The following is a 72089-nucleotide window of genomic DNA, read 5'->3' as shown; positions in this document are numbered from 1 at the left end:
AATTAGACTAGCAAACAATAACACCATTATATGTCATCAGTTCAGAGCATGTATAAACGGTATTCTGTAACATATAGGATAGAACATTCAGCTATAAGATTAAGCGCAAAAAAAATAGAAGGAAAGCTGAAGCAAATGTATACTATTTTCAGGAACCATATGCAAAGAATATCATTAATTCGATTTAAATTCCAATCCGACTAATTTCTTAACCAAGATGGGAGACGATGATTCAAGAGAATTTACGAGGAAAAAGGACAAAACCAAAGCCAAAACAATAATAGGTGACTGTAGACTCTGCTCACTAAAGCTCATATATTTGTGGCCAAAATTAAAAAGAAGACATTACTTGCTACAAACTCATATATGGTCGATATAAAACTCACCGTTAGGAGCCAATAACGAGACCTTCTCGAGCGATGTTTGTTGTCACACGAAGCACTGCTTGTGCACTTAAAGGAGAGAGCTTTGACAGACAAAATTTCTCCCAAGAGCCCATCTCTGGATTCTCAGATACTACAGTTGAGAGACTGTGGGACTTCTCATATACAGTTTGCAGCTCCAAAAGAAGGGTTCGAGCAGCCTTCCGTGACTCTGGGAGCTGGTCGCTTAGTTGGGATGCAGCTAATTGTATCAATTTGTCAATTCCATATGCTTTAATTCCCTCAACACCTTGATAAAATCAAATGAATAAAAAAAGAAAATTCATAAAATACGACAGGACATCTATCAAATCCTATAAAATAAGGAAAAAAAAACAAGTTATAAAATATTATACATCAAAATAATCATTAATGAGTTGAGTATATTAGTGAAATAATTACTCATCATTTTTTTTTCTTTTTCTAGCTTTGGACCTACTCTCTTTATTGCCTTATCACAAAAATGAATCCTTCTCTCACACTCTTATAGGATCTCTCACAGTCTACTCATTGCCATATGGTTTTCATGCAATCTTCTTTAAATTTTGACCCTTTGTTTGCAGTAAAAATCCCCCACCATAATGGTAAATTATAAATGTTCAGTGAGTATCTTTATAATACCTAGGATTCTTCAAGGACTTAACTACAAGAGGGATCAAATCACCCCTGCACATTAGAAAGAGGAACAGAATGCACTAGTCAAATTAAATCTAAGACACCCGATTCTCTAGTCTTTCTAGTCAGATAACCAAGTAAGAATTGGAGACTAACAGCATACAATGCATTCTTTCCTTATGGAATACTGATAATCGACGAACATTATTGAGTGTTTCAACAATCAGAATCCAATCTTTAGAGTCAAGTCCAGGTAAGAGCTTCTGAAATAGGTATATATGCAAATCAGCAAACAGTACACCAAATATTAGAAATTGAAGTGTAAAATGAAAGTAAATTATACCTTAAGACATGTATCAACATCTTCTAGATCACTCAAGTTCTCAGATTCAATGTATTCTACTTCCGAATTAGCTACCTCCACTCCAACATTTACAGTTTCACCTCCATTTATTTGAACAGAAGCAGAGCTCTTATTGTGCTGCACATTTAAAGTTTCACCTCCATTTATTTGATTAGAAGACAGGCTTTTCTTCAGCTGCTCTTCAACGATATAATCAACGAAAACGAAGATATTTAATTATGAATCTGCGTTCAAAGATATAATCAACGAAAACGAAGAAATCTAAGTAAATCTTTATTAACTTTGATTTACAAAGAGCAGTACCGGGGAAGAAGAAATACCACAGAGGAAGCAATGGATTCCAAGTGGGTCATTGGCTCTCCAACATATTTGACAGTCTTCTTGAAAAACATGTCCCGGTCGAATACCTTCTCTGCCTGTAAGATTTATAATAGAAACGAAAAAAAACACACAGCTGAAAATGCTTAGAAAATGGATGAGAAATATTAGTTACTTCTGATTTTAACATTCCCAGGAGATTAAGTGATCCATGATTCCCAAAGACAAGCATGGCCAGTTGAAGGAACATGATGCAATATGCAACAACGTAAGGCATCTGAATCCCAAACCAAGGCATCAACGAGCATTTGGAACCCCTCCTCTCCTCCTAGTACCACAAAGTTCCTGTCAATTATCATTTCCTTTTCCCATTAGAAAACAAATCAAAACCCCTACACCATAATAAATCAAAACTTTTCTACTCCATATATATATACATATAATATCAGAAAAAAAAATATAGGGAAGAAGAGACCTGTTGTATGTAAAGATTAAGAGTCTCATCAGAAAATATATATATATATAGGGAAGAAGAAAAAATAGCAATGGGCATGGAGTTAAAAGTTTTAAAGAACGGTGTGTTTGTAAAGTTGGGAGTTTCAAGGGGGGAAATTAGGGATTTCAGGGGGGAAGATCTCAGGGGGAAAAATTTATAAATGGTGCCATTTTTTTTGTAAAAACGCCTCTATTTCTTACTTTTAACGGCGTTTTTCATAAAAACCCCGCAAAAAATTATTCCATTTTGAACAAAACGATACTGTTTTGCTTTGTTAAAAATCCTTTATTTTGTTTGTTAAAAATTCTTAGTTAAGTGATTTTATAAAACATTTATTTTTTTTATAAATTAAATTTTTATAAAAAAATCAAGTACTCTCAAAATAAATATACTATATTTTAATAAGAAAAAAATAATTAAATGGTTGTAATTAATTATTAAGTTATAATTATCCAATGTAAGCAATTAATCTCTCATATATCAAATTTCTATTAAAGATTGAGAGGTTAATCATGATTTTATATTATTCATTTCCGATCTAATCTCCATTTTATTAGAGACATTTCTTCCTAACTAAATTATAACTATTTTGCTAGATGTTCGATGTGGAATTATTTTAGTTTTTGTATTTCATTTTAATTTATTTGTTATAATTTGGTCCTATATATCCAAAATAGATAGCTACCTATCCGTATCAATTTGTTACATTTTTTTATTTATTATTTTTTTAAATCTAATATTTAAATATATCAAATGGTTTAGATTAAATATTTTTTAATATAAAAGAATTAATTAATTATATAAAATTTCATCATTTAACAAATCTAAAGTAAACATTAAATCCTAAATCATTTAATATATATAAAAATTATCTATTACCTCTTAAATAATTTAAATTATAATCATAATTTTAATATATTAAAATTAATATTATCTCTTTTACAATTATATTAGAAAATATTTAATATATAAATTAAAAACACCAATTAATCTAAACCCTAAATTCCTAACCCCTATCTCTTAAACCCTAAATCATAAAACATAAACCTTAACCCCTAAACCTCTAACCCCTAACCCCTGAATCTTAAACCCCAACCCTTAAACCATAAACCATAATCCATAATCCCTAAACACATAATCCCTAAACCTTAAAATTTGGATATTCTTCTACTTGGATCTAAGGTATATTCTTCTACTTGACAATGGGTATTGATCCACCATACTAATTATCAAACCATTACTTGGAACTCACTAGCCAGACTTTATAAAGGAAAAAACTTAATACTCTAGTGATTTGCATGAAAACTTTCGAATAGTTAAGTGGCTATTTTGTAACTTTTTGTAGTTGAGTGATCAAAATGTAAATTCACTAATAGTATAGTGACATTGGGTGTAGTTTACCCTTATTTTTATTTCAATGAATTTAATTATTCTATTACAATTTTTTTTGTCAATATTTCTTTGTTATATGTCTACCAAATGAAGTTTTTTTTTAATTTCAAAATATCAAACTAATAAACCATAACCCCTAAACACATAATCCATAAACCTTAAAATGGTAACACCTAAACCTTAAACTCTAAATCATATACCCTAAACCAAAAACCCTAAACTCTAGTGATAATTAATTCAATATTTTAAAATTAATACTATCTCTTTTACGATTATATAAGAAATTGTTTAATATATACATTAAAAAATCAATAATGTACCCAAAAAACTTTAAAATTATTTTAAATAATAGTATTTTAATTTTTCCATTTTTAACAAATATTTTAAATTATTTTAAATCCCTGAGCATTAGCGGCGCTTTATCACAAACGCCGCTAAAGCCCCGAGCATTAGCAGCGCTTTCCCAAGAACGCCGCTAAAGCCAGGAGCATTAGCGGCGCTTTCCCAAAAATGTCGCTAAAAGCCTGAGCATTAGCGGCACTTTCCCAAAAATGCCGCTAAAGCCCTGAGCATTAGCAGCGCTTTCACAGAAACGTCGCTAAATCCCTGAGCATTAGCGACGCTTTCCCAAAAACGCCGCTAAAAACCTGAGCATTAGTGGCGCTTCCCCAAAAACACTGCTAAAGCCTTGAGCATTAGCAGCGCTTTCCCAAAAAAGCCGCTAAAGCCCCAAAAGCTCAGAAAACGGCATCGTTGGGTTTAGGTTTTTTGGGGCGCTTTCTGGAAAACGCCGCTAATGCTTATTTTTAGCGGCGTTTTCCTTAAAGCACCGCAAATGCTAGATCTTTAGCGGCATTTTTTATCTAAACACCGCTAAAAGCCTATTTTGGTGTAGTGGATCCGTGTAGTTCATTATTTTTTCAATTTTCTTGTTTTTAATAATAGCTTGTAACATGTATTTTATCTCTGTTTAAGCTCCACAATGAGGAGAGCCCATTGTTAATAGAATCGAGGTCCAAACATAGCTACTTGATACACTTTGGCTTGAGAAGCAAAGAGTGAAGGTAAGATTTTCAAGGAAATTGGTAAACATGCATATTTAAATTCTAAATTGAGGTTTTGAATTGTGTTTCTAATGATTCAATTGTATCTCAAATGGTTTAGATTATTAAAATTGATTTTAATTTTATATAAGCATATTCGTAAATGATTTATGGAAATTGTGAATTGTGTGTTTGGTATGATTGATTTGGATTGTATTGAATAATAATTGGAGCATGGGTTACTGTATATTAGAGCACTTGATGATGGTTATATGATTGGTTTTAGATCCATGGACAAAGACACTTATTGTGCTTATTTATGTTGGTACTAAAATTGCTAAGTGACATGATTTAAATTGAATTTTTATATCATGATCTAAGTGCTTCAGTATCAGTTTTTATGCCCTGTATGATTGGTTATATTGGCAACATTGCATGGTGGATCCATTGGATATAGATGGCATGACATAAAATTAGTAAGTATTCACCACTATATGTGTTATTTGTGAGCATATGGATCTAGGAGTACTAATTTTGTTGGAGTAGATAAGGGAGTGTTGAGCCTTTTTCTCCACTCAATTGTTGGTGATTTCGAGGCGATATAAGGGAGTGTGTGGCTACGCCCCACTCAACCAGAGTATTGTATTCGATATTTGGGAGATCGAAGATCCGTTTCTTCAATGCATGATCACATGTTTATATTTTTCCATGGATGTCATTTGCCAATATAAGTGTTTGTTTGTTAATTAAATTAAGTTTCCATATGCCATAATAAATTTGATTTTTACTCGTGGAATAACATATGGAATTATGATGTTATGATGTTGTATTGTTGCTGGAAATTTTAGTCAATTGAATGTTATAATTGAGCATGAAAATATAATTGAAACTATGATTCATATACTCGAAATTTGGTACATGATTTGCCTTGGTTTAGGTATTTTTTTGGTGTAATTTACTTATTGATTTTATGGCCACTCACTGAGCTTTTCCAGCCCACACCCTCACAACTTTGTGCAGAGTTTTTTTTTTCGGCTTTAGGGAGTTGAGGAGCAAGGGAAGACTGGTCCAAGTCTAAGGCTATTTAGTAGTATAGATTAATGACTCTTCTTTAGAAAAATTAGAGGGCATTGTGGCACTCAATTGGGATAATTTGATATACTTGTAATGGACATTTGAGACTTTTATTTGGATTTTAATTTTGAGATGTTATACTTTTTTTTAATGATTGATTTTATGGTTAAATGTTGTGTGGATTATGGTATGTTGCTAAGTGATATCATGGTGATTGAAAACATGGAGATTGAAGCATGAATTTTTCACTAATACATTTTAATTGTAGCTTGTCAAGGAGTAGATAGCTTTGTGGTTAAGGTAATTTCATTGTGTGATTTAATTGTTGTTTGTTAAGCATGCTTTTGAATGTTTAAATTATGAATACATGTTGTTTATTAGTTGTAATTAGATTAATTAAAATTGTATATATATGATTAAAGTAATAAAACTTAGCTAATATAACCTTAATTAGTAAATGGATTAAGGAAAAATGGTTAATTAAAATGAATTTTAGGAGTTTCCCAAAATTGATTAAAAGGAAGTTGGTAATCATTTAGAATTAAAATCAGGATCTATTAGCTTTAAGTGGTAAAATGACTAAAATACCCTTAGGTTTAAATCCTTTAAAATAGTTTTAAAATGGTTCACAAATCGCTTCCGCAATAAGATTACACAATTATTACTTAGAACTGGGATTTTATAAGGTTGGGGTGTATTTTGGGATGGTTTTGTGCTAGAGAGTCACTTCGGTGGCTAATGTATCGCTTCAGATTCGGGTCAATCTATTCCGGTCAGGTTTTGATAACTAAAGAAATAAAATAATATAAATAGAAAAACATGGAAGATTTGCTATGGAAACTTAATCAGATCTGAGTATAGGTGACTTGCTCACTTCGATAATCATAATTAACTGTAGCTCCGGATTCCTTATTCATTCAACTAGTCATTAAGCCTAGGGTTTATGTTCTTCCTCTCCCAAACAGTTGATCCGTTAAGAGAACCCTACAAAACAATTAATTAATCATACGTCCACGCTAATACCTCGTAAAAGGATTAGTTCCTCATAAATCTAATAAACATGATAAACTTGATATAGAAAATAGACATGAATATTGAATCAAGAAAATAAAATTTAGAAGAAGCTTGAATCGTATTGAAGGTAATGTCGAATCCACACAGAATTGATTGAGTTCCATAGATAGGATCTCTCAACAAAAGCAAAATAACGAAACTAAAAATAATCCTAAAGCCTAAGAAAAGAGAAAACTAAATACTAAAGCTAAGAAGAAAATTATACAATATGAAAGTTGTCCCTAACATGTGTTAAATCAGCCTATTTATAAAATTAGAGTGACTGTCATCCTTAAACCTAGGTCAGCTACCGCTCTCGTGCTTAATGTTTGATTGTGCGGGCCAAAATGCCCCTAACTCATAATTAGTTCCCGTGCAGAGTCGCTATAGCAACACACTAGGTCCTATGTCACAACATCGAAAGCAGTATACTCATCTTCAGGGGTGTGTCGCGACACAGTCTGAGGATGTCTTGAAATGCTTCTATTTTGCTCCCTATGTTGTGACATCCATCTCTCCGTGTTGCAACACAGTAACCAGTATCGAGTTAGAACATCTTCTAATGGTCTCTTGCACACTCACAAAGCATATTAGCTTACCTTTATGTCTTATTCAATGCCTAAGGTCAATAAAAGACTCAAATTACACAATTTATTGAATTTAAATACAGTAATGAAAACTTAACCAAAATCTAACAAAAGTACTTATATTCAAGCTCCTCAAATGCGAAAACTAGTTTAGTCTGCTACATCAAATTATGACAGATCAGTCGGCTTGGTTTCTTTGTTTAACTTAGCTAGTTTCTTATTCAATTTATTGATATTTTCTTCTATTGTCTTTGTTCCAAGTCTGCCTTTATTGGTGTACTAAAATTTTGCGTATTGAATAAGGTTTGTATTTTATCTAAGAACTTAATAGGCTTAGGATCGAGTATAAAGAAAAGAAAGGTTAAGCAATTGGTTACTGAGTTGAAAGTACAATTTTTCATTATTCAGGAGTCCAAGAATGAAAATTGTGTTGATTAGCTAATATTTTTTTATGGCCCTCTAATAATAAAGAATTGATTGGTCAATCTTCAAATGGCAATTTTGGAGGTCTTATTATTATTTGGGATTCTTTTGTGTTTTGTAAGGAGTGGGTTCAACTTAGAAAGTGTTTAATAAAATGTTTCATTGATGAAATAAACAGGCCTTCTAAATTCTAATGTTTGTGATGATTTTTTTATTGTAGAGTGTTTTTGGTAGTTTGTTTGAGTTGAAGTGATTTAAATTAATAATGGAAAACAAAGATTATATAGTGAAGAATTCTTGGGTTTAGTTATTACAACATTTTTTATCCCTATTTTTTTAATCCCATTTTATATGTAATCATTATTCTCTATAAAGGCTTTTCAATTGAAAACTGTGTAAAAAGTAGTTCTAAAATTTCCAAAAACCTTGTCTTCCTTTCTTGTTCTGTCCTTCCTTCTTGCAACCATTGTCCCCTAGATGGGCTTCATATCTTCCCATCCATCTATGTCTGAGTGGTAAGCACAATAAAATCAAGGACAGATAAAAATGAAGCTTTTTTTTTAGATTAAAACTTCCATTTCTAAAAAAAGAAAAGCTTTTTTAGTTAAAATGTAAAGATTATTTAAAGACAAACTTGTTTTGTGAGAAAGCATGTACGACAGAAAAGATTAAAAGATTAAAGGAAAACACTTACTTATGACACCTCTATATTGTGAGGTTCTTTGACTAACTTAAAATTTGTTTAGGTACTTATTTCCACCCTACAAAATCATCTTTCTCTTTTAGCTATTGATATACCCGTCGCATGTATAAGCTTTTGGCATGTATTTTGCAAATCATAATAGGATTTAAACAAGTAGACTTTGCACTTGAAATTTTAATGTAACGAGTCTATCCAAAAATTTTTGTTTATTTATTTATTTTGCTAATGGCATGTATTTAACATAATAATTTTTTATTGTTTTGTTCTTACTACCGCTACTCTTATTGTTATTTTTATTATCTCTACAAAATTCCAAGTTATGCCTTTGAATAGGAAATAACTTGTATCTATACTTAGTAGTTGTAAAGGAGGGACACACAAAATGTATTAACTGTCATTACATTTGATTTAAAATTTTCCTACACTCTAGATGGTTGGAAAGGTAGTGCACATGACTCTCATGTTTTAAGTGAAGCACTTGCATGCCCAAGAGGATTTAGAATTCTGGAAGGTAAGAATTAACATTAATTATACAAAATAGTTCAATTAAGCTTTTAATTTATTAGTAATAATTATGTTTTGTAAATTGCAAGTAAATATTATCTTGCTGATGTTGGGTATGGCATCCGAAATGGATATATTACTCCATATCGTGGTGTCATATATCATTTAAAATATTTTTGTGATCAAGGGCAAGAAAATGTAAAGGAACTCTTTAATATTCGTCATCCATCATTGTGAATCACTATTGAGTGTGTTTTTATGATTTTGAAGAAATGATTTCATGTATTAGGATTTTGAAGAAATTATGCGAATCACTAACTCATTCTCCAAAAATCATTTTTCAAGTGTCATTTTACATGCAAACAAATGGGCCTTAAGTTAAATTAAACTAATCAAGATTAATTTTAGCATAAAAGGTAAACTTAGTAGGATTTCATCCCTTCTCACTTCTCCTACCGTCCACCATTAAAATAAAAACCTAAGAAAAGCTTCAAATCCCTCAAGCATTCAGTCTATGATTTAAGTATGACTTTCTAATCATTTTCTTGAAATTTTTTTATAGATTTGAGGTTATGAGAGCTTGATTTAGCTAGCTCATGTACCAATTTGTAAAGCCACTAAAGGTTAAAAAGTTTTCATTTTTTATTTCTTAAAGAATTAAGTGTGAAATTGATAGAAATTAAGCTTAGTTTAAGAAAAAGACTAAATTGTAAAGCTTAATTGTTAGTTTCGTACATTAGAGACCAAATTGAATAAAATGAAATTTTTTTATGAAATTTTAGTAAGAATAGAAAATAGAAGGTCCCTAATGAATATATGTGAAATCAAATTTTAATCTGAATGCCTAGATCGAAAGTTATGCTCGTCCTGAATTTAGGAACTAAATTGAATAAATTGTAAAATTTGTGTGACTTTGTGATTGATTGTGATTTGATATAGAATTTGATATTTTGTATTTTTAGATTATTATTCATAGCTAAAGACGACGTAGGGCCGTCGAGATAGGAAAGGCAAGAGCCGACGATGAATAACTCGAGTTTTTAGTTTGTATATCTATAATTCGAATTAATCTATTTATTGCATATACATGACGTTTTGCTTGGTATGATACTGAGGTGAGTTGAAAATAGTTAATTGAATTGAATTGATATGATTTTGATTAATTATTGAGACAGAGGACTAAATTGAATAGAATAAAGAGTAGCATGACTTATGATTTATGATATTATGTATGAAATTGAGCTGAAACATATATATGAATTTATGAAATAATGAATTGATGATATATTGAGATTGATAGAATGTGAATTGACTTATAATGAAATTGGATTATTGGTTACTGTTGGAAAAAATCTAGTTCGAAAATGATTTTTTTGCATAGCGGAAAATAAAAATTTTGAAACTTGAGTAATTTTGTGATATTTATAGCAATAAACCCTTTACCAAAACCGCACCTATCTTTTCAACTAGACGAATCCTTGTCATTCCTGGCTTTCAATCGAACAACCTTATCCGCTATTCTCGTACCACGAACTACTTCAAGTGTGGGCTCAAACGCTTCAAATCAAACGTAGAACCATAAATAGTTTTCTTTACTTTCAGTGTGAAAGAAAAATCTCTCTCAATAGAAATCGACCGAATCGTTATTCCGGAAAATAGAATTAATACTTATAGAATAAACTTTCACGACAAGTACATATTTATGATATATGATTAATGATTGCATATGAAAGATCATGTGAACTGGTTAAACGAGTCTGTGGGTTGATACAAAAAAATAATGATTTAATTTTTTTTGATTCGGAAATGAAATGCAAACTTGATTGAATGTGTTAAATTAAAAAGAAATACGAATGTTAAAGATATTAGTATGATATGTTCAATTAGTTTTTTTTATTGAAGTAATATGTTTAGTTGATTCATTTGACATACTTAGTGTATCTTGTAGCATATACATATTGTTATATGAATTGAAGATTAGCATAAGTTGTATATTAATTGGTTGATATTTGACTTTGAAATTGAATGTATGCAATAGATTTGAAATGTAACAGCCCGATTTTTAGTGGTGCTGAAAAAGACAATTTTTGAACCCAATTTTCATAAACCGAGCCCATAAATATTAAATTAGAATATATACGGAGTTATTTATAAATTAATATTAAAGCTTGTTCCTTCAATTTTTCCTATTAATTATTTAATATAGGTCTAGTGACTAAATTGTAAAAGTCTCATCGCTATAAGTTTTTAATTGGCCAAAGGTTTAGGACTCAAATCGCAATTGACCAAAGGTCCAAAATGACAATTTAACCATTTTGGAATATATTTTAGTAGATGTTGGTGGATTAAACAATAAAATATCATTAGTATGTTAATTAAGTAAGATTAATTTTAATTAATCTTAGTTTAATTAAGGTATAAATATTATAACAAGCGGAAGGAAAGAGAAAAAAAGCTTTCATCTTCTCCTTCCATGACTGAATATTCATAGAAAAAAAAAAGAAAATGTCCCAAGGGTTTCAAGCTTTTAGCTATGACTTGGTTATTGCAATTAAGTCCTTTTTCTTGTAATTTTTTTATGTTTTTGAGGTCATGAGAGCTTGATTTAGCTAACCATGTATGAATTTGCAAAACTATTAAGGTTTTTGAAAGTTTCCATTGTTGATTTATTGAAGAAATTGGTGTTAAATTGATAGATTTTAAGCTTAGATGTGAGAAAAGACTAGATTGTGAAGTTTAATTGTTATTTTTTTCATAAGAACTAAAGTGAATAAAATGTTAATTTATGTAAAATTTCAGTAATAATAGATGGTAGAGGGTCCCTAGGGATGTAATTGAAATCAGTCCTAAAATCGAAGCTCAAAATTGAAAGTTATGGATATTTCAGTTTTAAGGAGTATATTGAATAAAATGAAAAACTTTAGGGGTATCAAAAAATGAAATTTCATAGGTTCATCCATAGCATGATATAATGTATAAATGTTAAATATCGATGTAATGAATTGAATAATTGTATAGATCCAGAATTGGATCAAGCAAGAGATAATTGGGGAAAACCAAAAATTGTAAGTAAGCCCCTAAAGTTTCAACTTGTTTGTTGTTTTTGCTAGGTAAGTTCATATAGAACTTACTATTTTATTTGATGTTATGTTGAATTTTATTTATTTCATTTATATGTTTAGGTTTAAGTGGAATTGGTGAATTTAGCATATTTGGCTTCAAATGGATTGAATTGAAAAGCATGAAATATTGGTTATTACGAATAGGTACGGAGTACCAATATAAATCTTGAATGCTTAAAGGGCTTGAAATGAAATATGTAAACTAATACAAGGTTTGTTAATGACATGTATACGACAACGGGGCCCATGTGAACTTAGGAAAAGATTAGGATACGTATGACATGCTATTAGGCTTATACATGTAATTGATCAGGGATTTACATGATATTATGAGATCTAGAATTTGTTATAGATTCTAGGGTTATATGTATCGTTGGTTTAGCTTGGACTAGTAACCTTGATATGATGTTAGCTTGTGTGAGCAATTTTGTTAAAATGTCAGCTTGTGTAAGCAACCCTGATCTATGTCAGCTTGTGTAAGTAAAAGATCCCCTTGCATCCGAGTTCGTTTTACTATAGTTCCTTCGGATGAAACTTTAATCTAATGGAAGTGGAAATCTTGAAATGTTTTGGACATAGATTATACATGCATTCAATTTGAGATGTGGTATATGATTTCTTACTAAATGATCTTTATATGCAAATTAACTAACCTATTTGGTTGTATATGATGATATGTATTAGTTGCTTCAATGTATGTCAAGGAAAGCCATATCGAATGCCAATGTGATTAATAATTTAGCTTGTTGAATTAATTAAGGTAAGTAATGTAAATTTCATATTAACTTACTAAGCATTTTATATGCTTACCCCATTCTTTTTCCCTTTTCCTTGTAGATCCTTACCTTGCCGAACATGTCAAGTCGGATCATCTTGAAACTCACACTATCTTATCACTAAATTGGTAGCTTTTGATCATTTTGAGTCAAAGATTGTGACATGTATATAAGGTGTCTTATAGTACAACCTAGCATGTGAATATGCTTACTTATGGCAAGTTTGCTTTAAGCTTTACTTATCATATTGAATTGGTGACTTAAATTATACATGTTGTTGAGTATATAGATGTGATGACTTATAATTATAGATATCTCAAATGGGATGGAATTGAATAGGTTAAAAATAGTAATTGGCAATGGTTAAAGCTTATTTGAAATGGCACATGTTGGCATCTTGTTTGAACTTGTATTTTGGAGTGTATTTGACTTAGATCACTTAAAGATCTATGGCCATTTATATGTGAAATGTGTATAAATGCATGAACTAAAAAAGAGAATGATATATTTCAAGATGTTATGGCATGAGTAGGTGATGGTGCTTAAATGGTTAAATGATGATATGAAATGTCATTTGAATTGTTAGGTTCAGTTGGTAATATGTATTGGATGCTTGTTTAAGGATTGAATAGAATGTTTGAAATGTTTGAGTTGTTTGACATTATTTTTGTGTTGGATCTGGTGCCCTAAGTGTAGTATATTTGTCTATGTACATTTATAATTTTTTTTTGAATAGATTGATTAATAAAACAAATTAATCAATTACATACTTTTTATAATTTTCATCATATGGTTTTTACACACAAAGAAAAATAGAAGAAAATTTTGCTCACTAGTTGTCTAATGTTTAAACTAATATTAAGTTGTATTATGTTGTCGGATCATAATACGGAAAGACAACTTATATTAGTAGACGAACCTAAAAATGTCCTTAGTCTAATTGGAAATAAGCAAACCGATTGAAAGACTAATATGCCATCTATCAAGTCCAATTTGGGAGATGTTGTCATTGGCATTACATGGTTGATGAAAAGTAAACATGGTCACAGGTGGTTCGTCTTTGTGATCAATGATTTAATTACTATATGATAGTAATTGACTTTTCATGAAGGAAGATGTAATGGTTACCATGAGATAAAATAGGATCATATTAGGAGAACGAATATTATCCCAAAGAGATTAAGAACACTTATGACATGGTCCTTGGACAAGCACTGATCGAGTTTCTTTCGTAATGGTATGCCATTGGGGAGAGCTTAGTCACGATACTATAGTGGAATGACTTCGTGACTAAATGAGTTTATAGTTAATAGGCGAAAAGCTGAAACTTAATTATAAATCATATGATCCTTAATTGCATATGTCTAATTGGTCCCTCCACTAGCTTGTTGAAACTAGAAATGAATTGCATGTTGAATCAAATGAACAGAAATGAACAGAAATGGTGAAAATAGAGAAATAGAAAATATTTGGAAATAATTATGGTTTTCTCCAAAATGAAATGAAAATGGAGAAATTGAATCATTTGGAAATGAATGTGGTTTCCTCCACAATGAAAATGACCTAAAAATGAATTTATGTTTTTCGAATTAAATGAAGTTCGAAAATGGAAATATTTCATTTGGTCATAGTGAATAGTTGAATGTAGAAATATTAGATATATTTTCATAAAGATTCTTTTACGATAAAGTTATCATGATTTTAATGGACTTAAAATTGGTTTGAGAAGACTATTGAATTGGAAATATATTGAGATGTTTATTTTGTGAAATAGAAAAACAAATATTGGATTGGATCAAATTATAAAGTATTGGGTTAAAAACCCGGGAAGTACTTGTAACTAGACTCGGTATGGGAGAGGCCTAAAAATGCCTCATGTTAAAAGGGGTGGGCGACAAACCCTAATAATATTAATTAGGGTTGTTGGCCCCTCTACTCCTAGATAGACTAGGAGTTTCTTTTTCTAGTTGAAATAAACCTCTACAATTAAACAAGGGTTATACCTCTACAATTCTTTTACCATTTCTAGTTCTGTGTTTTGATTCAAATCATTTGAGCCCACACTCGAAACAATTTGTGGTATGAGAATAGTGGAGAAGATCGTTTGATTGAAAGCAGGGAACAACAAGGACCCGTCTATTCGAAAGCACACGTATGAATTCGGTCTGGGGTTTATTGATATAAATATCATAAACAAGGTTAGTTTTTAAAATTTTTATTTTTCACTATGTAATAAAACTATTTTCGAATTGGATTTTTTCCAACAATTGGTATTAGAGCGCCAAGTTTTACTATGTTTATAGTATAAACTGAGATCGAAATTCTCTCTATTCTTCACGTATGATTATATTTGATAAGATGTGACATTCTTGTAATTGTATGCATGTTTAAGTAAATGTATGTGAATGAATGTATGTAATTATTTTATTGTTATGGATGATAAAGTAATTTTGCCAAAGTTGTGATTCCTAGAAAATTAATTGTAATTTATTATTACTCGAGCATGTATATTTTAAATCGTAGACTATCATCTCTATAGAGGGTTTATTTTATTTTTATTGTTTATTTAGAATAAAATATGTGTACCGGAAATGGACGTGGGAATTTTGTAATAATTTTTCAATGAAACTCGGAGAACCGAGACGCATCGAGACCGATTGAGACTTAAGGTCTTTCCAGTACTTAACGAGTTTGTTTTCTAGTGTTTTTATATGCTTTTATATCATTTTCATTAATTAGCATATTAGGTTTAATTTATGCAAAATAAGCATTTTTACGCAATTTTGAGTAATGTCACGACCTTATGGGCCACTACGAGCCTAGGGATGATTTAACGACTTCATTTAGTGTGTAGGACACTGTTTTTGAGCTAAGAACACGAAGGACGATTGCAATGTTGCGACACCGAGGAATGGTGTCGCAACACCGGAGATCGAAGCCAAATTATTCCCATTCGAAAGGAAATGCCGCGACATCGGGTGATGATTTGAAATTTTAATTATAGGTATTTTAGCCCACACAATGTAATGTAATCAGATTTTTGGGCTGTAATCAACCCTAATTAGGTCAGAGCATAAACTCTATAAATAGACATGTTTAACCTCATTTCAAGAGGCTTGGCCAAGTGACCACTTAGTTTTAGGTTTTTATTTTCTTTTAATTTAGTCCTCTAAATAATTTTTGTTCTTGTTTAAGTTGGATTCGATTTTGATCCAAGCTTTCAATTTAATAGTTTTTATTTATTTATTTATGGTTTCTAATCACAATCGGAATTATCTTCGCAACTGTTAAAGGAAATCTCACTTTCATGCACAAATCTAGATCAAAACAGATTTATTTTCTTATTCCCTTCTTTTGTTTAATTTATTGTTGTGTATGTTAAATATGAGTTTAGGAACTATTGTATCTAGATCCACCAGTGGTTAGTTTCCTTAGGGAGATTAACGAGAGTTAGTTGGTTTAAATTATGTGTGATTAAACCCTAGGAAGTGACAACCCTCGGAAGTAATTTAGGATAAACAAGATTGAGAGATAAGTTTACTGAGTAAATCATAAGTTATCCCTGTCAAGAAAGTGAGGCTGATGGGTAAGCTTGTAGTGGTTGATTAGTTAATTAGTTATAGGTCGAGAGGTAATAACTAGTTAATTAATAGTTAACTCAGTAAAACCCAAGTTTTGAGGTTAATTAGGAGCACTGATGTGAGTTAATCTTTTGTCTAGTTAATTGGAATTAATTTTGATTGTTATTTGGTTGTTTTCATTTTAGCTAATTTATGTTATTTTAGTTGATCAATTTTAATTTTGGTTTTTCGTAATATAATTTTAAATTAATACTAGTTAGACCTATTAGTGTAGAAAACTAATTTAATTTTAATTCAACCTCCATTAGGTACAATCCTTAGAATACTTTTTGTAGTGTTTCGTTGTAACATTCTTCTATATTACAATTTGACCCGTATACTTGCGGATACCGTTGCTTAATTTTATATATTTTTTCTGTAGCATTTCCAGTCTAAACGTTCACACGTCTAGAGGTAATCAAAACCTGATCTATCCAAACCGACACGAAACCGATGGTGATCTAAAAATAAGAGGTTGTCGGTGGTCAAGCGGTGACAATGACATGAAAACCATGACAGAAACAAGACGATGAAAGAAACCTAAACCAGTGTCGTTCAAAAGTCCATTGTGGCAAAATTGAAGACCTAAAGTATGCTTTGGGATGAATTTTGTAATTTTGCAATTTTTATTTTTTCTAGGATGGAATAATGGAAAGTTTGGGTGGTCAGAGTTATTTAAATTTTATGCTTTTAAATTTATAATATAAGCATGATGATATTTATATGTGCAAATGTATGTTCATGCATATATATGATAAGCATGGCATATACTTTAGGAAAGAATGCCATATGTACTTGTCATGCATATATTGATCATTCATGATTGAAACCGTACATTAAAAACCTTGCATGTTTTTTTAAAATATTGAGTGGGAGAAGGTCTCTAAACAAGACCTACGACCTCCATCAATTGTCTCTTGTGATGGCATGGCAATTTAACTACCCCACGGTAGGATTGTCATGTGGACCTCACTAAGGAGATTGCCTAAAAGTAAGTAAAACTCTCTTGTGTTTGTATGATAGTTGGATCAACCTTCACTGTAGTTACTATGATGTGATATTTCAAGAAATTTTATCTTCAAAGAGGACAACTAGTCACAATATACTACTCGGTGAGATTTGTCCCATGATGACTCGTTTTCAGTGCATGATGTGATAGGTGTAGAGTTGATGATTATACACTCAAGATCTTTAAATTAAGTAACTCCCCACGGAGCTCTACTTAAGTTAGAATGATGGTAAATCGTTACACAATTATTAGTATGTGTGAATTTTTAAGGAATTAGGTTCATGTACTAATTGGATGGAAATCCATATTATTACTAGTTGATCATGATCACCCTATGGTGGCTTGATTTAATGGTTGTAGGAATTATCGTTGCAACGACTTACAAATGTTTTCAAGGTTTAACGTAAGATGCATGCATCATCTTAATACATAATGTATTGTTGCAAAATGTTTTCAAACATTTTCTTAATACAAAGATATTAATGAATGAATATTTTTTATTTTCACTTCGAAAATGGCACCTTCTCTCTTATTAAACAAACTCACTAAAAATAAATTGAACGGAAACAACTATAAGGAATGAAAATGGAACCTGATAATTGTCCTGAGCTGTGAGAAACTTAAAATAATTTCTTGATAATAAGTGTCATCTAGCCACTCAAGTTGAGGCTAGAAAATGCTGAGAGGAGTCTGATGAGATAGCTCGTTGTTATATGCTGGCAAGCGTGACCAGCACCCTATATAAACAACTGGAGAGCTGTAAGACTACCAAAGTGATTCTAGATAAGCTAGAAGACATGTTCGGAGGCCAAGTTGTCTTGGCACGACAATCTGCTATAACTAGCTTGATAAATACACAACAAAAGCCTGACATTCTGATCAAAGACCATAGATAACTCTTGTGGGATACTTTGCCAAGGCCGCGAAATATTAGGTTAATTTGGACCAGAACACTCAAATTGAGATGGTGTTGAAGAGCTTGTCCAAGGATGTTGTTGGCTTTCAGGCCTCATATAACCTTGGCAACAAGAACCTGACACTTACACAATTCATGAAGGAGTTACAATTCTATAAGTTGATGTTGAAAGGCAGCCAACTAGTCTGAAGAGTAGAAGTAAATGTAGTTATCACTTCTTCCTCAAAAGAAAAAGATAGCGTGCTAACAAAGGTAAGGCAAGGCTAAGGTCTCTAGGCCACCATAAGTGGAAAGGAAGAGAACTAGAAAGCCTAAAAACTCATCTAAGTCTAAATGCTTCTTTTGCAGTAAGAAAAGACACTTCAAGGTGAACTGTAAAGAGAGAGAGGAGTACCTAGCCACCAATGAAAAAGGTATAGAACACTTTATGGTAGAAGCTTGTTCAGTGGAAGATTCAATAGACCACTAGGTCACTAATTCGAAAGCCACTAATCATTTTTGTGTTTCTCTACAAAGGTTTGAGGAGTTGAAAGATTTGATCTGTCGTAATTTGATATGGCAAATTAGGCTTTCCCAATATACTTGAAGAGCTTATTTTTGAGCAAAATAGTGACATTTATGTAGATTTTCGTAGTTTTTAGAATTTTGATTTAATAAGTGTAAATGCCTCTTTTTTCTTATTTTGAGACCCAATTTGGCCAATAGTGCCATTGGGCGGCCCTAACTAATTATTCAACTTATAAACATGACACATCCAATCAAGTTACATAACAATATAACATCAACGGCAACATCCTAAACTAAATCATGCAAAGAAATTATACTAGGAATTTAGTTAAAGATAGCACAAACCAAACCATCAAGTTTTAATAAATTTTTCTTTTCCCTTGGCCTTTGATGTTTCAGCCATGTCTTTGGCTACAACAATCAATCGGAGTAATAAGATAAAGTTAGAGAAACATCTACCAAGAATTAAAACCTCCTAAAACTAATAATGATATGCAATTCGATATAACGATAGTTTTCCCGCTTCTATTAAAAACTTAAGAGAACATCAATCTAACTTAATCAAATCTAAAATCTAATCTTAAAAACAATATTAGGAACTTCAGATGTCTAAAAACCACCAACAACACCAGCTTAACCTCTCTCTCACTAAAATATCTATGGCAACTTAAGCAATTCTCACCCAATATATGTTCTAACTTGATTTCTATCCATCTCAATCCATGCTAAACTTAATTCCAGCAAGAATCTAGCCCCAAAATAGCAAGAAACTTAAGAATTGAAACTTTCTCTCACTAACTTGAAAAATATTCAAAATAGAAGGAAAATAGAGTTTAGTTCTTTTTGTAGTTTTGCTTTTCTTGTAAATGTTAATTCTAAAGAATGAGAAAATATTAAAATTATTATCTTAATTTTTTGAGTGTTTCCATTTTTGGTATATTTTCGATCAAATTTAGCTTATAATTTTTTTTTAGCTTTTTAGGTGAAAAGGTCATCTATATATATAGAAAATCAAAACTACAAGAAAGACCAAATTACACAATGTGTAAATGTTAAGGGTTAAATTTTTTAGAAACAAGACTAAAATGCACAATGTATAAATCTTGAGGGTTAAAGTTGCTATTATGTCAAATTTAAAATTCATCATATTATCTTTCCATTAGTCATTTAACAGTAGATGACAAAAAAAATAAAATTGAATAGTCGGGTGACCATCTTATAACTTTCCATAATTAGGTTACCAAAAAAGAAACTTTCTAATAGTTTGGTGATTACCGATGTAGTTTACCCAAAACTATGACAAAATGATACTTCAGTTACCTAATTGAGATTAAAAAAAAAGTTTAGATACCAAAGTGAGAAAATAAATATACTTCAAAGGCAAAATCATGAATTAAACCTTAAAAAATTAATATCCATTTCTATTTAAAATTTATAAAATATAAAAGGTATAATGACTTATTTGGCCCTCCAACTTTACAAAAAAAGTTTTTTAACCATTTATTTAAGTTTTCACCTCTTTTAGCATTTAAATTTACGCTGTTTGTGAAATCACTTCAAAAATGTATAGAAAATTTAATATTTGTTAACTTTACTGACATAACATACACGTGGGTTCTACATATATGTCACGTCAACAATTAATTTTTTAAATTCAAAAAAAATTATTTTTATAAAATTAGAAATTATTAAAAATATATATATAAAATTATAGGTAAAAAGACCTCTTTAGTCCCTCTCAAATTCGAAAAGCAATGCTTAATTCGAAAAGATCTCTTTGGGTGCAATTAAATTAATGGTCATCCTTGAAATTTTCTCAAGCACAATTGTAAAGTATCGACTTATTGTTGCTCCAAACCCTTGAAATCTTTCTCGATATTGAAAAATTTTTATACTGGTGCCCAAGATGTACATAAAAATGATCATTATTACATAATATTACACAATAAACAAATGTCAGATAAGTATATTTTTTACACGTTTGAAACTTCTAACAATTAAAGATAACATGATTGTTCCAATTATGGTGGAGACTTAAGATATTTTTTTGCATTTTTTAAGCCATTTTGTTCAGTGAAAAACCTAAGCTACGGTTATGCAGTTTTACTGAAGTATGAGGCTATGAGTATGTAAAAACATTTAGTTGCAAGCTTAATAGTACTTCTACACATGGTGCAAGTAGTAAATCGATTATTATATAGCATTTTGTTTCCAAATAATTTTTAACTAACAACTTTTATAGAGGATGGCAATAGGGATCCTAGAGGTTTCACTTCGTGTGACTGCCAATCACTGCTGCATTTCAGAAGTTCTCATTGTATGCACTCCTTAATATAGTTGCTAATGTAAAGGCATACCTCTTATGTTTCATTCACTGTAATTCCTTGATTCCATGAATAACATCATAAAAGAGTTTGTGAATTACAATGAATAATTCCGTAGTTCACTTTTTATAGTGGCTACAATTATTATGATACATGAATCTTGATTGTCCTTTGAATTTATTCAACTCATAAAAAAAAGTGAGTGGCTTTGGATGTTTGTCTGTTATGTTTAACACAAGACTATAAGCCATATCCCATCTTGCTTGGTTTTGCAGGTAATATAAACACTTAAGACTTATATTTTGTCTGTCATGGAATAAATGCATTAATATTTTAATTGTTCCAACCATTCAGCCATATTTTCTAATAGGATAAAACATAAGAGACTTAAATTAAAATAGTACTAATTAAAAACATACCAAACAAGGAAACAATTATAAAAAAATGGAATTAATATGAACATGTAATTGAGCTACCAGACTGCAGTTATTTGGAAAACATCAAATACATAAGCATTTTGAACTTTAGCATATCTGGCTTCCGATTCCTCCTCCATAAGCCTTCCATTTGTACTTACAAAAACAGCTTATCAACGTGATATCATTCTCAAAACTCTTCAAACTTTAATTAGTTGAGACAAAGGGAAAAGAGGAAAAGGAAATGAAGTTCAAGTGTTTAGCCTTGATCAATTTTTTAGTTTTACAATGTCTGGCAATTCTTGGTGTTCCAAAGGGTTTTGATTTCTTCTACTTGGTTCAACAAGTGAGTCGTTTATTAGTTATTTACAGGGTTGAATCCCACTGAAAGATTAAGTAAACAAAAGAGAAATGAAATCCCAAAAACCAATCTAAAATTCCCAGTATTCTCCATGAGAGAACAAATTGCAGTTAAAAATGGTATATATATAAACCCAACAAACTATAACACAAAAAGAAGCTAACCTGAGATTTGTAGATAAGAAAACTGATGAGCTAAGAATTTGTAAATAAAAAAATCCAGTAAACAAAAATCTATATATCAAACACAGCAACCAAATAGAAAACCCAAGAAAATTAAAGGTGAAACGAGAAAGTTAACATATTAGGAGCAACCAAAAATGGCTTAACCTGAAATGGGGAAAAACGAAAAAAATTAAACAGTGAGTTTAAATGAGAAGATGGGATTAGGAGAGTAGGAAAAAAGAGAGAAGCAAAAACATTGAAAAAAATAGAAAAAAAAAATTAAAAGAGAAGGAGAACTAGAGAATGAGCTTTGAAAAAGAAAATGAACAAGAAGTTGTTGGGAGAGAAAAATGGAAGATGAAAAGTAAATTACCAATCAAAAGTGGTTTTGGCTCAAAAAATTAAAATTTTAATTTTTCCATTTGAACAAAAGTGTTTCTCATTAAGTTACAATTTTTAAACAAATGGAATTTATTTAACTTTAAAGTCAAAAGTGCTTTTTAAGTTAAAATTTGCTTTTCAAAATTACAGTTAAACAGAGCCTAGATGTCATCTAGAGTATCAAAAACAGATGACGATAGAACCGAAATTGAAAGTGTAAGGCTTAATTTGAATAGGTGGTATGTATACTTTCGATAAGGTTAAAAATAATGGTGGTAGTGAGATTAGTTACTATAGTTGTGAGATTGGATACTATAGCGATAGCGATTAGAAATAACGATGAGATATGTGTTTAGATTTAAACGTAAATGTAGCGATGAGGTGAAAATAAAAAACTTCTATTAAGAACATTAAATTAGAAAATATATAATAGAAGTTTTTTAAATTATTTTATTTTTACGAAATTATTAAAAATATGTGAATTTAAAAATTTATTTAATAAAATGTATTTATTAAAATGTTTATTTTTAATTAATTAATTAATATTAATTTTATAATGATAATACATAACTACTGTTTTTTTTAAAACATCAGCAATACAAATATATATTAGATAATAATTAGGATTGCTTCTTTTTTCATTGAAAATTAGAGTTTCGTTGAGGTAAGATTTTACAAACGTGCCTCATCATTAGTGTTTCAAACACTCAAAACTCCAATAAAAATATATTATACCTTAAGATTCCATCGCAGTATTAATTGGTGATGCAAAAGAAGCCTAAGACACCTACCTCCTTCCATGGCTACTGCTATAGCTGCTCAGAGGAGACTCAAGGAATACCCAACTGCATCATACTGAGGATAAGAGTAAAAAATACCTACCAACCAGTTGGTAGGAAATTTTCATTTGCAAGGCTGTCTAACCAAAGGTTTAGCTGTGTAGATTGTTATGTCATCCTCGATATTTGTCTTTGGGGTTCCAATGGTAGAGACTGAACTATTTCACAATGAGGGTTCTTAGTTTCGCTCTTTTCCTCTCTCTTTTTTCTTTTAAAAAAAAAATTGGCGTTTTCTTTTTTTTTTCGATACTGTTGGTTTAATTAAATGGGTTTGGGTGGGGGGTAGGAATGTAATTTTATGTGTATTTTTTATTAGGTTGGAAATAAGATTTTAAATTAAAATTACAGGGACGAAGAGGAACTCAACATGTGGAAATAAGGTTTTATTTTTTTCACTTTTTTCCAGCTAACATTTTTTAAGGGAAGATGATTATCCTTAGCTAATTTTTGAAATTAATAGCGATTAAATTGCTCAGATTTTTTTACACAATCAACTTACTTAATTTCAAATTTAAAAGAGACTAGAGAGGTCTTTTTCTCAATTTTATGAAAATAGCTTTTGGCCCTTATTTGCTAACGTCAACAAAATTAATAAATATTAATTTTTCATTATTTTGTGGTAATTTGACAAACAATACAAGTTCAAAAGTAAAAAAAGACGAAAAATTAAATGAAATGCTAAAATGATTTTTTTTGTAAAGTTCAAGGGTCAAATAAGTCATTATCACAATATAAAATATATGCGTATTTCAAATTTTATATAATATAAAATAAAGTTTATTTTGGTCACTCTAATTAAAATAATTGTTCAAATTGATTACTATCATTAAAAATTTCGTTAATCCACTAACAAATTATTGACATGACATCTTTTAATTTTTTTACTAAAGCTAGGGACCTCTTTATATTTAGTCCAAAATTTTTTATTTTTGTTTATTTGTAACATGAAGATTTCAATGGTGGCATCATCAACATTTGAGTCCTCTTTTTAGAAGAGGGAATCCAATGACTACGATGACGAACTATGACCTCATCGTTTTTAATGAGCCTACCTACCGGCAAAACACCACAGACCACCCTACTGCCACTGTCAACCACAACAACGTTGCCTCTACTGTCACTTTAAGTAAACCTTCTCTCTTTTACTTCCATTTTTTTATAACAATATTTTCCAACAGTTTAGTAACTTTAACACTCAACATTTACACATTGTGTAATTTAGTCTTTTTTATAATTTTGCTTTTCTTTGTGACATTAAGGGTTAATTTTAAAAGAATGAGAATATATGAAAATTATTATCATGAACTTTTTGGTGTTTCTATTTTCGGTATTTTTTTATCAAATTTAGCTGATAATTTTTTTAGCTTTTTAGGTGAAAAGGTCACAAAGAAAAACAAAACTACAAAAAGGACCAAATTACATAATGTGTAAATGTTGAGGATTATTTTTTTTAGAATCAAGACTAAATTGCACAATGAATAAATTTTAGGGTTAAAGTTACTATTATATCAAATTTAAAAAGCCACCATGTCATCTTTCCATTAGTCATTTAACGGTTGGTGGCCAAAAAATAAAATTAAATAGTTGGACGATCATTTTGTAACTTTCCATAATTGGTGACAAATAAAACTTACTAATTATTGAATGGCAACTAATGAAATTTTCCAAAACTATAACGGAATGATATTTTAAATACATATTTAAGCTAAAAAAAAATTTAAATATCAAAATTGAAAAGGTAGATATACCTCAAAGGTGACATGTGAATTAAACCTTAAAAAAATTAAAATCCTTTTCTATTAATAATTTATAAAATATATGAGTATTTCAAATTTTATATAATATAAAATAATAAATTATTTTTCTAACGCTTATTTTCATCTCACTTTTCTCAATGCATTTGTAAGTGATAATGTAGTTCGTCAGGCATTGCTTGCGAAACTAAACCATAAGACTGTAAATCAAAAGTGTTTGGGATGAATAGTTTATAAATAATTTGATTTTCTCGTTTTCAGTTTCATTTATTAGACGAGTTGAACACAGAAAAAGTTTATTTAATTTATTTATGTTTATGAATAAATTTATTTATATTTGTATAAAGCTTGTTTTTTTTTTTTTTGAAATAAAGTTCATTTAATACTTGGGCCTAAAAGACTAAATCAGAGAAGTTTACAACAACCCCAAAGGAAAAAACGAAAGGAAAAACTAAATAACAGGAAAACAAAAAATAGAAAACCAAAAAAGCAACCGGCCCCAAAATAAGAAATTGTCTTCTCATTTCTACAATCTTCCAAGTTCTTTGCAAATCTGAAATCCCCAAAGAATAAACGGCTAACTCTTCCAAATTCTAGCAAATAGTCAACCAGAAGAGGAAGCAAGTTGAGACAAACAACTAGATTACAAAGTTTCTCAACCCAATCGACTTCACAGAAAAGGAATTATGGTGGTCGACTGAATTGTCGATCAGAATCAGCCACTTCCAAGACTTTCAATGGTGCGTCTTCAACCCAGAACGAATCCTCATCAGTTCTCAAACCTTCAACAGCCATTGCATGCGCTACCCCATTTCCTTCTCGCGTAACGAATTAAAATCGACAATAAGAAAAATTCCTCGCCAAATTCTTGGCATCCCAATTGAATGGTCTGGATTCCGAGTAATCTTCGCTTGTTTGTTGTATGTTTTGAATAACCAACTTTGAATCACTCTCAAGAATGACGTTTGTGAATCCCAAATCCCGTGCAAATTGGAGCCCATACAGTACTGCAATTGCTTCAGCAATCACCACCGATCGAACCAGGTTATGCCCTTTAAACCCCGAACCCATTATAAAGCCTTCCTTATTTCTTATGATGAAACCTGAAACTGCATGTTTTTCTTTTGCAACAGAAAGTCTCGCATCGACATTAATTTTCACCCACCCTTGCGGAGGGGGAATCCATTTTACCATGGATTGGGGTTTAGGATGTTTCAAAGTCAATGTGCTACCCCAATATTCCATACCAAAACCCCTAATAAAGGTAACAACTTCTTCTGTACTTTGCATCTTTTTCTCATGGACATATTTGTTTCGAGAAAACCAAAATGCCCAAATTGTAATAGCAATCTCATCTTTTCTGTTACTGGCTGAATTCTCCAAAAGCCAGTTCAACCACTCATTAAAATTTGAATTTTCCAATGAACTCGGCCACTAAAAATTTAATTTGAACCAAACTTGTGCAGCAAACAAACAATTACGAACAACATGGGTAGAGGATTCATAAAGCTGTCGGCAATGCGAACATTTGTTATCAGTGATCAATCTCCTAAAATGTAAGTTTTGATAAGTAGGTACATAATTTTTTTGCAAATTTTCATATTAAGATGTGAATTTTTGAAGGACACATTAAGCTCCATATTTGCTTGAATAGCTTTTGCTCATTTAAATTCACATTTGAGGGATCCAATAGCATCTTATATCCGCTTTTCACAGAATATATGCCTGAGTTTTCGTTAGACCAAACTACTTTATCAGATTGATTAGTAATAGGAAGAAGAAGACTCACAATTTGATCAGCTTCTTCCACTGTAAAGGTTGAATAAATGAGGTCTTTATTCCATCGATTAGGATTCTGCAAAATCAAATCAAACACACATTCCATTCCAGCCACCTTGCCTGTAGAAATAAGTCGTTGATCTTTCCCTGGCAACCAATAATCTTGCCATATTGCACAGATGTTCCAGATCCAATCCTCCATTTCAAACCAAAGACTAAAAGTCCTTTTGCACACCAGATACTTTTTCATACAAGCAATGGATTAGCTCCTAGAGAAGCCTCTATGAAATTTGATCCATTAAAATATTTTGCTCTAAGTAAACGCGCTGCTAGCGAACCTGGGTTTTCCATTAGACGTCAGCCTTGCTTCGCTAGTAGTGCAATATTGAACTTGGACAAGTCTTGAAACCCCATCCCCCCTCCTCTTTTGGCACAAACAACTCTTTCCACGAACACCAATGAAGACATTTTCTTCTAGCTTCCTTTTTCCACCACAAACGGGCTATGACAACTTCCAGTTATTTGCAAACAGACGACGATAGTAAGAAACAATTCATAGCATACAAAGGAATAGCCAGAAGCACAGCTCTAATAAGAACCTCCCTCCTACCCATAGAAAGTTATCTCAAGCTCCAACTAGATACCTTCTTGATTAACCTATCTTTAAGCTCCTTAAAAGCCCGCTTCTTATTACACCCCACCATTGCTGGAAAATTGAGATATTATTCCGAATTAATGCTCCAGTTAACCTTCAAAATTTGACACACCTCAACTCTTTTATTCTGATTGACATTTGGGCTGAAGAAGACCCTAGACTTGTCGAAATTAATTTCTTGACCCGAACTCTGGGCATAAACCTCTAAATTTTCTTTAAGCACTTTAACCCCATCAATTGTTGCATTTCCAAAAATAAAGCTATCGTAGGCGAAAAACAAGTGGGTAACCCGAGGAGCGTGCCTATTTATACGAAAACCATTAAGAACACCCATTGTAGCTGCCATTCAAAGAAGAGCAGACAAACCTTCTCCACAAATAAGAAATAAATAGGGACTAATACGGTCCCCTTGATGAACACCCCTTGACAGGAGAAACGAATTACCCACCTCCCCATTCATAACCATAGAATAAGAGACCGAGGTCGCACAACGCATGACTTTCTCAACCCACTGATCCAAGAAACCTATCCTTTGAAGCATAACTTGCACAAAAAAACCATTCAACCCCGTCATATGTCTTACTCATGTCAAGTTTTAAGGCAAATGATCCATCTCTCCCTACCCGTTTTCTCTTTATTGAGTGCAAAATTTCGTATGATGCTATGATGTTATCAGTAATAAGTCTTCCTGGAATAAAAGCACTTTGTGCTTCATCAATGCAGATATGAAAGACCTTTTGAAGCCTATTCGCAAGCATCTTTGAAATAATTTTATATATAAAATATTACAAAGAATAATAGGCCTAAAATGAGTCATGAAATGAGGAGAACTAACCTTGGGGATCAATATAATTCTTATACTGTTTATTTCAGCCATGTTATAAAGCTCATGCAACGTCTCAATGCAAAAATCTGCCACCTCTTTACCCACAATATGCCAAAACCGTTGATAAAAAATCGCCCCTAAACCATCCTCCCTAGAAGCTTTTAAAGGGCTCATAGTTTTTAAAGCCAAACACACCTCTTCATAAGTAAATTCCCTCTCAAAATTATCGTTTATCAATTGAGATATACATGGCTCGACACCTTCCAAAATAGAATTTGGATTTCCAACACCTTTCGATGTAAATAAGTTATTAAAATAATCTGTGGCCAACGCTAATAAATCAGCATTGCTCTTATGAATATTACCCGCACCACCCACCAACTCCTCCACCCTATTTCTTCGTCGACAATTCGTTGCCGAATGATGAAAAAAATTTGTGTTTCTATCCTCATTTTTCAGCCAATTCGCTCTGGCTCTCTTCTCCCAATAAAGCTCCTCACTATCAACCTCTATGTTAAGCGCTAGTTTAATCTCCACAATTTCTCCCAATATTTCATCCGTGGGAATAGCTTCATTCAATTTAAACAACTATTGTTCCAAATATTTCCTCGTTAAAGACTTCTGCTTTTTAATTTTTTAGAACCATTTCTCAAGGCCCACTCCCACCGCCTTTATTTTACTTGGAACATCACCCAAACTATCAGCCCAAATCCTACTAACCTCTATTTCACACGATTCCTCTAAAAGCCACATTGCTTCAAAACTAAAATGCCACTGCTTTTGACGTTGATTTCCAAAATTTGAATTAGGCAACAAAGGACAATAATTTAAAAACGCATGTGACAAATAAGATAACTTAAAATTCAGAAATAAATCCCACCAAGTCGAATTCGCACTACCTCTATCTAGGCGTTCCCAAATATTATTAATTCTTGTACGACCTTTTTCCCAAGTGAACCATTGCCCACTATAACCAAGATCGGTGAGAGAACAATCTTCCATAACGTCCCAAAATCTACACATTTACCTTTCCCTCCTTGGAAGCCTGCCTTTCTTTTCAGTTGAAAAAGCAATTTCATTGAAATCCCCTATAACAACCCAAGAAATATGTGGGGAGTCATTCAATGTTCGTAACAAGTTCTAAGATGCTTCACACATAGTCTCCTCTGGCACTTTGTAGAACCCCGTACATCTCTAAGTTTTCCCCTCCAAGTCCTCATCAATCATAACATTGATGTACCTTCGTGAAAAAGATCGAAAAGTAATCTTACAATCACTGTTCCAACCTAAAGATAAACCCCCACTTCTTCCATCCGAATCAACATCTATTCCATTAGGAAAACCACACTTACGCCTGACCTTTTCCATATTACAACTCTTAAGCTTCATTTCAATTAAAAACACCACCGTGAGATTTATGTCTCTCAGCATATGCCGGAGGCGATTAGCAATTCGAGGCCTCCCTAAACCCCACACATTCCAACTCAAGAGTTTCATTGCTCCTGGTTGGCCTGCTTAGCAAGGCCTACCGATCTTTTAGTATTTTGTACCTGTAATGAAGTATCAAAAGTTTCATTCGAATCATCATTTCTAAAAACTCGTAAAACATTAAATTATACGCAGGGTCGTTTAAGTCCATCACTATGCGTTATTGGACTATGCGTTATTGGACTACTCGCTTCCTCATGGGCTACCATTTCCTCTTCAAATCCATCATGATGTTGATCAATTTCCCTAAGTTAATGGGCCTAGAGCAAAAGTAGACTTTCATTTATCTTTTACAGAAACAGAATCTTTTGGGATAGAACCCCAATTCTCCCATTATTCACTGAATTTGATTTCAGAATCCCCACATTCCTTTTTTCCCCCGTTGACATCGTGTTGCCAAAAATAGAAGGTTTCTCCCATCGTCTTCCACTAACCATTTCTCTTCCATGACAGATTCTTCCTTGGTTGAGCACACAGAGAAATATCCCAATTAAAGACATATTCTGACTGTGGCTGAATAGTTCTAATCGGGCAAAAACTTTCACCATATCCTAATTTGCCACATAAAAAGCAAAATTGAGTCAATTTTTCGTACTCAAAACGAACATAAACTGATTGACCATTTTTCAACGCAATCCTCTTCTTTCTCTTAAGAGACTTTCTAACATCCACCCTCACCCTAATTCTCATGATGCGTTTATATCCCAGTTGAGTTGCAACAGTGTCATACTCAATAAATTCCCTAATAAAATTTCCCAACTGATGAGCAACAGTATCTGCCATAAAACCAAGAGGGATGTCATGTATTAGTAGCCAAAAATCCACCCAATGTAATTGAAGAGTGAAAGGATTCTCTCCCATCTTCAATCGATTTAGAATTAGTAAATGAGAATTAAAATTCCATGGCCCATTCTTCATAACTCTCTCCACATCCACTTTATAATAAAAACGAAATAAATATCTCTCCCTTCCCAGACCTGAGATTGAAACACCCCCTATTGGATGTCAGACACTTGCCAAAGTCGATCGCATTGCTTGAAAATGCACAACACTGGAAGTAAGAAATACTCCTACTAAACAATTCACATACGAGATCTCTTGACTAGTCTCTTCCACCTCCAGTTGAATGATTTCTTCCTCTTCATCATCCAGTGAAAGACCTACAATTGAATCCTCCATTTTCTTCATACGGAAAAAGACAAGCAAGTTACCCAAAATAGAAAATTAAAGAAAATAAAATAGGAGATAGTCTAGAAGAAAAATCGTGTCAAAAGACAGAGAAAAAGCGTGTCAAAAGACAGAGAATTTGATAAGTTAATTTAAATTTTTTGATGTAACATAAAGCTTGTTTATTGTTCTATTAATATATATGAATAAAAATATTATGACTTGTATGCTTTTTTAATTTATAATATAATTACTAATATTTATATTTGACTATTTTATACCTAAAAATAATATATATTTATTATTTATTTATTTATTAATCATGAATATTATTCGTGTACCGTAAATAAACAAATATAAACACACATAATTTTAAATAAACAAACTAAAACAAATAAAATTTTAAATTTCTTGACGAACATGAAAAAATCCACTGGTTTAAACTCGGTTCATTTACAGTCTATGAACCAACGAAATTTTTTTTTTTTTTTTTTTGCTTTTTATCAAACGCGTTCAATATTCACTTGGAATTCGAATTTATGTAATTCAACCCCGTGCTTAAGACATGGTATATATCGGTATCCACCAATTCGACCAAAACAGCACCACTCTCTATCTACATATATACGGACAGAAGAAACTAAAAAGTAGACACCCAAGTTTATCTAATCAAAAGGGAATCAAAGTCCAAAGCATTTTTTCACACAAAAAGAAAGGGACCTAGAGAAGGGTTTGACTCTAGCTCATATATCTCTAAACCCAACAATGTCAATTATATTTTATTTATATGCCAAAATCTAATATACAACTCTCCTTTACATCAAAGACAGCCCTGCATTACAATCCAAAGGGTGATGAAAAACGTGAACAAAATGTTGTTAATGCTTGTGAAGAGAGCAACAGCATGATTTGGCTCGTTGATGCCTGTTGTTGTTCCTGTTGGGCTAAAGGCGGTACCTGTGCCACCGCCTAAACTCGTTGGAGTCCCGGCAGTTGTTGGAGTGGTGGCCGGGGTTGTGCCTGTGCTACTGCATAACATTTAGCAACAAAAAACTTTTAATATATTGAACATAATGGGTGCTTAAAAAAGAATGAACCATGTATTTTGAGATCTCAGTGCATGCTGCATGGTCAAGAAGTTGAAAATGTTGAGATCTAATAACCATACCTTGATGGATAGGTGCAAGTGGAGGGAATATCTACAAAAACAACAGAGAAATTATTTTTAAAAACAATTAACTTGGGAAAAAAAGAAAGAAAATTTTGGTAAAAGAAAGGGAGTTTTACTTGCAGGAGGGTTGGCACTAACTGAAGCAGTGCCAGCAAAATCACAGCTTCCTGTAACTTGACCTTTGTTTTGAAAATAACTATTGACAGCATAATTGCAGTGATCTTTAACAGTGTTGGGATTATAGCAAGCACCATTTTGTTGAATTGCAGAACAATCAGCTCCATTTCCACATGCATAATCCAGGGTCGTTTGAAGAGCTTGATCACCCACTCCATCATTACATAAACAATAAGTCGCACCTGCAAACCAAAATATAAAAAAAACCCCCTTTTTTATAAAAAAAAATTACAATGAAGATCGAAAGATTTCCTATTGAAAAAAAAATGGGCTTTTCTTATTCTTTGCATTCAACCCAAAGAAAAGAAAAAGAGAGAGAGAGCAAGGAACTTACTTGAATGGCCAGTCATGGCTAAGAAAAGCACTAGACAAACTAAAGGAGCCATGGCTGAACTTGATTGAAATCAAAGAGAGCAGATCAGAAGAAAGAAAGAAAAAGAGATGTAGATTTCAGAAAACAATAAGAAAAAACAAAAGGATGACGGTGGGTGGTGCTGACAGATGATATTCAAATTCAAGGGAATCTGGGTTTCTTTATTACGGCAAATATACTATGTCTTAAAAAACACCCTAGACAAAAGTCTATTTCATTGCATGTATGTTTTTATTTTCTGGGAAGCTGAGCAAAAGCCCTTTTTTTTGTTTAGCCCAAACTTGTCCTATCATTGGGTTCAGGACCCTTTATGTTCTTTTAGATCTTTTTCTAGATGCGCTGTCGCAGCTTCCACCGTGTCCGTGGGTGTTGCTTGTTTTACTTTCTGGTATTATACTTAAAATGAATATCATAATTTAAGTCCTTCATTTTATGGACGCAAAGTGGGAGATGTGGTTAGGTGATTGGTGTGAGCCAAAGGGCAGCACAAGACTTTGGTAAGGGAATGAAATTTGAAGTTTTGTGGTTGCTTTGAGAAAGGGACATCAAAACATACGCAAAACATTTATATTACATCATCTGTTGAATGTATTGTATTAATTTGGTGTCGGTTTCATTATCGTATTCAAAATTACATGTTTGGCCAAATTAAGACCCACCGAACAAGTATACAGCTAAATGCCACATGCATGGACTTAGCCCATTAATTTATAACTCAAGCTGACACAAGTATCTTATGATCTGGCGTGCTAAATCATGTTTATATTGGACTCTTTTACATTTAATTATGTATTGTTTGATTTAATGATGCTTCCTTTCGTCACATATATTTTTCATATTTTAAACTTTTCAACACAAATAATTTACATTATATTGTAATATATTTAACTTTTCATATCATATAAACGGAAAAAATGTATTATAGCTGATATATATACGTTGGGTATTGTAGTAAAGGCACATTATACTATCATGTAGAGGCAGAGTTAGGGGACTAGTAGGGGCCTCGACCCTCTTAAAATAGAAAATTTTTCATTTAACCTCTTTTATAATTGATGTAAAATTACACTTTGGCCTCCCAAATGATAAATTTTTTATTTAATTCTTTAAAAATTATAAATATATAAATTATTAAAATGGTGAAATTATATTTTTACTATCATAAAAAAATATACAATTTAATTCCGTCCCAGAAAAAATTTTCTAGCTTCGTCGATGCTTTAATGGGATAATACAAGTTTGAATCTTGGAGATACATTATTGGGAACCAAAAATTCCCGAAAATATTAGTTTTTATGAATCGTAAAAAGGACATAAATGATATCTTGATTATTTAAACTTTTAAGTTGAGCTAAATTCAAGCTTTTAATATTAGAGTCCAAACCCAACAAATATTTTAAATAAGTTTAATTTTTTTTCTTAATTAAAGGGTAGATTTGGATGACGGTGCGTTTACCTGTGGCAAGGTGAAGCTAGAAAAAAATTTTAGGGGGGCCAAAGTGTAATTTTACTTTTACTAATTTAAAATTTTTAAAAAAATTTAGGGCCTAAATAGCAATTTTACATTTAAGGGGGGCCGGGGCCCCTGCCGGCCCCCTAGATTCGCCTCTAACCTGTGGTTAGTGTAAAAACAATGGCAGCAGTGAGATTAGATAATATAGCGTGAGACAAAAAATAAACTAACTGCACCACCCCACACCGCCTATCCAAATCCACCCTAAGTCTGTTGTTTATTTTAATATTTTTATTTAAACTCTCTCAAACTTTGAGCCTGCCTTCGAATTTGAATAGATAACCTATCCTTGAGCAAATCTATATGGGTTTATTTTTTTTATTGAAATCTTTTTTTTTTGTCCTAGTACTTTTATCTAAGCTTTTTCGAATTTCAATTCAGCCTTCAAGTATAAACAAGTAACTCAAGAACAGATGTATGTTTGAATAAGCGAGTGAAGCATGGGGAGAGAAGGTGTAACGACCTGATAGTCAAGGGTGTCAGAAATTATATTCTTGGGACTCCATTTCCATAAATTGGACTCGTAAATATTTTTAATAAATATTTATAAAGTTAGTTGTGTAGTTAATTAGGTTTTGGTTAAGTGAATTTACTTGAATTAAAAGTAATTAGGTATAAGAATTAAATCTCATGAGTTAAAAGTTGAATTATAAATTAAAAATTAATTAAAGGGCCAATGTAGTAATTATACCTATATATATAGTGGACGGCATATATTATAAAAATATGTTATAATATTAAGAAATCTTAATTATTAAGTTAAATGTATATATATAATAATAATAATAATAATAATAATAATAATAATAATTAGTATAGTAAAAAGAAGAAAGAAAAGAAAGAAGAAAAGAAGGAGAACGCACGGCCTTAGGGTTTTTAAGGCTTAAAGTTCAATTGGTTAGTTAATTTAGTCTCTTTTCTTATAATTTTTATATTTTTGAAATTCCAGTACCTAGGGCTACCCGACCCATGTTGAAATTTTATCAATTGTTAACATTTTAAATGTTGTTAATGTTGAATAGTTTTAGTATTAGGGATTAAATTGATATATTTTTAAGCAAGAAATAGAAAATGATTAAATTGTAGAACAAATTGTAAATTTTGAGTAATAGAGACTAAATTGTGAAAAATTCAAAATTTAGGGGTTTAAGTGAAAATAGAAAGTTAAATTTATTTTAAAGTGAAATTTGTATGAAAATATAGAATTAAATGTAAAGAATAAAAATTAGTATCGGTTTAGAGACTAAATTGGAATTTAGGCTAATATTGAGTAAAAATTGAAATATTCAATATGAAATTGAATTGTGTTGTATTGATGAATTTTAATTGTTTTAATTTCGTAGCAATGTCGTACCGGAATCCTCGACTAAAAAGGGGAATGATAAAATCAACATCAAATAGCTTAGAATTCATGTTTTGTATTTCTATAATCCGAACCTAGTTGTTAATTGTTGTAATTCGATTTCATGCATATGGTAAATGTTTTAGGTGAGTATTTAACATTTGGATAGTTGATTGAAATGGATTGAATTGATATATAAATTATGAATGTATTGATTATTGAATTGAAAGGAATATATGTGCTAATGTGAAAGTTGGATATTGATTATTATAGATTGAATTGAATTCATGTGTATATGTGATTATATGAAAATTTTATGTTGGATATTGGTTGTTTCTGAAATGTGAAATTAAATCCTATTAATTGTATCGGGTTGAGTCAGATATAGATGGCATGCCATAGGATAGGAAGAGTTCAAGAATTTCTTCGACTTCGAGTCGATGAGGCACTGGGTGCCAATTTGCTTCGGTTTAACCGATTAGACACTGGGTGTCAGTGTATATAGCGTTGGGCACGGTTATTATTTTGGATTTATCTGATGAGGCCTTGGGTGCCAAACTGGTGTGATGGTTGGATTCGTGTATCCGTCTGAGTCAGAGTCGTGTTAATAGCGGTAATTAAATAAAATGGTTCTATAATTGATATTGGATAATATTGTATGCGAATTGAAAATGAGATAGAGATTTGAAACATAAAAATGAGATATGTTGTGACTAAATGAGATACATGAGTTATGTACTCATGAATTGAGTATTGAATGGCTAATGCCAACGTATAAACAATTGTGATTTGATATGTGAATAGCTATTTATATAGCAATTGTGTGAATTAGGACATTGTTAATCATCTAAAAAATGTTAGCATGTGCAAATTTGAGTATAGCACGAAATGATGTTGAAATGATGTGCTAATATGTATGAATTCAAAAGGTTGACATATGATAGTTGTGATCTTAGTCATTAATACGTGTTTATATTTCAATTGTGCATTTTGTATTCTCTTGTCTTTAAATGATCGGATTATAAAAATGTCAATGAGTTTTACTCAGCGCATGGTTTTGTTTTTCCGTGCGCAGGTTAGGTACTTCACTTTTGATCACCGATTTAGCATCCAACAACGATCCCAAACTCAAATGTGGTGATGTTTATCTTTTGTGTCGACATGTACCTAGGATGTTTAGTTGATAGTTATTTTGTGGATGGATTGTAAATGAGGTTATAAGTGTAATGTTGGTTTAGTATTTATGTAAACATGTGTTTGTGTTTGAAGCCATAGTATGGTATGGTGAATTGAAGCAATGCTTGAAATATGCAGATGAATTATATTATGATTTTTTTTAAATGTTTGAAAATGAATGATTTAGATTACGGTTATTTGGTAATACTCCGAAACCCTATTCCGACGACGGATACGGGTTAGAGGTTGTTACAGAAAGTCCGCACCAGAGGCGAATCTAGCTGGACTAACAAGGGCCCTAGCCCCCCTAAAATGTAAAATTGTTATTTAGGCCTTTAAATTTTTTAAAAGAATTTAAATTTGTAAAAGTAAAATTACACTTTGACTCACTTAAAATTATAAAAATTTAATTTATTCATTTAAAAATTATAAATATATAGACTATAAAAAATTAAAATTTCATTCGGCCCTTAAAAAATTGTTCTGACTTTGCTCCTGGTCTGCACATTAGAGAATTTTGCTCCTGGTCTGCACATTAGAGAATTTTGTATCCATCGATTGTTCATGACAAAGACAAGTAATGTGATTGAATTCAGTTATGAAAACACTCTTCTTTTAACAACTATAGATTCATTTCAATGAACATTATGTACAAATTCTCAGAATCTTCCATTCCGAACTCCTCAGCTACATATGCCAACATATACGTATAGAATCAGTCAATCTAGTAATATGGTTCTTTAAACACAAGCACATAAACGATACAACAAATCGCAAAGATTATGACGAAAGCATCGAAGGTGAGGGCCGACAAAGCCTGATCGTTCAGCTCCATGTTCCTCCCGCCCAGGCGGTCGACCTTATCCGGTTTCGGTACATAGTTCCTCACGTCTTGCTGGTACGGATCATCCAATCTCATCCTCAGTTTCTCGGCTTTACGGCTGGCGGCCTCTTGTGCGAGTGTCCAGTCATAGAAACTGCGGCTCTCTCCGTTGCTCAAAACGTTGTAAACCTCCCTTAACTTCATGAATTTCTCCGAAGCTGCTTTCAATGGGAGCGAAGTTGTGTCTGGATGATACTCTTTTGACAGCCTTCTGTAAGCTGCTTTTATCTCCTCCAAATCGGCTTCTGCTGAGACTCCTAAGAACCTGTTCATTAATGATCATTGTTTTATTGGACTTAAGACATATAGCATTCAAAGAATAATCTTAAGTTCCAGATCTCCATCAATGGCTGCATTATATAACTTGCTAGCTCATAATTAGGTTTAATTATGCCCAGTTTCTGTACTTTTCAAGATTTTGATATTTAGTCCCTCTACTTTTTATTTTCAAGAATTTAGTCCCATCCCTCTAGCCCTACTTGTTAGATTTGGAAATTAAAGTCCATTTGATACATCTTCATATTTAAGAGAAGCTAATTACCAATGTTATCAATTCAGATTTAATTTTTAAATCAAGGAAACTAAATTCATGTAATTTAAAGTAGAGGATTAAATTCCAATGGGGATTTGCTCCTAAACTCAGACTCGATTTTTAAAATTTCTGGGAGATTTGAGTTAAAATTATATTTGGATCGAGTTATCTTGAGTTAGGGTCTTTTCGAACAACTTGCTTATGTTATTTCGAATTTAGATTTTAGATATTTTCAATTCGAATAACTTGTGATTTAGATATTTTTGAGTTCTGGTTGAACTCAAATTAAATCGAATTAGATTCCATCAATCACACTTGAGTGTTTGGATTCTTGAATTCATATTATTTTTCTGATATGTTCAATTATACTAAGCCTGGGAATCTTAGCTACTTGTGGGAGGAAAAATGGGAAGAAAAGACTCACTGGTAATGAGAATCAGAGGAGTCATTGAGCAAATCAGCAAACTTTTCACCCAGGAGACTCTTTTGTTCTTCTTCAGGATTCAGTTTCTCCTTGGTTTGCCGGGAATTGGATGACTCCCCAATCCAGCCTTCATCTTCATTATCCCAGTGGATTCTGGTATCGACTCCTGGAGGAGGTCTTTGGGGTTTGCTTGGACCCGTTGTTGCTGCAAAAACGCCCGCCCCACTGTACGTTCTCCTTCGGCTCCTGGCTCTCGTCGTGGCGGCTCTCGAGCCATGAAGAAGGTGGGTCACGTTTTGGGGTTTGAGGGAGAGAGAATATGGAGCTTGGAGAGTAGAGGTGGACGCCATTGGTGGGGAACTCTGTAACTCGGATTGCCGGAGTTTTCAGAAGTTGAGAGAACGAAAGAAGCAAAGCTTTGTTTACCATTGGCCATTGCCTCAGGCCCTCAAGTTTTCTGTGGCTTAGAATTCCCAGAGCTCTTTAGGGATTTGGCATTTACTTGTAGAGGTTTAGGGTCAAAGAAAAATTGTGTTAAATAAATTGTTTTTGGCTGAATTTTTTAATTTTTTAAAAAAGTATTTTTACTGTTTAATTATTTTTTTACTTTTTAAATAATATTGTATTTTCTATTTTTTTCTTAATATTTAATTATAAATGTGTTAAAATTATTAATTAAAAATATTTTTTTTAAAAATACTAATTATAAATATTTAATAGTTATATTTAAATATAGTTTGTATATTCTAATTAAATTTTATAAATAATTAATATTTATGGTTTAAAAATATTTAAAATTTATATTTCATATATTAAAATATTAACAATAAATTATAATATTTTTTATATTTTTACTAAAATATAATAATATTAACTAATTTAAATATTATTTAAATACATATTTGTTACTTAATAATATGTTTAAAAAGGATATTTTATTTCTGAAAAGTAGTTTTTAACAGTAATGCTAAATACTTAAATTTTAAAATAAACTTTTCAAAAATACTTCTCCACAACACTTTTTAAAAGTATTACTAATCTAGCCCTTACATGGTTGGGCGAATAGTGGTAGTCATGTTTGGGTTGGTTACTTTAATGGTTAAAATTTACTATCTCCCTATACTTTTTAGAAATTTAAAATTTAGTCCCTATACTTTTATTTTTAGAAATTGAGTCCCTCTATTTTTCAAATTTAAAATCAGCTCTCTCTTTTTATTAAAAATAAAAAATAAAATTATTACAGACAATTTGCAATGTGGATGGTATCATAAAATGTGATTATTGTTAAGATAAATGCATGTGAAAATTTGGGGTCTTATTCTTTCCCATTTCCCAAACCCACCATCCAAGCTTCTCACGATGCAGCACTTAAAGCAGCCTTCTGAAAATAATAATCAGCGGTCCAAAAGCAAAAGGGGTAAAATTAATGGCTATCATCAATTTAAATCCGCATTTTATCAGAGAAATAAAAAGAAAAAATGGGTGGGGAAGAGCTTACTCTTTTTTGTTCTTCCATATTAGCTTTAATGAGGGAATAGATGGCCACTCCTGCAATTGCTATTGCAGTTCCAATCCCAGTTTGGGTGGAGATTTTATTGCCTGCATTCCATCAAATTATCAGTAAATAATTCAATCACATCTTATTGTTTTTGAAATGTGTTTTTGTAAAATTTTATTTATAATTTATGTGTTTGGTATTGTTTTAATTTTTTTTTGCATCTTAAAATAATATTTTTATTTATTAATATTACTACATTTTAGTAAAAATATAAACAAATTTATTATAATACTTTTTTGTGTGTGTAATATTATAACTCATTGTTAATAGTTTGATATATAAATTATAAATTGTCAATATTTTAAATTTATTAATAATAATTATTTTTATATTTTAATTTGAATATATAAACTATATTTTAAATATTAAAATATAACCATTACAAATTTATTTGAAATAATATTTAATAGAGAAATAATTGTATACCATATATAAATATTACATAAAATACATTAAATTACAAATAAGAGTTGACTCTAAAAATACTTTTCTAAATCAAAAATATTTTTCAAAAGCAATTTTTACTTCAAAAGTTGTTTATTTAACCTTAAAACCTTGGTTATAGTTTTGAAAGCACTTTTGACCCCCCAAGTAATAAGAAGCAAAGCCTAATTCAACCAACCATATTGTAAATTCAAAAATATAAATTAATCATAATTAAGAAAAATCATAACAAATAAAAAAAATCAGAAGAAAAAAAAAGAAAATTTACATTTACAAAAAACCAAAGATGAAATTGAACCAAAACATAATATAAAATATTTTAAATTTTTTTGTTTAAAAATCTAAAATTAATTTTAACCTTCTATTTAATTTTTTCCTTTTTTTATTTTAAAATTTGTTTTTTTTATCAAATCACCCTAATATGGAAGAAAAAAAATGAGGTTCTTAAATTTTGCTAATGTGGCATACACGTGGATTACCGCATGGATAATATGTCATCATTTAATCAAATTTTTTTAATTTTAAAAACTCAAAAAACTATAAAAAAATAATTTTTTTAAATTAAAATTTACTAAAATGATTAAAAAATGTGTATGACATCAAAAAATTAACAAACAACTTTTTCATCCATTTTAGAGTGATTTGATAAAAAATGAAAGTTCAATTGCTAGAAAAGACGAAAAGTTTAATAGAAGACTAAAATATTTTTTTTTTTGTAAAATTGAAAGGTCAAAAGATTCGTTTTTTATTATTATTAAACTATATGATAGAAATGTGAATGAATTAGTTGTTCAACCAATCAGATTGATTGATTCCATGACTCGGTCAGTCTAATTTTAAAATTTATGTATGTTTTTTATATATGTGTCTTGACAGATACAAAATATACAATTATAGTCGTGGTGAAAACCTGTATATCAGAGTAACATAAACATATGATATGTGAGGAAAAAACTTACCAAAAACGACGATAGAGAAGCCAATTACAAAAACTCGCTTCAATACGTTCCCAACTGCATGTGTAAGTGGTGCAACCCTTTCCAAGGTATTAGTAGCCAGCTGCATTTCACCTCATTGTGTTACTTCACTATATCAACCCTTTGTTTCTTTTGTTGGAATACAACAAAAGGGATAACTACAAGTTGACTAATTAAACTCGGAATTTAATTTAGTTGATTCATTTAATCATTTTAAAGAGATGTGATTAAGTTATGACTAAAGGAAGGAATGAACCTGATGGCATTCAACCAATTTACGGTTCGAAACCCGACATTAGTTTCCAACCATTCGACAAATTTACGGTTTGAATTCCGCTATTTTCAGCTATTTCCTTCATTCTCATACTACAACAATTTTTTAATGCAATACATACCTGGTTGTAGAGGTGATAAAACATTCCAATCCAAAATAGATCAGACAAGAACTTGATTAAGCCAACTTTGGCAATAGCATCTCTGAAACCATATTGCATCAGCTGAGGGCCCTCAATCTGGATTCAAATGAGCTCCATGTTACCAAAATCATTAGTGATAAAATTAGTTTAATCAAAGCGGAAAACATGGTGAAGACCCTTTTTCATCTTTGATTTACTTACAAATATTGCAGGTGGGAGACAGAAGAAGAGGGCAATTATAGAAATATATGCATAAACATTTGTGCTATCCATCCCTGTCTGTCAAATATAAAGGCAAAGCTATGTTAACTGGGGCGAGCGTCAAATACAGGTGCATCCTGAATACGAATATGTAATTTTAAGAAAAACGAGGAATCCGGGGTTTATATGTATAAAGGTGAAGTGAAAGTTCCTTCTCTTACCATTGCTTTCTTTGAGTATATGCTTCTGTATGTAAATGCAATGTTTGAAATCATTGCACTGATGAAACCGGTCCAATTGAAAGAAAGTTCAGTGAGTGAAGCCATTGATACACCTAAAGGTGAAGCAGAATATAACATCAGATAGCAAAGATAAATAAGAGGTAGGGCTGTTTCACATGAAAAAAAAAACAAAAAGAATCTTTACCAATAACAACTGGAGCTAATGAAAGCCAAAGAGAAAGTGGAATCTGATGGCCCAAAACAAACTGAGAAGCAGCAGCATTGAAGAATGGCTCCAAGGCTGTGGGAAAAAAAGAACATGAGATTGCAGTTAGGAAGTATGGATTATGAATTTAGATTACAGTTGAAGATGTTAGGCTACTTATAAACAATTTCTAATATTTGAAACAACAGTATGTTAGCAGCACATATTCAAACATGGATTGATTATAATCTTACTGAACATATATCCTTACTCGGCACTCACACCGAGTAAGACTTTGATACGGGCGAAACCAAAAATTCAGTTTTGGGGGGCCAAAAGTAAAAATTTTATATAAATAGGGCTTAAATTAAATATTTTGTAACTGGGAGGGACTAAAGTTGCTATTAGTCCATTTAGTAAGGGGGCCAAGCCGCTTCCTGCCCCCTCTTAGCTACACTCCTGCTTAGATAGCAACAAAACTAGCTGTAACAGCAAAGAAAAAATTGTCACTAGTTATGTCTATCTACAGTGTTAATTGATCTCAAATATGAGTGTTAGATACAAGTATATCTCGAGTTTAACCAATTAAGTTACTCCATGTATTTGAAGGGTTATATCATCGTACCTATATCAATATTGTTGAACATGGATACTAGAAACATTTCAAGAATTAAACCAATATAAACTTTGAGACTTGTCAAGTTGGAGTTTATCCACAATTAAGTACAACTCTTTTGAGTGCAAAGACATGTTTAATCCTAAAGAAAAATTAGGTTGATAACTGATGTCTTTGCCATTTTCAAAGATGATTTTACCTTTAATAGTGTGAGTGAAGGACACCGCAACAGCTGCAAATGATACATTGGACATGACATGTCCAAGGGCATGGCAGAAAGCCACTGGAGTCAGTAGAATCAAGAGCTCCTTATCTATTGGCTGGTAAAATAGGAAGAAATTGTGTTTGTTTTAGAGGAAATCCACCATATAATCTAATATCAAACAGCAAAGAACTGAGAAAACTAAGCTTACTGCTCTTTTTGGCAGGCCAACAGACCAAGAAACCAGACAGTAAGCCACTCCAACTACAAGATGTATAACTGAAACAAAACTGCAGAAGGGAGAATATGAAATAACTCTTCACAATTCTGAAAAGCCATATATAATTCGCTATGTTACTCGTGCTCTGTTGAGTGTCATATGGATATGTATCTGACAAGGATTCATTCAATTTTTTCTTAGTTTGTCCTTGTAGTTGCATGGTCACATCCCCATACACATATCCGAAAATGAGTATAATACAGATACTTAGGAAAAAAACTGAAGAGTCCGAACAACATAACGTAAAAAAACTGCAATAAACTCGCATCATTTATACATACTATGGATATGGGAAATAGTTGTAGACCTTCTTGTTGAGAATGTTGAAGATTACATTTAAAAAGTACCTGCATACATAGATTGAGAGAGAACCATGAAAATCAATACAAAAAGCACCATTTTAGCCAGATAAAAAGGGTGTCAATTTTAATTTGTTGAAGCATTTTATCATATTGCTTTGGGACATAAGAGGCAGGGGAAGGAGCTTAACTCTTTCAGTCAAGAACCCACCATGAAATACCAGATAATTCATGGGGAGCAAAAGCAAAAATTATGGTTCATTCATTCATCCTTGTATGAACTCAAAATTAATCAAATCCCAGATTTTGGTTTCTGAATTTTAATTACATTTAGATGCATACGCACATACATACAATTTCCGCTTTTCAAAGAACAAGGATGGATTTTCTAGGATAGCTTACCACATAAAGAAGAAGAAACCAGTGACTAGAGCAGGAAATCTCTCGGCAAAGCTCTTTGAAGGCTTTGCATGCCTGCAGTTTTATGTCCCAACAAGAAAATAAGTCATCAGCCGAAAGATTTTCTTGGAAACAAACAACAAAAACAAGTGACTAACCCTTCAGAAATCTCAGTTTCAAGGCCATCAGCATCAGCATCTGCAGCAGCAGCAGAAGCTACCGGGAACTCAACTTGGCACCGCCGCCTCATGTTTTGATTCCAACCGGTAAATGTCAACGGCTTCGCTGACAACATTCCCATAGGAACCCAAGCTTCCTTTTTGTCCCCTAAAGATGAAAACGCCAGACATGAGGATCTCGAAGATGGTGAAAACCGATACTTGAGCAACTGGCAACTGGGCAAAAAGACCTTGTTTGTGGACAGGTATAGAGAAGAGAACCGAGAATTCGTGATCAAAGACTGAACCGTGCTAGTTGTTGAAGCCATTGCAAATTTTAAAAAAAAAAATTATGAATCAAAGGGTATCGAAAAAAGAGTGTTATTATTGTAGTACAAACAGGGACAAAGAAGCGCGGACGTTGAAAACAAGATCAAAAACGTAAAGGGCGCGGAGAAAACAAAGGGAGAGACACAGTTTTCACTTTATATATATAAAAATATGGCGAGTAAGCTTATATGGAATTTGTTTAAAAGCTAAAAATGGAGTCATTTTGGGGTTCGATTAACAACTGGAAAACACCCAAAGCAGAAACAAAAAGGAAAAAGAAAAAAGATTATGCGATTGGGAAAATGATGAAAGAGATGAGTCAAGAACGGTATACGTCAAGAACAACAATAATAGAGCATAGTTGGAGAAAAAAGATAAAAAGAGAGGTTCCATTAGCAAGAACAAGTATCAGTGACGTTTTTGATTCGTTTGTCTTTTACTTCTCCAAAAGATCAAATACTGCTTTTTTCTCTGCACGTTCAATCTCTTTCTTTCGTTTTTTTCTTAAACAAATTCTTCATCTTTGTTGACGTCCATTAACTATTTCCTATGAAAAGTTCAACAAAAAAATTATCATTCGTAATGTAATTAGGAGATTTCCCTTGATATTTTTGAGATAGTTAAGATCAATTTGCAGAGGAATTATGTCGAATTTTTTTTTTCAGATTTTGATTTAAGACAGAAATTATGTCAGGGAGGAGGCTTTTGCTGACTGAAAAAGAAAAATAATTGAGAAACTAAGCATGCACAATGACATGAGACTTAACTTCATATAATAATTTTAATATTTTAATGCAATATTTTGTTGAATTCTTCCTTATTTTCTTTTTAAAAATTTTCATTCTATTGAAAAAGAAAGACTTAATATATATATTTTGTACTTAAATTTGAATTTTTTTTTCTAATTTGATATTTAAGATTTTTTTATCCGATTTGATATCTAAACTTGTTATATAAGTTATATTTCATAATACTAGCAGTGTTAACCTTTTATGATGGGATAGAAATAGATAATGTATAATCGGCAAATGACATGGAATTAATGATAAGAATGATTACATTTATTTAGAGTTTCCTTTATTTTACTAAATAATATACTCACTTTTTTTCATTGGGACTGAGATTACTTTGACGGTTAATTATAGAGATGATTCAAGAGGAACAATACCTGCATGCTTAAAGCAAAACATGATTTTCACAAAGTCTTCAATTCGACAAAAACATTGTCAATATCAAAGAAAATTGGTGTTTAAAAATTGTGCTTTGAGCTATGCTTAATTAATGGATATCGAATAAGAAAACAAGAATTTTAAAAACCCAAAATAAAATAAATTCATTATGTTAAAATAAATAAAACTAAAATTAATTGAACATTTAAAATACAAAAGAAAAACGAAGAAATTTTATGTTACCTGCCACTTGTTGGTCATACATTAATTATTTTTGCTACTTCATAAAAATAACATTATTAGTAGATTGGAGTAATTTGTATAATATTTGACAAGTTTACGTACCAAATTGAATAAAAAAATTTAGATGCCAAATTAAGAAAAAAACTGTCAAATTCAAGTACAAAAATGATATTTAAAAAAAATTAAGTGTCAAATTTGGAAAAATGACAAGTTCATGATCTGAACTGAAACAATTATCAAATGGTCAAATTTTGTCAAAAGCAGATTGTAGCATTCCGACGTCGATCTTCCCTCATCGTAACGTCGGCCAACAGATTGTGACATCCAGACATCAAGTAGTTCGACGTCGTGACGTGACATATTATTTTGGTGACATCACGATGTAGAGAAAATATTGTCACGATGTCGGACCTATATTTTCAAACTTCGCAATTTCATCCTTTTCCAATCTCGAGTTGACTTTAAAGCTCACGTAAGCTCGTATTAAGTTTGGGAAATGTTTAAATTTGTTTTGAATGACTTATACAATGGTAGATAATGATTTTCGACTTGAATTATCCGTTGAAAGTCGGTAACTATTTTGTTTTGTACTATAGCATTCTATAGCTCAATTCCGACGACTTGGACAGGCTAGTGTTAGATCTGGTGCCCTAAGTGTAGCATTTCATCTAATTACACCTGTAATTTTTTCGTCTAATTACCTCAAATGGTTTTTTCACGCAAAGTAAAATGAAAGCAAATGTTGCTCATTGGTTGTCTAATATTTAAACTAATAATAAGCGATATCACGTGGTCGAATTGTGATACGAAAAGACGACTTATATTAGAAGACAAACTTAAACATGTCCTTAGTCTAATCGGAAATGAAAAAACCGATTGAAAGACTAATATGTCTTCTATCAAGTCCAATTGGGGAGATGTTTTATCTTGGACATTGAAGCAGATGACTCCTAAAAGATAGATACATAGATGTGACTGGCAGTACATCGGACAAGATCCAAGCATAATAGATTTTAAACCCGTTTATGGATTTATTCACTTGTGACGTTCATAGTATGACATACCTAAATCTTAAATGGAGGGTAGGCTATGTATATGTGACTCGTACACTTTGATGTAAGTAAAAACCCGAGTTCATATAGATAAGGAACCAAAAGCTGGTGCGTTGGGCGTACGACTTCTATAGTATGTAGCATCATTCACAAAAGAGGAATTCATATCCCGAGACATGGGTGAATGATATCCTCTCATTGGCATTACATGGTTGTTGAAAAGTAAACGTGGCCACGGGTCCTTCGCCTTTATGATGAATGACTTGATTGCTATTTAATAGTGATTGACTTTTCATGAAGGAAGATGTAATGGTTTTCATGAGATAAAATAGGATCACATTGGGAAAGCGAATATTATCCCAAAGAGATCAAGAATATCCTATGAAGGTAACACAATTATGACAAGGTCATTGGACAAGCACTGAAGAGTTGCTTCCGTAATAGTATGTCGTTAGGGAGAGCTCAATCACGATACTATAGTGGAATGACTTCGTGACTAAATGAGTTTATAATTAATAGGAGAAAAACCAAAACTTAATTATAAATCACTTGAGCCCTAATTACATATGTCCAATCGATACTCCCACTAGCTCGTTGAAACCAGAAATGAATTGCGAGTTTGAATAGAAATAAACATAATGAATAGAAAAAGAGAAATAGAAAACATTCAAGAATGATTATGGTTTTTTTTTTCCGAAATGGAAAATTTGAATCATTTGGAAATGGTTTCCAGAAACAGAAATGGAAATGATCCATTTGCAATTCTATAAGGATTAATTAAAAATGATCAGAAGAATAAGTTTATGTTTTTAATTTGTTTTGAAGCCAAAAAATGAAAACAAACCATTCGGTCATAGTGAACATGTTGAGTTATGAAATATTAAACATATTTTCTCGAAATTTTACCAGGGCAAAATCATCAAAAAATTTACCGGGGGTGAAATCATCAAAATTTTACTAAGGGTAGTAAAATAGGGATGAGAAAATTGTTTAATATAAAATATTAAATTTTATTTTGAGAAATAGAAAAATCGAATCAGGTTGGATCACATTACAGAGTACTGGGACAAAAGGTCCAGGAAGTACTCGTAATTGGACCCGATGTGAGAAAGACCCAAAACCCCTCATATAACATGAAATGGGCGACAACCCTAGTAGGAATACTAGGGTATGCCATCCACCCCAATCCTACTCTAAGTATAAAGTTATTTTTTTATTTGAAATAAGCCACTACAACTCAACAAGGGTTTTACCTTCTCTTCTTATAAATAGATAGCACCGGCAGGGCATAAAACACAACTTTGAGAGATTGTTACTTTGTCGAAAAATAGAGAGAATTTATTCTCAACTGTTACATATATTTTTCTAGAATTCTACCGGTTTCTGTTAAGAAGAGAGAATTTCTGTTTTCACCCCAAATAAAAAAGAGAAAACTTTTTCTATTTTGTGTTTTGATTTAATTGGTTCGAGCCATACTCGAAGCAGTTCATGGTACAAGAATAACGGAGAAGATCGTTTGGTTGAAAGTCGAGAACAACAAGCATTCGTTAAGTCGAAAAAACAAGTATCAATCGGTTAGGGTTTATTGCTATAAATATCACAAACTGGGTTTGTTTTCAAATTTTTAATTTTCTATTGTGCAAGAAAACCATTTTCAAATCAGATTTTTTCCAGTAGCTAGGGGTGTTACATTGGCTGAAATTGAGAGGAGGTAGGAGGGGGCTTTGTTATAGGTAGGTGGTAATGTGGACGATGTGAGGAGTTGGGAAAGTGGTGGAAAAGGTTGAGAAATTGATAGGATCGTAGGAGAATGTCGAGAGAATAGGAACGAAGGTTGGAAGGAACAAGCAAAGCGTTGAGTTGAGGCAACATGGTTTTGGTTTCAATAGAGCTCAAGGGCGATGGAGTTGATGGGGTTCATCGATGCAAAGGAGTTCACTGGGTTGGTGGAGTTAGTTGGGTTTTTTGGGTTGAGAGGAGCATTGTTCTAAGAGAAAGTCATGGTTCAGTCCATGCTCATCACACCAATTGTTGATACAAAGTACAACAATCAAGAGAAAAAGTAAGGGGTTGTGGTGGTTTGAAAGAGGCCGGTTCACCTTAACAGGTGGAGAGCCAAAAAAGGCAAGAGGACATGTAGAAGGTTTTAGAGGCTAGGTTGCAAAGTGTAAATGCTCAAAGGTTGTTCAAGGTGCCAAAAAAATCATTTTTTTCATCGTTTAAGAGGGTATTTATAAGAGAGGTTCTCTTATTTGCTGGTGTGATTGGTAGGTTGTTACAAAAAAGGTTGCCATCATGGAGTACGGATGAGAGGTCCTCTTATTTTTTCATCGTTTAAGAAGGTATTTATAGGATGTGCACAGTGGGCTCCATTTTGTTATTCATTTATACAATACGAAATTATTATGCCTAAGTGGGTCCTATCTTATTAAAAGGAGTGTTCACACTAAGAAGAAAGTTGTCAATCTATAGTGAGTGGGTAGCTAAACAAAAGAGGGAAGTACCCCTCACATCAACAATTAGTTTATAGATGGTTAAACCAAGAGGCCGATTAGCTGAAGACTACTAGGTGAATAGAGGGTATGGGTCGCTCTTTGTTATCCACGTGGAGTCTCTTGAATGTGCCACGCGTCTAGCCTAAGTCTTCAACTAATTTTGGGTCAACTCCAAAGAATAAAACAAAAATAAACAAGATCTCTTAATTTCTTTAAATCCAGCACAAACTATTATTATAGGAAAGAGCTCTACTACAATAAAATAAGTCGATTGTATAATGACAAAATACACAAATACAATAAAGTACACAAATTACCTAGTTACATGATCAACTTTTGCATTAGTACTACCTTGTGGTAATATTCTTAATGTGCACTATTTTTAATGCGTTGAATGAAAATTTTAGGCTTAAGGGTATTAAAAGCTCTCAAACTTTTCAAAAAAAGTAATTAAGTTCTTTTTTTTTATACTTAATTGGGTACTTGAATTTTTAAAATGCATAAAAAAGCCCCTCAAACTTAAAAAAAAAACAATTAAGCCTTTTTTTTGCACTCAATTGGGTACTTGAACTTTTAAAATGAATTAAAAAGGCCATAAATTTAAAAAAAAAATTAAGCTCCTGACTTTTTTTTGGCACTCAATTAGGTATTTGAATTGTAAAATGCATTACAAAGACTCTTTGATCGTTAACTTTAATAGTTGATAGTTAAAGTTAATTGCCCCTAACTTTTTTCAGTTAAAGCCACCCCGTGTCACAACCACGGCATAACATGTGACAAAAAAAATATAAAAAAACAATAAAAGTTTAAAAAAATTATTAAATTTTAATAAAAAATAAAAAATATTAAAATCGTAAAAAAATTATAAAATATTTTAAAATTTTATAAAAATCATAAAAAAATTATAAAATGCATCAAAAAGACCCTTTAACAATTAACTTTAACCGTTTACCGTTAAAGTTAACGACTACTAATTTTTTTTTAGTTAAAGCCACCACATGTTACAACCTCAACATGACATGTGGCAAAAATGATAAAAAATAAAAATCAATAAAAGTTATAGAAAAATTATAAAATGCTTCTTTTAGTACGATAAATTTTTATAATTTTTTTATGAATTTTATATTTCATTACATTTTTTATAATTTTCTTACGACTTTATAAAAATTTATAATTTTTTTCTATATTTCTAAATATTTTATAAAAAAATCACGATTTTTATAAAATTTTACAATTCTTATAATTTTTTTTCTAATTTTTAATAAATTTTAAATGTTTTCTTATTAAAATTTAATCAACTTTATAATTTTTATTGATTTTTATTTTTTTTATCATTTTTGTCACATGTCACGCTGTGGTTGTGACACGTGATGGCTTTAACTGAAAAAATTATGGGTGGTTCAAGTACCCAATTGAGTGCAAAAAAAATCAGGGGATTAATTGCTTTTGTGAAAAAGTTTGAGGGCCTTTTTGATGCTTTTTAAAAGTTCAAATACTCAATTGGATGTAAAAAAAAATACAAGGGCTTAATTTCTTTTTTTAAAAAAATTTAAGGGTATTTTTGATATTTAAAGAATTTTTATATCAATTTAATATTTGAAGTTTCCAACTAAATGTCACTTTACCTCGGCCATTAACAATGTTAAAAAAGATGATATGGTGCGTCCCAGCGTGCCACATCATCTAGTTTCTAACTTTTTTGGAATATATTTAAAAATTGAGAAAAAAATATAAAAATAATTTTTATTTAAAAAAAACATAAAATGCAAAATTAAAAGTTGAGAGCGCACAAATCATGTTTTTTAATATTGGTAACGACTACGATTGAAAGCTTGAAGTATAAAAATAATATAAAAAGAAGTGAAAATTGGATGAAAAAGGATTGCGAAATCACATTCACATGAGATGCCAAATACCCTTTTAATGGAAGGATTGCTCTCCAATGTTAAATGAGATTGGATAATAATAGCAAGTTAAGTTGTGGGAGCTTGTAAGCAAGACAAAGTAAAAGGCATATATAGTTTGGATGTTGCAGCAGCTACTTTTAACACTCCTCATTCGTTGGGATCTTCAGATCAGATCCTCAAAAAATGAAATTAAACCCCAGAAATCTTAACCATTCAATCCATCACCGAATGCTTCTCACTTCACTACACGTGCTGCTTTTATCTTTCTTTACTTTTTTGAATCTTTTTGCTTTCATGCATGGAATTCTCCTTCAACTACAACACAAAAACAAAGGAGAAAAGAAACAGTCATGGCTTTTTTTATTTCATTTTCATCTTATAGGCCTCTTCATCGCCACCGTTAGCGACCCATCTCGTTTAATCTTTTTCCTTTTCTGATTTACTTTTGATTTTTTTTTTAAATTCAAAAATCATTAGAACTTTTGATTGGTTTCTTTTTTGTTGTTCTTGAACCAAGGAACTGTCACATCTCAAGTTCAAAAGCAAGAAACTTTGTGATCTGTTTTCATTGCCTCCTTGATCTGGATTTTGCTTCTTCACCATTGAAAGATGTGTTGTTGGTCATATCAAGCATCATGAAAATTGTTTGAATATTGGAGGTAAGAAATAAGCTACTAATCTCGTTTCATTTACTGGGTGTTTTTTTTTCTATTTCTTCAGTGATCTTCCTTTTGAAAATTTAGAATCTTAAATGGAACAAACGCAAGAGAAGAAGTTTGTTTGCAAGTTTTGCAACAAGAGGTATCCATGTGGGAAGTCCTTAGGTGGTCACATAAGGACTCATATGAACAATGATAATCGTGGTGAATCAGAGGCAGCAGCACCAGCATCACCAGCTGAACTGATCTCAATAAACAAGCTTCTCTCCAATGGAAGAATCGTCAAGAGAGTTGCAGAAGTTGAATCAACTGAAGTTGATGGCCAATCTGCAGCTTATGGTCTGAGAGAGAACCCCAAGAAGACCAAGAGGTTTTCTGATTCAGGCAGTGCTTCATTGCTCAAGGAGATGATTTGCAAAGAATGTGGTAAGTGTTTCCATTCATTGAAAGCTCTTTGTGGCCACATGGCTTGCCATTCAGAGAAAGAGAGGGTTTTTTGTGAGAAACAGAAGCTAATAATGGATAGTCAGTCAGACACTGAGACATCATCAACTCCAAGTAAAAGGAGGAGATCCAAAAGAATAAGGTACAAAGCAAATGGTGTTTATTCTAACAACTCAGTTTCAATGGCAAATGGTTCTTCATCTGTGTTAGAGATTGAGCAAGAACAGGAAGAGGTGGCAATGTGCTTGATGATGCTTTCAAGGGATTCTGCAGGCTGTTATAAGAAAGGATTGAATTCAATTGCTGACTCTTCAGATAACAACTCTGTCATTTTGGAAGCCAAATCATCCTCCATTGATGTGAGGATTACTATTAACAATGGTGAGTTCTTGAAGATGAAGAAACATAGGGACAACAAGTTGCAACCTGCTGAGTCTGGTCCTTCTTCTGAGAGTTCAGGTTCTTTGTATTTCAGGGATGGGCCCAAGAAAGTGGAACCAGATACTTATGCATCTGGTTTTGAGGACTTCGATTCAAAATATGGGAAGGGTTTGAATAAATTCAAGAGTTTGAACACGGAATTTCCGAAGGATAATAACCAAGCAACAAATAGAGCTTTGAACAAGTATGATTTGAGAAGATCAAACCCCAAGAATGATTATTACAACCATGAAGTTCTCTGCAACAATGCTCCAAAAGCAAGCAAATATGAGTGTTTGACTTGCAACAAGGCCTTTGATTCCCACCGGGCACTTGGGGGACATCGAGCTAACCATACAAAGGTCAATGACTACAACGAAGATAGCTTAGCGAATGATGGTTTCATTGTTCCAACGACTGATAAAAAAGCGACCAAGTCATCACATGGCAAAACCCTAAATACTCATCGTGGCTCTTCCTCTGGTAATGCTGAGAAAAGATTGGGATCAAAGAAAAACAAGGGGCATCAGTGCCCATTTTGCTTCAGGGTTTTCAAGTCAGGCCAAGCTTTGGGTGGTCATAAAAGGTCCCATTTTGTTGGAGGTTCAGAAGATAGAACATTGGTGATCAAGCAAAACTCACCAGAGATGCCCACTGCCACTATAATTGATCTTAATCTTCCAGCTCCTGTTGAGGATGATGGAATGGGTAATGTTGGATTCATGCCATGGGAGATTTAAAGGTCCAAAACCATGGGTCATGCAGGGGGGAATGATGAGTTTAGTCTCTTAAATGAGCGAAATTTTGGGCATAGGTTACTTCATTATGGTGCAAGAGATTTTATAGTGTAAAGAAAATTGAACTTTTTATGTTTGGCTTCAAATTCAAAGTTAGTTTTTTTTCTAAGGTAAATGTGCAGATCTTGCATTTAGAACTTGGATTTCTTTTGATTCTGTCTATGTTCTTGGGTTAAATCTTCATAATAACTTCAGATTATATGTCTGTTTTTTTTAATATATATATATATCAAAACAATATTATCTGGTTTCCTTGTCAATTAGGAACCGATGAAATGACAAATGATTAGTGTTAATTAAATTTTTGTGTTGAGTTCCTCTTTCTTTTACCCTTACAAAAAAAAAAAAAGCTATCTCGTTTTCTTCAAATCTATCGTATAGCATTTTCTAGGAATCAAATAACGAAATCTTCTTTATATTATCAAACACAAATACTTGATACCAGTTTGACCATAATATGAGAGTAGGGATTTTCAATCCAAATTTGAGTACTTTAAATAAAATTTTATCTAAACTTTTCATTTGATATAAAGAAATCTTGCTTTGAACTTGATATTGGGTTAGATCAGCATTTGTTTTGAAAAATATTTGATTTAGAAAAAGTTATGTTAGAAAAGTGTGATCAGTGTTATCATTATTATTTTGTTTCGGTGAAAAGAGAAAATCTAAACAGATTACATAATAGTAAAACTAAATCTCTAAGGGGAACTTCAAATACTTGAAGAGCTTCTCTTTTTTCTTAAACTAGTTTAGTTACTCCATCGGCTTCTTCATTGTCTACCCTAGGAATATGTCGAATGACCCAATGTCCTATCTTAGACAAAACTTAGTGAATTCTTCTTATCAAGGTTGAGTCAGAATCATTACCAGCTTAGACTTGAATTGCTAAGATTGTCTCCATGCTATCAGATTGAATTGTCATGCTATCATAACTCCGCTCTAAAAGAATTGTTAAACCATCCAAGATGCCCCACATTTCAGCCTCCATAACTAAAAAAAAAAATTCAATGTAACAGCCTGATTTTAGGGTTAGTCGGAACAATGGTTTTGGGACCACAATATGCGGTCAAAATAATTATTTTATTTATTTTATTAATGTTTATAGTATGATAGAATGTTCGTGTGAAAATTTCGTAAAGAAATTTTACCATTTGAGTGGTTAATTCGATAAAAAGAACTAAATCGTGTAAAGCGTAAAACTTGTGTTCTATTAGCTAAAAATGTCAAATAGCTATAGAACATTAAAGTAAAGGTTCTTATGTGATAATTAATCCAATTGTGAGTTAGTGGATGTTAGTGGAGTGACATTTGGTGTAATTATTAATGTTATTAAAGGTTAAATAAGTAAAAAGGCAATTATATGTTAAATTAAATAAAAGAAACAACATTTTATCATCTTTCTCCTTCAATTCTTTCCACCAAAAATGAATAAAAGAAAATCCATGGGAGAAGTGTAGGTTCGACCAAGCTTCATGATCTATTTGTAAGTCCGTTTTTGCTCGATTTTTAATAATTTTTACGTTTTTGAGACTGTTACATCGAGTATTAGCTAGCCCATACCTTCAATTTCAAATCTGATTAAGTTTGTGAATGTTTCCATTAATGATTATATGTGTATTTTGATGATTGATGATAGATTATTAATGTTTGATGTTGTTTAAACAATTTTATTAAGGAAATTTTGATAAAAATATCAAAATGGGATTAAATTGACAAAAGTGGAAATTATGTGATTAAATGTGTGATTAAGTGAAAATATGGGCTGCTATTGATGTAAGTGGAATTCGGCCAAGCTTAGATTTAATTGAAATTGTTGTAATTTGTGTTTTTATGCAATAAGGACTAAAGTGCATAAATGTGAAACTTTAGGGGCTAAAGTGTAAAACTACTTAAATGTGTGTTTGTGAGTTGAATTGAATGAATGGTTGAATAAATAAGTTAATTTTTAATATATCTAGATCAAGAAAAGTGAAATTCAGATCTAGATCGAGGAGAAAATCAAAGTTCGGATTAGTCAACATAATTCGTCGTTTCAGCAAACGAGGTAAGTTCGTATGTTAATAAACGTTATGAAACTATATTATAAATGTTTATTATTTAGGTGATTGAATTCAATGCTAAATGGTTATGCAAATAAAAGTATTATGATTGAGTTATATATGTTATTATGATATTGAATTGTTTGAGAAGCAGAATATATGAATACGAGAAAGTATTGACAGTGATGTGACGTCCGAAAGCCCCATATGAACCATAGGAATAGTATAGGATATGAATATCATGACATTAGGATTCCGAGATGTGATATCGTGTAAGACCTTGTCTGGGACATTAGCATCAATTAGAGATTACGTGTAAGACCATGTCTGGAACATTGGCATCGTATATGATTTCGTGTAGGACCCTGTCTGGGATAGTGGCATCGATATTTGATAACACGTAAGACCATATCTGGGATATGACATGTACGTGCTTTACGAGCTCTTCGAGTATCCTTATTGATTCCGATTCAGGTATTAAAAATGTTATACGTATCTTGAGAATGAAAGGTGAGTACGAATATAAGCGATGATATGCGATTTATACGAGAAAGATATGTGTTTAAATATTTCATTTTCCAAAATGTGCTCATTTGGCTATATGAAGTTATGAAATGAATGTCATATGAGAATTGAATTGAATAAACTTGAGGAAGCTAAATTTAGTTATGTAAGTGATTATATTATTGAATGGTGGTAAGTTGAAATGAGAACATGTTATAAATTTGAGAAAAGTTTATGTTTGGCCTGTGAGATAGCATATCATGCTTATGACATTGAATTGAAATTATATGTTACGATAAGTTTATTAAGATACGAGCTTACTAAGCTTAATAGCTTACTTTATTTCCTTTTCAATGTTTATAGTGTCTCGGAGACTCACTCGGGTTGGAAGTCGTAGGAGATCTCATCACACTATCCGGTTATCGCTTCGGTAAATAAAAGCTTTGAGTTTTTGGTTATGTGGCATGTATAGGCTAGTTTTGATATATTTGGTTTAAAATTTGTATGTGTATAGCCATGCGAAAATGGCTTGATCATAATGCTAATGTTGGTTATATGATTCGGCAATGAGGAAGGGTAGTAAGATGTATATTCGGCTTATTAGTTAACTTATTTTGGAAGCATGAAAAAGTGCTATAATGTGGCTTGTTAATGTGGTAAAATTATGGTTATATTTTGGGTATGCTTGATGGTCATTTGAATAACTATAAGTGATATATTGTTTTGATGTTAAGTTATGAGATAGCATATTTAGCTTAAAAGATTAAGTGATGTTAATATGGTTAATGATTTGGTTAGATAATAATGTTGGTATGTGTTTATAATTGCTATGTAATGATTATGCTATGCTATGTAAATTTGGCTATTTGGTGTGGCTTATTAATGACCTATGTTTTGAAGTATAAATTGCCTCGTAAATTAATTTGTGAATGATGGGAATTTCTTAAGTCATTTGTGAGATAAATTATGATATATGATGTATATTTATATTTGGCTAATGATAGGTAAAATAAATTCATACGCCTATGGCATGGTTGTTTTGTGGTTCGGTATTTAAAGGTCAAGTTGTTGGATTAAGACTTGATTTCAAAATATGTTATAAAAGTGGTTGTATATTCGGTTATGAAATTTGGCTCTTTTGATAAGGTTTTATGTTTAGATGAATATTAGGCCGTATAATATGGTTTGTTTTGTCTTAAAATGCAAATATGCTTAAGTTAATAAAATAGATGTATACAAATGGATATCTTGATATATGCTCAGTATTTGAAATGAAATATGATTGATTATAATTGAGATATTCAAATGCTATGTAATTGATTTGGTATGGTGAAATGCGCATAAGGTTATAATGTTGAAACAAGGTTATACTTGACAATTTTGTGAAGTTATTAATGCTGCATATGCTAATGGACAAAAAGCCATATGATATGATCTATTTGGTTTAATATGCGCGTGTATAGAATTATGAAGAAAAATGTTCGATTTTTTTATTAGGTGTTCAAATACCATTAAGGTGATGTGCAAATGATTCAAGTTATGTATTTATAAAGCATATATTGAATGACTTTGAGGCATGTTTATTGGTTGAAAATATGATTATGTGTATGATTTGGATAAGGTATGCATGAAATGGTACAAAATGTTGTGGATTAGATATGCATGAGTAGGAGAAGAAATGTGGCTTAATCCAAACCTAATTTTGTGCCACACGGCCTGGACACACGGGCATGTGACTGTACGTGTGATCAAGTCAGTATGTATGCCTTGTTTTGCCACGGCCTAGACACACAGGCGTGTGACCTATGCAACTTCGGAAAATGTTAGATTTTGGTAAAATTTTATGTGTTCGGTTTAATCCTGACCTCTTCCTAGTGCATGTTTAAGGTCTCGTTGACCTAAGAAACGGACTTTATGATGATGTTTGACTATGAGATGATGATGTATGACTTATGATTGTGAAGTGATCACGAAATGTTTTGATATGTCCGGAATTGCCTCGTAACCCTAATCCGACTATGGATACGGGTTAGGGGTGTTACAATCCCAGATATTTGTTATAACCTAGGATCCATTCTTCATTTTGATCTCTTAGTACTCCCCCAGTCGTAGCAAAACCGATTCCCTCTTTGACTACGTCATCTGATCTTAAGTAGACCCAATTGTTGTCCATGGATGAAAGTGATGGAGAGATTTGCGAAGCCTCCTTTGTAGCCTTCTTATTAGAAAGGGTATAATGTTTAGCTCAACTATAAAAGACTTTAATAATTTCATTTGCACTACATGGAATGCCCTGAAATAAAAGAAGATTACAACATATACGCCACACAGTGAGACCAAAAAAATATTGACAATCAACATCTCCAAACTATATCTGGTGATGGTTTTGTAGGTTTGTTACTAGCCACTCAAGTAGACCTTCTGATAAGAATAGGGGCAACTTATCAGCCGGGACGACGAGCTTCCAAATATCTCTAATTGTATGATAGTCTCTTAAAACATGAGCCACATCTTCAAACGCATAGTGACAAAACCCACAAAAACTATCCATACTAATACGCCTCTTTAGTCTTTCCACATTAGTAAGAAAACATTGCTGAAGGGCAAGCCAAATAAATAATTTAACCCTTTGAAGCCCAAAAAATTTCCACGGGAGTTGCCAAACTATCTCTAACAAAAGTGTTATTTCAAAAACTCATAAATGTGTGGCATTACTATAAAAAGTGTTATAAATTATTGAAATGTCAAAAGAAAAGCATATATAATGAACAAAAATTTATGTGTGTCTCTATTTGTGTCCTTTTGTTTATTTCTTCTCGTGTGTATTAAATTATTTCAACACTAACATCTTTTTGTCTTTAATGTTAGTATTGTTTAAAAAACAAACGATCTATTTTGCCACTATCTTGGGTTTCTTAATTGTCCTATGTCCATTGTCGGCAGATTCACCGAGAAAGTACTTAAGCAAGTTTTATGATTTGAGAGGACATGAGTTCATTGGACCAAGTTGGGTTGGTTGGTGTTACTTGTTCCACTTGCCCCCACGGTCGATAACTTTCAAGGAAAATTTTGTTCTTTCATTTGTTAAAATGATTTCTGGGTTTTTTTTCCATTTCCTTACATTCTTGCAACTCTAAATTTGAAACTATCTATGTATTCTTCTTCTTCTTCTTCTTTGAAAGAATCTATGTATAAATTTGGTTGAAAATTTGAGTTGATTTGTTAGCATTTTAGGTTTGAACTATCTTCAATTCCAATTTAAAAACATCTTTTATTGAAGCAAATTGAGAAAAACAATGAGAAAAAAGCATATTTAATTTTGGTTATTTTATGAAGAATGAATTAAGACAGCAAGCAAAAGATATATCAAAATGAAGTAATCAAGTTATGATCTTCAATTTGATTACTACACACCAAGTTTACATGTACAACAATGCTTAAAATAATATTAAATAATTACAACTTGGCAAGTCTTGGAACTTGTACAGTACAACTTGCCTCTCTATTGGCTGATTTTAGTCTAATCAGCAACCAAAACATCTTGTCAAAATTTTATCGTTTCACAACAAGTTGGCAACTTGTAGAGTAAGGGCTTCCCTAGTTGACTTTACAGCTTTGGTGAGCTCATTGTAACACCCATAACCTGATTTCGTCACTGGATTTAAGGTTACGATGTATTACCGTAGTTTACAGAACAATCGAAAATAGATAGCATCAAGTTGTCAAATTAATTAACAGAATTTTATCATAATTCAAATCAGAGTAATACATACATTTACGATCATTAAATCGAGCCTATGAGGCCTTAAAATTAATTTAGAAACAACCAGGGACCAATTCAAAACAAATCAAAAAGTTTGGGAAAAATTGAAACTTTTCAAAATAGGGGTCACACGATCGTGTGGCCAAGCCGTGTAACATAGCCTAGGCCGTGTGGTGCAGGAACATGGCCGTGTGGCCAACCGTGTGACAGACCGTGTACCTTTTGAAATAAATCCACACGACCGTATCGCAGGTCGTGTGCTAGCCCGTGTAGCATTCGAAATACCCTCACATGGCCGTGTCGCAGGCCGTGTGCTAGACTGTGTTCAATTCGATGTTGGGTCACATGGCTGTGTCACAGGTCATCTGCCAGCCCGTGTGAAAACTGCATCTAACAAGTTCAGGGCACACGCCCGTGTGGGTTATCTGTTTGTGACACACAGCGGTGTGACAGGCCGTGTATACCCAAAAATGACCCAAACAAACTTAATTCACATCCAAATGCTTAGATACCTAAATCAATTCTCAACACAATATTATAAGACTTCCAAATGCATTTCAATGACACCCAAAACATTCCAAAACAAACATCCTAAGGTCTAACCAATGTGTTAGCCATGACACCACATTTCAAGTACTTTCACAATTCATTTCCTTAATTAAGTACACAAGCTACAAGCACATTCAAATAACTTATTTTCTATCTCAAAATGCTATACCATAAAATCAAGTATGCAACTCGCTTAGTTATTTATACCACATCATATGCTGCACATTAACAACAACACCAATAAGTACTTATGAACCATTACAAACATAATCAATTTCTCCTATTACATGCCATATAAGCAAAGATGTATTCAAAAGCTATCAAATGATCCCCGAATAGTGTGATTCTACGAGCTGATCCGATCTTCAAATCCACAAAATGTATCTACAAGAAATAAGACAAATAACACAAGTAAGCTTTCATAAAGCTTAGTAAGTTCGCCAATTGAATGATAAATCTTACAAAATTTAATCACAACAAATCAAATAACAAGAGTAAAGAATAAAGTTCTTGTCACAAGGTTATTATCAGAATTCCTGTCAATCACAACTCATAACAGGTGAGTATTGCACAGTACAATAATTCAAATCATATTTCATATTACTACCATTTCAAATTTTCGAAAACACTTATACTTGGATCTAATTATAATAAACATTTAATATGTAAGAATCCTTATAAACATAAAATTATAGTACGAACTCACAAGAATGATTTACAGTAATAGTTCAAAGTATCTCAATCAGTGATTAATGTTGTATCAATTCATTTTATTTCCATTTTCATTTACACACATCAATATAATCCAACATTATGTAATTCAGTTCATATAATTGTAATACCCCAAAAATTTTTATAGTAAGATTATTTTTGATACAGTAAGGAAATAAAGTGACAAAAAGGAGAATTTGAGTTATGACAACATTGGGAAGTATATTATGACATATTAATTCAAGAAAGGATTAAATTGTAAAAGTGAGAAAAGTTTTGTTACCAAATAGTAAATACTAAAAATTTGAGGGGTTAAAATGTAAATATGAAAAAGTTGAAGGATCAATAGTGTAAATATTTTAAGGGTGGAATAATCTAGAACCTAAGGAAAATGGATGAATTGGGACCAAATTGAATAGATGAAGAATTATGAGGGACCAAATTATAATTTTACCAAATTAAGTGAAGACTCAAGGATGGAGTTTTAGAAGATCTAAAGGGAAAAATGGTCAATTAGAAGAGAGAGAAATCTAGAAAATAATGATAATGTTGGAGATGTTTTAGATTAAATAAATAAATAAATATTAGTTTATTATATTTTGATTTGATTTTTTTTCTTAATGATATTTTATTATTTTATTTAGTTTATATATATATGTGGAAAGAAAGATAGAAGCCATCATCCCACCATTTTTTCATGCATCAACGTGAGAAGAAGAGAGAAATAAAGAAAGTTTTGCTTTCTTTACAATTTGGTCCTCACACCAAAAATTCACCATTTTCACTTAGAATTCAAAGAAATTTCCATAGCCACCAAGAGAGAAAATTGATAAGGAGACTATGGGGAGCTAGAATATCAAGTTAGATTCAAGAAATAGAGGCTGGAGGAGAGAGAAAATCAAGTTAAAGATTGAAATCAATAGAGCAAGGTAAGAACATCAAGATTTCAATATATTTTTGAGTTTGATATTATTGAAAAAGTATGAAATTGATGTTAATGTAGGGTTTTATTATATAAGGTTCTATGTTCTTGATATGTTAGTGAATAAAAATAAGAGAAAGTGATGGGAAATACTATAGAGAAAGGGAATAAGGGTGTTGTAAATTTAGAAATCAACATTTTGCACTAAAACAGTTTTGGACAGAAACAGTAGGTTAACTTTGAAAAATCACCATAAATCATGGAAATTTAATTAGAGGATGAAAAAAAATATTAAATTAAATTTTATTGAGTCTAGTTTCTCATAAAAGAAATGGTGTAATTAATGGAATTGTAAATTATGAGATATAATAAATTTTGTGAGACAAGGTCAGAATGAATTCGGGTTCCCCTATTCTGATTTTGGAAAATCATTAGAAATTGTAAAAAAATTATTATAAGTTATAATTTATATGATTAGAATCATTAATAAGTATATTTTAAAAAGGAACAAACGAGAACATCATCTGAATCCTGTACAAGGAGATAATTAATTTTTTGTGAAGAAGGGTCAAAACTGTTAGACAACATAATAGGGATGACTTTAGAGAATAAACTGTACTTATTGGCTAAACCAAAAATTATGAAAATTTTATGTTAATAATATATGTGAGCCTAGTTTCAGGGAAAATTTATGGATCTCAATTTAGAGTTCTTTATCTTAAGATATAATTAATTTAGTGACTATAACTCAAGTGAACAACTTGTTATGAGTAAACAAGTAAATAGTGGTAATATATATATCAAGGATATGGAATGGAGTGGAGGAGGAGAAAAAATAATATATGTGAATATTCAGATAATATGAGTTTATTTTAAAATAGCTAATTTACATGTTTTAGGTTCATGGACTAAATTGAATAAAAGTAAAATTTTAAGGGTAATTTTGTAAAAATGTCAAAAATGACCAAATTGCATGAAATGAATTGTTTTATCATTTAAATTAATAAATTGAATGAAATATTAATTTATATCAAGATTTGGGTGGAAATTTGAGAAAAATGGAAAATTACCAAAATGTCCCTGAATTTTGATATTTTTGCAATTTAGCCCGATAAGTTCGTGTAACTTGAATTATATTCTTAGATGCTTGAAATGTATGTTATTGATGAAACATTGATATATTTGATAAAAAAGAAAAAAAATCCCGGTTGAATGGAAGAAAAATTCGATGGATCTCTGAAAAGGAATTGACGGTAAAAAGGATCTAGCCCGGACGGGTGATCCTATCCTGATATATCCCTCCCGAAGAATATGTGTGAAAAAGATCTAGCCCGAACGGGTGATCTTGATATACCCCTCTCGAAGAATATGTGGAAAATGGATTTAGCCCGGACGGGTAATCCGAATTAGGGTCTGAATTTAGCCTGGACTGGTAATTCAGATCCAAGCTCATTAGAGTAATTGTCGTTGCAGGGGATTTAGCCTGGACTGGTAATCCTGACAATACTCTATGTGTTTATATTACAGGGGATTTAGCCTGGACTAGTAATCCCGCTGTAAGAAATGAGGTTCGCGGGAGTGTGCTCTCTGAATTGAAAAATGTACGCACATGAATATGAATTGACGGACCTGAATTTGTACACTAAAGTGTACCCTTGAAAATCCATCGAAATTTCGAGAAATTCAATGGGATAAAAATAGAAAATGATAAGTACATAAAATCATGAAATTAAACTTGAAATACATAGAAATGATAATTATTTGATATACTAAAATATGACATGGAAAATACATGTATGTGAAACTTGCCTGATAATTATGCATATTCAAGATTATGAACTGCTACTGGAATAAATATACATTGAACTTATAAAAAAATTATGGTACATGAAATATTGTCATAACGAATTGAATAATTTATATTTAAGAAGAAACAACAAGAAAATGATATGTATCATGACATGTAAATATGAGACTATCTTTGATACGTTGATACAAGGAAAGTTATATGTATTAAGACGAGTAATAAATTCAAGTGAGACATGGCGAGAAAATAAGTTTGTCAATATTAAAGTACGCTAACCAATGTTGCTGCTTGAAGTTTAGGCAAGTGCCAAATTACTGTTGAATGGTAATATGTTTAATTATAAGGTGCATTGGAATGGTAAGTGCTTAGATGAAAATATAATTGAGCTTATGAAAGAGTGGAAAGGTTTCAGTTATGCAATTTCTTATGAAAAGATTTGTTATGTGATACGCCCGTATGAACCCTGCACCTAATTCGAAAATAAAATAAAAATTTAAAATCTATATATATTTAGGTTTCTGCGAAAAATTTCCTATGATTCCTATTTAATCCTAGTAGGTTCCTAATAAATGTTTTGGGCTTCGAGAGCCCAATAGAGGGACGTTATGATTATTTTCAGAATATGAATAATAAATGATTCAGAATTATTGAAAATGTTCAGTAAACTCCGGTAATGCCTCATGCCCTATTCCGACAACGGATACAGGTAGGGGGTGTTACAATAATATCTTTAAAAATGTACTTTAATTAAACTGAATGAACTTACCAGACTAAACTACAGCAACGACAAAGTACAAGGACTATTCTGTAATTTTCATATAATATCACTAACATACATCCAAAATTGTCCATAATATAAATGTATGGTATAATTACCAACTAAGGAAGGTTTAACTGCACAATTGGCCCTTCAATTATATTAAATTTTAACTAATTAAATTTTATTTCAATTTAACCCTAAATTAATTAGGACTAAATAAGCAAATAGCCTAAAAGTTAGTGGATTTAATCATGTCATCACCGCTTGGACTTTAGACCATGGTTTAATCACCATTTTGGTCCCTTTAGTATTTTAAATCTATAGCAATTAACTTTTACCTCTTTTACATTTAATCCTTTTACATTAATTAAGCAACCAATCGTCAAAATTACCGAACCAAACTTCAATTCACCTATAACATGAATTTGTAAATATTTAATAAAAATATTAACGGCCTTAAGTTACGAAAACGATGCCCCAATACCTCATTTTTAACAACCACTTGACTTTTGGACTAAACCACTTATACTAACCATTAATTCAATTAATTTAAATTCACCAAATCAAAATTCAATATAAAATTATTATTAACTCATATAATTTGAATACTAATTATACAAACTTACTCGTCAGCTTTGTGGTCCCAAAACCACTGTTTCCGACACCACTGAAAAATGGTTTGTTACACTTACAACTTTGGTGAGCTCGCACATTTGATGAGCTTGCAGATTTGGTGAGCTAGCATCTTTGGTGACCTCGCACATTTTATGAGCTCACATTTTTGGGTAAGCTTGCATATTTGGTTGAACTAGTAGATGCGCGATCTGTGCTCGCCATTGCATGGATGGCCACTTCGCAACACTCCTTTTTGGCCTCCATGCTGCAAAGCCCAATATCATAATGCAACTTCTCGAACTTCATCTTTCCAAGAGGTTTTGTTAAAATGTTCGCTAACTGATCTTGCAAACTGCAACAAACCAGAGTTACTTCCTTAGCTTGTTACACTTCTCTCACAAAATGATACTTGATTTTAAAGTGTTTTGTTCTTTCATGAAACACTAGGTTTTTATGCAATCGTGACAGCAGACTGATTATTGCACTCTATCTTTGTTGCTTCCTCTTGGTTTATATTCAAATCATTCAACAACTTTCTTAACCAAATGACTTGGTTTACAATGGTTGTAGCTGCAACATACTCTGCTTCAACGGTTGATTGTGCTACTATTTCCTACTTCTTTGGGCTCCAACAAAAAACACTCGATCCTAGAATGAAAAAATAGCTTAAGGTACTCTTCATATCTTCTGTAGACCCAGCCTAATCACTGCCTAAGTACCCAAGTAACTTGAGCTTGTTAGTCTTCATAAATTTCACTCTATGGCTTAGAGTTCCTTTTATGTATCGCAAAACTCTTTTGGCTGCTTTGTAGTGGTTCGCATTGCAACAATGCATGTACCTTGACAATAGATTTACAAAGAACATTATGTCAGGTCTGGATGCAGTCAAATAAAGCAGGTATCCAATCAAGCTTCTATAGTTTGTTTCATAAACTTTATCAACATCTTCATTGCTAGCGAACTTCTTTCCTTGAGCGATGGGGGTGTTCACTGGCTTGCAGTTTTCCATACAATATCTTTGCAGAATCTTCATCGTGAACCCCTTTTAGTTTATAAAATTTATATCACGAGCTTGAATTACTTCCAGACTGAGGAAGTATGTCATTTCTCCCAAGTCTGAAATTTTAAACTTCACTTGCATCTGGTCTGTGAAGTCAACCACCAATTCGCTATTGCTGCCAATCACAAGTAAATCATCAACATATAATGATATAATGAGATGTGTTTCATTACAAGCTTTCTTCACATATAGTGTGGGTTTGCTAACACTTCTTTCAAATCCTAACTCTATTAGATGATTTTTTATATTTTCATACCATGCCCCTGGGGCTTACTTTAAATCGTACAAAGCTTTCGTTAGTTTGTATACCTTCACTTTGCATCCAGGTACTACGAACCCTTGAGGCTGATCGACCTAGACCTCTTCCTTCAGGAAGCCTTTTAGAAAGGATGACTTTACATCCATTTGATGTATTCTCCAACCCTTTTAAGCTGCAAAAGTTAATAGCAACTTTATGGTATCCAACCTCACTACAGGTGTGAAGGTTTCAGTGAAATCCACTCCGTATTGCTAGCTAAACCCCTTCGTAACCAATTTGGCTTTGCATCTATTGACTGAACCATCAGGATTCATCTGGGTCCTAAACACCCATTTAACTTCAATTACTTTCTTATGAACTGGTCTATCTACTGGCTCTCATGTTTCATTTTTGTTGATCATGTTGATTTCATCCTTCATGACATATCTCCATTCAACTTCTTGAGCTGCTTCTTCGAAGGAGACTAGTTCCAACTTCGTCATATTACACATTTGATAGACTTCAGTGATCGACCTGGTCCCTCGCACTGGGTAGTCATCAATTGCATCATTTTCAGTTTGATCTCTAGTGGGTTGTAGATCCAATTTAATTTCTCCTTGTTCGAGCATCTCTTCCTCTATTACATCTTATTTCTAGATTCTCCCCTCATCGAACTTCACATCTCTACTTATAATTAGCTTCTTGGAGAAAGGGTCATAAATTTTATAACATTTCTTGACACTAAAATATCCCATAAAAATCCCTGGCTGTGATCTTTTATCGAGCTTGCTTCTTTTCTCTAGTAGAACATGAACAAAGTAGGTGCAACAAAACACTCTAGGTGAGAAAAAGAGGGCTTAGATCTAAATGAGGCCTCGCATGATGTCTTACCTTCAACAGCTTTAGTTGACAATCTATTTAGAAAGTAAACAACAGTTTTTACTACTTCTACCCAAAAAAATTTGGCAGCTTGCTTTCAAACAACAAGCAGCGAGCCATGTTCAGTATTGTTTTATTTTTTTTCTTTCACTTACTCCATTTTGTTGTGGAGCATACACGTTGTTCAACTGATGATGGATTCTAGCTTGTTCACAGAATTTTTGAAATTTCTCTGAAGTGTACTCTGCCCCATTATCTGATCTTATCATTTTAAGCTTGCAACCAGTTTGATTCTCAACCATTGCTTTAAGCTTGAAGAAGATTTCAGCCACTTTTAACTTGTTCTTCATGAAGTACACCCAACAGAACCTTGTATAGTCATCAATAAACAGTACAAAGTACCTACTTCAATTTAGCGAACTCGTTTTCATGGGTCCGCAAATGTCAGTATGTACTAAGTGTATCTTTTCGCTAGCTCGCCATGCTTTGTTCGTAGGAAACAGAAGCCTTGCTTGCTTCCCAGCTGACACACTTTGCATACATCTTCATGATCAACCACACTTGTTAAATTTTCAACCAAATTATTCCTGGACATTTGACTTAAGGATTTGTAGTCAACATGTCCCATTCTCCTATGCCATAATTTATTTTCATCATGCGAACTAGTATAAGCTACAAAAGTTGCCAGGTTCCAATTAACAACAAAACTTCTATTAGCCATCGCTGTTGATATGAGCTCACATCCATGTAACACCCATATCCCAGTCTGGTCATTAGACCCAAGTTACGGAATGCTATAACCATAGCTGGAATAGAACACATCCAATTCACTTTGATTAAATCAAACAAACATGGAATACTTCATAAATGCATAATCATTACTCAAATTTAACACAAAAAATCCAACATAATGAATTCAATTTATGATTAACAAATATGTCATTTCTCAGATCATATATGGGCTTATGTATGCTCCAATACCATCTAGAATTTAACTAGGACTAATTTGAAAAATTCTTAAAATTTTAGTTCAATTATAAATCACAATAGTTCAGAGCTCAATTTAATCATCATAAGTCAATAGTCACTACAATAAAATAGGTATTTAGTGGCATTTTTTTGGCTTTTAGCGGCGTTTTTTAGCGCCACTAAAAGTGAAAGCACCGCAAAAAACGCTGCTATTTACAATGTCGCTAAGTTTTGCGGCGCTTATTCCACAAACGCCGCTAAAGCTCATGTTCTTTAGCGGCGCTTATCCCTCAAACGCCACTAAAGGTCATACTTTTTAGCGGCGCTTATTCCACAAACGCCGCTAAAAGTAATGTTCTTTAGCGGCGCTTATCTAAAAAATGCCGCTAAAGGTCATGTTCTTTAGCGGCGCTTATCCCACAATCGCCGCTATAGATCTTGACTTTTAGCGGCGCTTTTTCTGCAAGCGCCACTAAAGGTCATGTTCTTTGCCGTAATAAATGGTGACTTTTAGCGGCGCTTTTTCAAAAAACGCCACTAATTTTGGATTTTTTTTAAATTATAATTTTTCATATTTTGGGCCCTCCTGTAGCAACAAATCAAAAGCAAACAAATCTAAACCAGCCAAAAGCAATAAATTTATATAATATTTCAAATTAAACGAATAAAATAATATAAATATCAATAAATAAAATATAATTTATATTATTTTTACAAAAATGTTAAAACTTAAAATGATAAAAAATTTTATACAAAACACTATGATGGCGGATGTTGCGACTACTGAAACATCTTCCTCATATTCTGAAGCTGCTGTTGGAGTTTGTCGTACTTTCTACTCTACTCTGCTTCCCTCGCTGCAGCCTCCGCTTCCCTCGCTTCCGCCTCAACTTTAAGCTGCTGCTGAAGTTCTTCATATTTCCTTTGAACCTCAACTGTGGTCGCTTGCATTTGAGCTATTTGGTCTTTTAACCTCTGAACTTCAGCTTGAGCCTGACTTCCCGAAGGCATGTATTGCTGCGAGTTGGATCCAAAATATTTGGTTGGGTTAACAAAAGATCCTTGAAATCGAACCCGACCATACCTTTCAGGACACAGAACTTTGGTAAAAATCCAGTTATTAATGTCTTCAAGATGAACAGAACTATCACTGGAAGCAACCGCTTCGTACTCCGCCTTTTTATCCTTTAGTTTTTCCTAAAAAACAAATGACATAGTTAGGAACACTATATATATTTAAAAAACAAATGCAGCATAACTTAACAGTAGATGCATTACAAGCAATGAATTAAACCACAATAAACACTATAAATAACTAAAACAAGTCAAATCGTATTAAGTAAACGTACCATAATTTCTGCAGTTTCAGGAGTCATAGGGGATCCATCTTTCTTCTTATGTGTAATTTCAAAAAGTTGAAGACGTCCAACTTTTTGACCGGACAACTGTTCCTACAATATAGTATTAAAAAAGAATTTAATGGAAAGTAATACATAAGTAACTATTTTTAAAATGTAAAAATACCTCGGCCTCAGCTACACAAGCAAAACTTCTCGACCCGGTCGTGTGAGTGAATTTTTGTTTCTGCCTGCTGCTTTTTCCAACTCGTTCATTATCCTACGTTATGAAATTATTAGTACGTAAATAGGAAATACTATAAAGAAAAATAATTACAATAGTTTGGAAGTACGTCATACCTCGCCTTTCTTCGAATGCTAAAATCTAACCGCATCTTTCCACGGGTTACTTAGCATACCCGACGGTACATTTTGTAATTTTTCGTCGAGGGTTGTTTTTGTCTTATAATAATCTTTCTTTAATGTACTTTTATGGTCTCTCCACTTTTTTCCCAATGCCTTCTTTACATAAGCTTCCGAGACCTCTAAAGCAAACCTCGCCTAAAAAAAATAGAAGTTAAGAAAGTAAATATAAATGAAACTTAAACCCAAGTATTACAGATGACATTAACGTATTGTTACCTTAATATTATCGAGGGCTTGGTTTTTGTTACTATCGGGCATTTGATGTCATGACTCGTGGTTGATAGGCAACAAATTTGCATTTCGTGCTAAAATGCCCAAGTATCCTGCTAAAAGTCGAGCTTCTGATCCAACAGGCTGACCAAAACTGTTACTGCATACTTTGACACACTCGACTGGATCTAACTCGTATAAATCCCTAAGCAGCGTACGTCCTCGAACTCTGCGCATCCCACCACTTTCAGCTGAAAAATGTTATATTATAATATAATAATTTTAAAAATAAATAAACAATAAGTCAACACGCATGTAAATTAAATGTTAAATTACTTTGAATTTCTGCAGGTTCATCAGGTGTAACGGAACATTCGAAAATCCAATAGCAGTCTGTTGTTCAGTACTATTTGTTTCTACCAAGTTTGGAGTATTTTGAACAATGCTTAGATCTCGCACCTTTCTTCTAGGCATTTTATCTGCAATACACATAAAATAGTTGAAAACTTAGTAACCAATTAGAACAATAACAGCACATATAAAATAGTTGAAATATATAATAAGACCGAGATTTAAATTATGATATTACATATAATTAAACAATCGTAAAATCTTACTAAATCATAATTTGTAAATATCTTCATCCGTATCCTAGCGAACCCATTGAAATTGTGTACTAATAATAGGGATATTTTTGTTTAAGTTTTGTTCTGGAAAGGGAAAATTTTCTAATCTATCGTCGATGTTATCTCTACTTCCACTGCCAATGTCAAACAAGTCTCTAGCGATGTTACGGAGTACAACGTACCAACCCTCATCAGTTGGATCTTTTGAGTAAAAAACTTGTTTGACTTGAGAAGAGAATACATACGACTCATCTATCAATTGTTGTCCTGTGTGAATCAATCGAGCGAAGTTCACCATTGTAAAACCAAATTGATATTGCTTAATTCCTCGAGCAGTATTAACATCGGCCCAATTATGCGTAGTAATCCAACTCAATTATGTCAGTAAGAAGTCCGAAATATTCCACATTTCCCTCAACATGATTATTGTCCCTAACACTAGCATAACTTGTAATTGAGGAATTAACAACTATTCCACAATTTTGCATTCTCC

At 32.0% G+C, this 72089-nt stretch overlaps 5 protein-coding genes and 1 long non-coding RNA gene across 11 annotated transcripts in view; 2 read left to right on the top strand and 4 right to left on the bottom strand.

Moving 5' to 3' along the window:
• The window catches only part of LOC107903923 (uncharacterized), a 2968-nt gene extending 614 nt beyond the window's left edge, over positions 1-2354 (bottom strand). Inside the window, exons 1-7 of one of the 6 annotated variants that reach the window (XR_005913487.1) lie at positions 2195-2354; positions 1895-2064; positions 1722-1817; positions 1381-1575; positions 1194-1300; positions 1044-1088; positions 387-672 (exon numbers count right to left, since the gene is read on the bottom strand). Coding sequence is in view for 5 of the 6 variants with exons in the window: in XM_016830131.2 (XP_016685620.1) it covers positions 389-672; positions 1201-1300; positions 1381-1575; positions 1722-1817; positions 1895-2017 (798 nt within the window). In the remaining variant the exon portion in view is untranslated. Of the gene's footprint in view, positions 1-386; positions 1089-1193; positions 1301-1380; positions 1576-1721; positions 1818-1894; positions 2065-2194 lie in introns of those variants that run through there. The other 5 variants (XM_016830136.2, XM_016830131.2, XM_016830133.2 and 2 more) reach the window with 5 other exon arrangements.
• A 23240-nt stretch (positions 2355-25594) lies between these two features.
• On the top strand, positions 25595-26898 carry LOC107903924 (uncharacterized). Its single transcript, XR_001686016.2, has 3 exons — positions 25595-26227; positions 26317-26447; positions 26650-26898. It is a non-coding gene; the product is annotated as an uncharacterized lncRNA (long non-coding RNA).
• Positions 26899-31847: 4949 nt separating this feature from the next.
• LOC107902966 (PLASMODESMATA CALLOSE-BINDING PROTEIN 3) lies at positions 31848-33252 on the bottom strand. The gene is made up of 4 exons (XM_016829059.2): positions 32781-33252; positions 32386-32628; positions 32267-32297; positions 31848-32126 (listed from the first exon to the last, which is right to left on the bottom strand). The coding sequence occupies exons 1-4, from the start codon at positions 32830-32832 to the stop codon at positions 31919-31921; spliced, it is 534 nt and encodes a 177-aa protein (XP_016684548.1). The 5' UTR covers positions 32833-33252; the 3' UTR covers positions 31848-31918.
• A 4208-nt stretch (positions 33253-37460) lies between these two features.
• Positions 37461-39718, bottom strand: LOC107903926 (NAD(P)H-quinone oxidoreductase subunit T, chloroplastic). The gene is made up of 2 exons (XM_016830138.2): positions 38690-39718; positions 37461-37998 (listed from the first exon to the last, which is right to left on the bottom strand). The coding sequence occupies exons 1-2, from the start codon at positions 39037-39039 to the stop codon at positions 37575-37577; spliced, it is 774 nt and encodes a 257-aa protein (XP_016685627.1). The 5' UTR covers positions 39040-39718; the 3' UTR covers positions 37461-37574.
• Positions 39719-39871: 153 nt separating this feature from the next.
• LOC107903927 (triose phosphate/phosphate translocator, chloroplastic) lies at positions 39872-45403 on the bottom strand. Its single transcript, XM_016830139.2, has 12 exons — positions 44666-45403; positions 44511-44582; positions 44091-44156; positions 43741-43819; positions 43527-43647; positions 42712-42807; positions 42507-42619; positions 42286-42363; positions 42064-42180; positions 41651-41750; positions 40188-40288; positions 39872-40070 (listed from the first exon to the last, which is right to left on the bottom strand). Exons 1-12 carry the CDS (start codon positions 44992-44994, stop codon positions 40044-40046), a joined length of 1299 nt encoding a protein of 432 aa, XP_016685628.1. The 5' UTR covers positions 44995-45403; the 3' UTR covers positions 39872-40043.
• Positions 45404-52049: 6646 nt separating this feature from the next.
• On the top strand, positions 52050-54458 carry LOC107902967 (uncharacterized). Its single transcript, XM_016829060.2, has 2 exons — positions 52050-52520; positions 52605-54458. The coding sequence occupies exon 2, from the start codon at positions 52613-52615 to the stop codon at positions 54122-54124; it is 1512 nt and encodes a 503-aa protein (XP_016684549.1). The 5' UTR covers positions 52050-52520; positions 52605-52612; the 3' UTR covers positions 54125-54458.
• Positions 54459-72089: the final 17631 nt, after the last annotated feature.

The sequence above is a fragment of the Gossypium hirsutum genome, chromosome D05, assembly GCF_007990345.1.
Source record: "Gossypium hirsutum isolate 1008001.06 chromosome D05, Gossypium_hirsutum_v2.1, whole genome shotgun sequence".
Lineage (NCBI taxonomy): Eukaryota > Viridiplantae > Streptophyta > Magnoliopsida > Malvales > Malvaceae > Gossypium > Gossypium hirsutum.
This window is presented reverse-complemented; position numbering and strand designations above follow the sequence as displayed.

Coding starts and splice junctions, on each gene's coding strand:
- LOC107902966 (XM_016829059.2), bottom strand. CDS start 32,832: ATGGCTCCTTTAGTTTGTCTAGTGCTTTTCTTAGCCATGACTGGCCAT. Junction 32,298..32,385: donor TAGTGCCAACCCTCCTGCAA/GTAAAACTCCCT, acceptor TTGTTTTTGTAG/ATATTCCCTCCACTTGCACC. Junction 32,127..32,266: donor ACTTGCACCTATCCATCAAG/GTATGGTTATTA, acceptor AATGTTATGCAG/TAGCACAGGCACAACCCCGG.
- LOC107903926 (XM_016830138.2), bottom strand. CDS start 39,039: ATGGCGTCCACCTCTACTCTCCAAGCTCCATATTCTCTCTCCCTCAAA. Junction 37,999..38,689: donor TCCTCTGATTCTCATTACCA/GTGAGTCTTTTC, acceptor ATTAATGAACAG/GTTCTTAGGAGTCTCAGCAG.
- LOC107903927 (XM_016830139.2), bottom strand. CDS start 44,994: ATGGCTTCAACAACTAGCACGGTTCAGTCTTTGATCACGAATTCTCGG. Junction 41,751..42,063: donor TTTATCACCTCTACAACCAG/GTATGTATTGCA, acceptor GGTGAAATGCAG/CTGGCTACTAATACCTTGGA. Junction 40,071..40,187: donor ATATGGAAGAACAAAAAAGA/GTAAGCTCTTCC, acceptor TATTATTTTCAG/AAGGCTGCTTTAAGTGCTGC.
- LOC107902967 (XM_016829060.2), top strand. CDS start 52,613: ATGGAACAAACGCAAGAGAAGAAGTTTGTTTGCAAGTTTTGCAACAAG.